General features: G+C 49.2%; 4 protein-coding genes, 1 long non-coding RNA gene and 1 pseudogene across 7 annotated transcripts; 3 read left to right on the top strand and 3 right to left on the bottom strand.

Moving 5' to 3' along the window:
* Nucleotides 1-6,146: 6,146 nt before the first annotated feature.
* On the bottom strand, nt 6,147-16,561 carry HAPLN2 (hyaluronan and proteoglycan link protein 2). 3 transcript variants are annotated; one of them, XM_049782307.1, is made up of 7 exons: nt 16,457-16,561; nt 15,730-15,861; nt 8,818-8,924; nt 8,297-8,650; nt 8,070-8,186; nt 7,785-7,967; nt 6,147-6,708 (listed from the first exon to the last, which is right to left on the bottom strand). In XM_049782307.1, the coding sequence occupies exons 3-7, from the start codon at nt 8,903-8,905 to the stop codon at nt 6,428-6,430; spliced, it is 1,023 nt and encodes a 340-aa protein (XP_049638264.1). In that variant the 5' UTR covers nt 8,906-8,924; nt 15,730-15,861; nt 16,457-16,561; the 3' UTR covers nt 6,147-6,427. The 3 variants fall into 3 exon arrangements, with proteins under 3 accessions (XP_049638264.1, XP_049638265.1, XP_049638263.1); XM_049782308.1 differs by lacking the exon at nt 16,457-16,561 and adding an exon at nt 15,958-16,109; XM_049782306.1 differs by lacking the exon at nt 16,457-16,561 and having other exon boundaries at nt 15,730-16,119.
* Nucleotides 16,562-26,012: 9,451 nt separating this feature from the next.
* Nucleotides 26,013-33,887, top strand: GPATCH4 (G-patch domain containing 4). Its single transcript, XM_049782385.1, has 8 exons — nt 26,013-26,203; nt 27,120-27,253; nt 29,314-29,387; nt 29,477-29,569; nt 29,653-29,739; nt 31,984-32,075; nt 32,565-32,615; nt 32,816-33,887. The coding sequence occupies exons 2-8, from the start codon at nt 27,175-27,177 to the stop codon at nt 33,612-33,614; spliced, it is 1,275 nt and encodes a 424-aa protein (XP_049638342.1). The 5' UTR covers nt 26,013-26,203; nt 27,120-27,174; the 3' UTR covers nt 33,615-33,887.
* A 171-nt stretch (nt 33,888-34,058) lies between these two features.
* Nucleotides 34,059-34,589, top strand: LOC126020800 (uncharacterized). Its single transcript, XR_007499611.1, has 2 exons — nt 34,059-34,111; nt 34,527-34,589. It is a non-coding gene; the product is annotated as an uncharacterized LOC126020800 (long non-coding RNA).
* Nucleotides 34,590-34,819: 230 nt separating this feature from the next.
* On the bottom strand, nt 34,820-38,915 carry NAXE (NAD(P)HX epimerase). The gene is made up of 6 exons (XM_049782313.1): nt 38,671-38,915; nt 38,456-38,564; nt 38,253-38,363; nt 38,037-38,150; nt 36,264-36,411; nt 34,820-35,125 (listed from the first exon to the last, which is right to left on the bottom strand). Exons 1-6 carry the CDS (start codon nt 38,859-38,861, stop codon nt 34,923-34,925), a joined length of 876 nt encoding a protein of 291 aa, XP_049638270.1. The 5' UTR covers nt 38,862-38,915; the 3' UTR covers nt 34,820-34,922.
* A 5,882-nt stretch (nt 38,916-44,797) lies between these two features.
* Nucleotides 44,798-48,315, top strand: LOC126020145 (40S ribosomal protein S23-like; annotated as a pseudogene).
* A 1,160-nt stretch (nt 48,316-49,475) lies between these two features.
* TTC24 (tetratricopeptide repeat domain 24) lies at nt 49,476-59,571 on the bottom strand. Its single transcript, XM_049781613.1, has 9 exons — nt 58,866-59,571; nt 58,505-58,708; nt 57,120-57,248; nt 56,025-56,137; nt 54,676-54,774; nt 51,502-51,596; nt 51,312-51,412; nt 50,516-50,606; nt 49,476-49,557 (listed from the first exon to the last, which is right to left on the bottom strand). The coding sequence occupies exons 1-9, from the start codon at nt 59,569-59,571 to the stop codon at nt 49,476-49,478; spliced, it is 1,620 nt and encodes a 539-aa protein (XP_049637570.1).
* Nucleotides 59,572-59,786: the final 215 nt, after the last annotated feature.

Below are 59,786 nucleotides of genomic sequence, written 5' to 3'. Positions count from 1 at the left end.
GGTAACTGTTCTGGGGACACAGCAGGGAATTGATTCCATAAGGTGTGTCTAGGGTCCCAGGCCAGTTCCTCCCAGAAACTCAGTTCTCTTTTAGGTTGGTTTTGGGGCTACACCCAGCAGCGCTCCGGGGTTACTCCTGGCTCTGCACTTAGAAATCACTCCTGGAAGGCTCCACAGACTATATGGGATGCCAGGGATTGAACTTGGCCACGTGCAAGGCAAATGCTATCACTCCAGCTCCAGAACCTCAGTTCTTTAGGAAGGAAAGGCAGTGGAGAGAAAAGAGGCAGAGGGCACTCCTCACCTGTAGTCCTAGGAACTCCCTCCCTTCCAGGCTCTGCCAGATCAATTTGCCTAATTCTCCTGTACCCCAGTCAAGCTAAAGGAGGCAGTGACTCAGGTTGGATAAACCCAATATCCCTATTGAGTTTTTGCACCCAAGTTCCCCAAATCTTCTAAAGCTGGGCATTTGCATGATGTCCCCAACAGACCAACTAATGAACAGCTGTCCGCCACTTTCCCAGATTTAGCAGGTAGGAACTGAGGAGGCAGGCACCTGGGTCCCCTGGGTAAGGGTAGGGATATTTAGGATAGGGTCAGGCCCTCCATGTGGCCTGACTGACAGCCTGGCTGTGTTCAGAGAATGGGGGCTCTGAAAGAGGCTGGGAAGCTCGTAACCCCAGCCCAAGCTGGAAGGGACCAGGATGACTGGGTGATGCTCTGAGCTCCTGCAGCTAAACAGAAAGTCAATGGGAAGAGAAGCAGTGGAAGATAGCGGTGGACTTCTGAAGCTAAACAGCTCCCTGGGCAGAACCAAATGGCCTCCAGAGTTGACAAAGCCTCACTTTGAGTGTAAACTCTTTTTTTTTTTTTTTTTTGGGCCACACCCGTCGGTGCTCAGGGGTTACTCCTGGCTGGCTGCTCAGAAATAGCTCCTAGCAGGCACGGGGGACCATATGGGACACCGGGATTCGAAACAACCACCTTTGGTCCTGGATCGGCTGCTTGCAAGGCAAACATCACTGTGCTATCTCTCCGAGCCCAAGTGTAAACTCTTGTGTTCAAAGGATACCCTTGTATCAGAAGACTAGGTTCTGGAGAGATAGTACAGTGGGAAAACAACTAACTTGCCTTATACACAGCTAACAAGGACCACACAAACTTTCCATCCCTGGCACTCCATAGTGTCCTCCTAGCCCCCTGAGAATGATCCATGAACAGAGTCAAGAGTAAGTCCTGAGCACTGCCAAGTGTGGTCTCCCCACCTTGCCCCTGTTGTGTATGTAAATATTTTGGGGGATTACTATGTTGCTCACCCTAATCTGATTAGGTGATTGTGCCCTACCCTAGGGTGTGACCTGGCATTCTGCCCCCACCCCAGGGTAGGACCTGATTCTGCTTCCACCATTGGTTGGTATCTGATCCCACCATTGGGTGGGACCTGACTCTGGACTATAAGAGCAAGGGTCTGTGGAAGGCGAGAGGCTTTGGCTGGATGGAACTGAATCGGAGTCTTTGGACTTCAGTTTTGTCCATCCGAATAAAGCAAATATTTCCACGAGCCTGATTGTCTGCGAGCTGTTTACCCGCCGTTTCTGAGGTGAAACGGCGGGTAAACATTTTGGACCCCCACCAAAAAAAAGAGAGAAAAAGAAACAAAGACATACTGAGAATTCAGGTGAAATGGTAGCCTCTCTGATTTCAAATACTCTGGCAAAAATAAACACAAGAGAGAATCTTGAGACCAAAAAAGGGCAGCATTTTAAAGTGAAACTGAATGAGGAAGTCAATTATTAAACTATTCTCTGGATTTCTGTATATTTGAAATTCTTTTTTGGGGGGGTGTTTGTTGGTCACACCCAGTGATGCTCAGGGCTTTGTATTCAGGAATTATTCCTGGCGGTGCTCAAGAAATGAAATGAGGGGCCGGAGAGATAGCATGGAGGTAAGGCGTTTGCCTTTCATGCAGAAGGTCCATGGTTCAAATCCCGGCGTCCCATATGGTCCCCTGTGCCTGCCAGGAGTGATTTCTGAGCATAGAGCCAAGAATAACCCCTGAGCACTGCCGGGTGTGACCCAAAAACCAAAAAAAAAAAAAAAAAAAAAGAAATGAAATGAGATGCCAGGGATGGAACATCAATTGGCCACATGCAAGGCAAATGCCCTACCCACTGAACTATCGCAGCCCTTGTATTTGAAATGCTTTACAAGGAAAAACAATATTAAGCTCCAGAAGTGTAGTTCAAGTAATAGGCAGATGTCTTGCATGTGTGAGGCTTTGGATTTGGTCTCTGGGACTGCCTGTCACAGAGCAGGAGTTGTGTGTGGTTTTGTGGTGAGAAAACAGCCTCATTGACAGCAAATAAGCTCTTTCCCCAAAGGCAAGTCGTGTATTTCAGTAAAGTCGTGTTCCTGCAGCAGAACCGCTGAACATTAGATTTTTATGGGACTCAAGCTCCCTAACAGTCCAGAATCCAGAAAAGCAGCAGGCAAGTGGTGAGCCCCCCCCCCCCCCCAGGGTCTCAATTTCTTTTTTCTTTTTTTCTTTTTTTGGTTTTTGGGCCACACCCGGTAACGCTCAGGGGTTACTCCTGGCTATGTGCTCAGAAGTTGCTCCTGGCTTGGGGGACCATATGGGACACCGGGGGATCGAACCGCGGTCCATCCAAGGCTAGCGCAGGCAAGGCAGGCACCTTACCTTTAGCGCCACCGCCCGGCCCCCAGGGTCTCAATTTCTGTTTTGCTGTTTTTGTTTTTTGGGTCACACCCGATAGTGCTCAGGGGCTACTCCTGGCTCTGTGCTCAGAAATCGCTCCTGACAGACTCGGGTGACCATATGGAATGCTGGGATTCGAACCACCGTCCTTCTGCATGCAAGGCAAATGCTTTACCTCTATGCTATCTCTCCGGCCCCATCACTGTTTTTCTGTTGACACAGTGAAACATGGGATTCCTCCTGAAGCAGGAAATGGCTTAGAGCTCTATGATACATGATCTGTTTATCTGTTTACCCAGGGCTGTGCAGAGAGTTGGGTCAAATAGCTTTGCTGTGGGAGTCCTGATTTCCTTCCCAGTACCAGTCTTCTCAACTTCTTGCCTTGTAGCTCCAAAACTAGGATGTGGCTCCAAAGTTCCAGAGCACTTGAGGGGCCAGAGTATTCATACAATGGGTAAGGCTCTTGCCTTGTGTGTGGTGACCTGGGTTTGATCCTTGTCACACCCTATGATCCCCTCAGCCCCATCATGAGTGATCCCTGAGTACAGAGCCAAGAGCACTGTACAGAGCCTGAGCACTGCTAGATGTGACCCAAAAGGAAGAAATGAAGAAAAGAAAAGAGAAAAGTATTTGAGATGGTGGATCCATCAGATAGAACCCTAAATAATAATAAGAGCCCCTGGGCCGAAGAGATAGCATGAAGGTAGGGCATTTGCCTTGCATGCAGAAGGACAGTAGTTCAAATTCTGGCATCCCATATGGTCCCTGAGCCTGCCAGGAGCAATTACTGAGTGTAGAGCTAGGAGTAACCCCTGAGCACTGCCGGGTATGAACCCCTCCCCTCAAAAAAGAAGAGCCCCTGCCTGCTGAACTCATGCAACCTAAATGGAGGAAATCTTTATTATTTGTTTGTTTGTTTGTTGGATAGCAACTGACAATGCTCAGAGCTTGCTCCTGGATCTGAGCTCAGGGATCACATCTGGAAGTGCTTGGGGTACCTTATGGATTGCTGGAAATTGAGCCTGGGTTAACCACATGCTAGAGAAGCACCTTATCTCTCCAGAACAATCATTATTTTAAGCCAGAGGCTTGAGTTGTTTGTTTTCACAACATAACCTAATATACCCAGACAAATGCAGTTTCATATAGCAACCAAGGCCTCTAGGTTTAAGTATTACACTATATATACATATATACTTGAATATATATACTACAGAGTTAGAACCAGAATAAATATTGTAAGTGCTGTTCTGTTACATGTGTTATATCAGTTACTCCCCACACAGACTCAGAAGACTGACTTTATCCCAAGACGAAAGCAAGAAAAACAAAACAAAGCAAAACAAGAAAAAAATGGCACTAACATTTCCCTTTCTAAGAATTATTGAATTGACTTTTCACTTCATTGTTCTGTGGCTTTTACATAAGTTCTCATGGGATGAGTTTCTTTTGGAATTATAGCAGGAATCTTCTTGGAAAACAATTTTACATGTATTAAGGAGACTAAGACAGGACCAGAGTAAAAGCATAGTGGATAGGGCATGCACATACAGAGAGACAGAGAGACAGACAGACAGAGACAGACAGGCAGGCAGACAGACAGAGACAGAGAGAATTAGACACCTCTGTCCTTTGCTGCAGTCCATTTATTGTACTACTATTCTCTTGCCCAGGCTTTCTAGAACATAGTTAGAGTACTTGAATGGAGTATATAAATAAAAGTGATTTAATGGCATGATTTTTCTCTTGAATCGATAGTACGTTCCTTAATCCAAATGTTAAGAATGTTACTGACCTTGGGTTTCAAAGGTCATTCTCCTTAGGACTGTAGGATGTAGCTGTCCCAGGTTTGAATCTCAGTACCACATCTGAATCCCCCCAATTCTACCAGAAGTAACCCCTAATCATAGACTAAGTCCTGTGGAGCACAATCAGGTGTGCCCCCCCCAATATTACTGGTCCAAGACCCAGAGCGATAGCACATTTGGTAGGGCATTTGCCTTTTATGTGCCTGACCCATGTTCAGCCAGCCAAGGTTCAATCCTTAGCATCCCTTATGGACCCAGCCATGAATGATCCCTGAATGCAGCCTGGTGTGGCCCAAAAACAAACAAAATACTGGTCCAGTTCTCTCTTTTGCCCAGAGGACTCTTTTTTTGGGGAGGGGGCACACCCGTTTGATGCTCAAGGGTTACTCCTGGCTAAGCGCTCGGAAATTGCCCCTGGCTTGGGGGGACCATATAGGATGCCGGGGATCAAACCGCGGTCCTTCCTTGGCTAATGCTTTCAAGGTAGACACCTTACCTCTAGTACCACCTCACCGGCCCCTCCAGAGGACTCTTGATGAAGAAGGTAGCAGAGTTCAATTCTCAGTGACCAGAGACCGTGAGGGTTGCTATTTTTCTGCATCTCTTGCTACAGGGTTAGATTTTCAAGTAGTAAGAGTGCTCTTACTTCCCTAGCAGTCCTGTAAATACTTCTGAGAAACCGTTAAGAAATAAATTTAGGGGCCGGGCGGTGGCGCTAAAGGTAAGGTGCCTGCCTTGCCTGCGCTAGCCTCGGACGGACCGCGGTTCGATCCCCCGGCGTCCCATATGGTCCCCCAAGCCAGGAGCGACTTCTGAGCGCATAGCCAGGAGTAACCCCTGAGCGTCACCGGGTGTGGCCCAAAAAACCAAAAAAAAAAAAAAAAAGAAAGAAATTTAGGGGCCAGAGAGATAGCACAGTGGTAAGGCGTTTTTGCCTTGCACACGGCCAAAACAGGATGGACTCTGGCTTGAATCCTGGCATTCCACATGGTCCCTTGAACCTGCCAGGAGTGACTTCTGAGCTCAGAGCCAGGAGTAACCCCTGAGAGCCTTTGGGTGTGACCCCAAAACCAAAATCAAATAAAATAAAGTAAATTTAGGTGCAACTTCTGTCTGTTCTTTAATGAGGCCCAGAGGATAGGCCTGGGCATTTCATCTCGTCTGGCCCTTTCCAAGTAGGCGAGTAATTGGTGCCCTCTAGTGGTGTCTTTTGGCTTAGATTCCCCGTTTTTGTTTTGGTTTTGGTTTTTGGGCCACACTCGGCGATGCTCAGGGGTTACTCCTGGCTGGCTGCTCAGATAATAGCTCCTGGCAGGCACGGGGGACCATATGGGACACCGGGATTCGAACTAACCACCTTTGGTCCTGGATCGGCTGCTTGCAAGGCAAACGCCGCTGTGCTATCTCTCCGGGCCTGGATTCCCCGTATTTTGTCCGGGGGGCCTGGCAGACACCAACCAATTCTTGGAGGATTCTGCAGACTCAGAGCTCAGAGGCAGCAGCCCCTCCTCTTACCTGTCTCCTGGACTCCATGTCCAGGGAAACTTTAAAATCACATTAAAAGTTCACCCCAACACTCACACACACAGCTTAATTTTGCTCAACATGTTTTCTCAAGTTTTTTTTTTTTATTGCTGTACACGGATGGAGGCCACTTAATGCCCCCTAAGAGCTTCATCCACCTGGAAGCAGTGGTTGGCTGATCCATTGTGGGCACACGACCTATCAGGTTCTGGAGGTGTCCTAGGATCACATTCACATCTGGTGACCTGCAGCATAACTGCTTCTCCTCCCCACTGCCCGGCCAGCCGGGATAGGCGGCTCTTTGGGGGCCCTGCAACACGTCCAGCTGCAGGAGAGCCTCGCCCAGATGCTCAAGGAGCTGGAGGCTATGGGGAGCCCCTTACTCAGAGTAACAGTAAGTCCCGAAGGCAGCCTGCTGGGGTTTGGGGAAACCAAAGCTGCGCACTCCGGGGTCCGGGAGACCCCCACAGCGAGGTCTGGGTGTGGTGATAGGGAACCGCACGCTGCCATCGGCCAGCCAGCCACCGTCGCACTGGTCCAGCCCTGAGAACTTCCAGGCCGCGTAGAGGTGCCCGACTTTGGCCACCGTGGCCCCGAGCCGGCCACATTCTGCATGGGCTTCAGACAGTGTCAACTTCCCGGGCACGAAGAACACCTGGCCTGGGGATCGAGCAGGTCACTGATTCAAATCCCGCGGATCAGAAGGCCCGAGGTGGCTCTTAGTTTAGCAGGAGAGGTTTGGGGGGACCAGGTAGGGGTCCAGGGGCCGGAGGGGGCCGGAAGCTAGATGGAGCCCGTCTGAGCAATGTCTGTCTGAGCAGAGCAGACATGGAAGTGATGACCTAGATTTCTTTTTTTGTTTTTTGGGCCACACTCGGTGATGCTCAGGGGTTCCTCCTGGCTTAGAAATTGCTACTGTCTTGGAGAACCATATGGGACGCTGGGGGATTGAACCACAGTCCGTTCTAGGTTACTGCTTGCAAGGCAGATGCCATACTGCTTGCACCACCGCTCCGGACCCAGATTTCTTTCTTTTTTATTTGGGGGGGGGGTCACATCTAGCTTTGCTCAGGGATCACTCCTGGAGGTGCTTGGGGATCGAATTATTTAGGATAGAAGGGATGTAGTGACCACACCCACTGATGCTGGGGGTGTGATACTCCTGGCTCAGTGTTCCCACTGTGCATGAATGGGACTTAGGGTTTTAGCATGCAAAAATATGCATGCACTCCAGGGGCTGGAGTGATAGCACAATAGGGGAGGGTGTTTGGCATGCATGTGGCCGACTCAGGTTCGATCCCCAGCATCCCATCCCGAAACCAGGAGCAGATCTAAGAACTGCCAACCCCAAAACAAAACATACAGGGGCCAGAGTGGTAGCACATTGGTAGGGCGTTTGTCCTGCACGTGACTGACCCAGGACGGATGCTGGTTCGATTCCCAGCATCCCATGTTCCCCCCGAGCCAGGGATGATTTCTGAGCACAGAGCCAGGAGTCACCCCTGAGCATCACTGGGTGTGGCCCAAAAATCCAAACCAAACAAAACAAAACATGCATTCCAGCACGTCAAAGCCCCAGAGACCATGAGTCCCCCTAGAACACCACGCCTGTCCCATCCCCTGCACTCTTGAGGCCAGTCTCCTTCCTGGCTGCCCCTGAGGTCCCAGGGACCCACGAGGGACCTCAGGGGAAGCTCACAAGAGCTCAGCATCCTCATCCTCATCCTCATCCTCACCTGCTAGGGCCGACGTGAAGCAGAAAGCGTCATAGCGGTCACGCTTGCGGTCTCGGGGCCCGTAACTGCGGATCCCGGGCCTCCCCTGGCCACCGCAGGGAGCACGGGCCGTGAGCACCGGGTAGCGAACAGAGCCTTCGAGGAGCCAGCCCGCGTTACACCAGTCCAGCCCCTCGGTCCAGGCTGTGGGGACAAGTCACACGGGTCAGAGGCCGAGCCGTGCAGGGCTGCAAGGGCCTGTCCAGTGGGTCAGCCTGCAGGGCCTGGGCGATGTCCATCACTCACCCTGGTACAGCTGAGCATGGGTGGCCAGGCGTCCATCCTGCTGCTCACAGGCCTGCTTGGCCTCGTAGTAGTTGAACTGGTACCGGCCCCGGCTGGGCTGGTATGGGAAGACCACACCTGGGGAGGCGTGGACAGCCTGGGGAGGACCGGCTGCAGGTGCATGGCATGGGCCAGGGGACTGGGGATTCGAGCAAGGGCAAGGGATTTGTGATGGGCACGGGGCTCACCCTCCAGGCGCAGGCTGAGTGCCACGCTCTCGTCCTCCAGGCCGTTGACCAGCTGGCAGCGGTAGCGGCCTTCATCCTCCAGGCTCACCTCCACGATCACGAGGGACGCGTCGAGTCGGTGGCCCCTCCGTAGCCGGGCACGGCCCCCCAAGGCTCCATAGTCGCGTGCGTGGAGCCCGTTGGTGATCAGGATGAGGGTCTCCCGCAGCTCCCCAGGTTCCACCTTGCTCCAGCGGACCTTGTAGCTGGGAGGCGACTCGCCCAGGATGCAGGGCAGCGTGACGGTGGCCCCACGACGGGCGTGCACCACCTCGTGGATGGGGGGCAGGAGGTAGTGGGGCCCCGCGTGGGGTGCTGAGCAGAGGGGGCCACAGTGGCAGAACCCCCCAGATCCCACCGCGTGCCAGGTGCCCATGCAGATGATAGCATGGTCTCCCCCCCATCCTCATGCTGGCTGTGGCCCTTTTAGCCCTCCTGCCCCCTCTTTCCCCAGGTCCTGGGTGGGGGGGCTCAAGTCTCACCTTGTTCTCCTAGAGTTTTGTGGAAGACGGTGGCGGCCCAAGGGACAAGGAGGAAGCAGAGCGTCGGAACACCCAACCCACCTGGCATGGTGGGGAGGCAGGTCTGGCTTTTTCTGCAAAGCACAGGGCCAGCTCTTTATTTTGTTTGTTTGTTTGTTTGTTTGTTTTGGAGAGGCCACCCCCTGTGATGCTCAGGGGTTATCCCTGGCTATGTGTTCAGAAATCTACTCCTGGCTTAGGGGACCATATGGGAGGCCAGGGGGATCAAACCCAGGTCCGTCCTAGGTCAGCACGTGCAAGGCAAAATGCCCTACCACTTGTGCTACCACTCCAGCCCCTGTTTGTTTTGTTTTAAATTTTTAAACCTTATTTATTGATTGATTGTTTTTTGGGGCCACACCCAGTGGCACACAGGGGTTACTCTTGGTTCTACACTCAGAAATTGCCCCAGCAGGCTGGGGCCCATATGGGATGCCAGGAATCAAGCCAGTTCCCTCCCGGGTTGGCCACATGCAAGGCAAACACCCTACCTCCATGCTATTTCTCAGGCCCAGGACCAATTTTTTTTTTTGTTTTTGTTTTTGTTTTTGTTTTGGGGGGTCACACCCGGCAGCGCCCAGGGGTCACTCTTGACTCTATGCTCAGAAATAACTCCTGGTAGGCTCGGGGGACCATATGGGATGCCGGGATTTGAACCACCGTCCTTCTGCATGCAAGGCAAACGCCCTACCTTCATGCTATCTCTCGGGTTCCAGGCCAATCTTTAGTAGGGCAGCAATTCTTTAGTAGGTTGTGTGTTTGGGATTGGGGGACAGAGTTACCCCGACTCCTCAACCATGACTTCCCGCTATTAGGGAAAGGAGCCAATGGTCAAAGCATGATCATGGTGGAGGGGCACAGACAAGGTGTCTTCCATGCTCTCACCCCCTCCGTGGGCAGGTCTTGTAGTGCTAGTTCTGCTGTCTCTTTACCTGGGAGTGCCTTCTCAAATCTTGTGCCTGCTATAATCCTGACACCTACTCTCCACCACAAAGTGCAAAGCCAGCTTCTTACTGCTTTTGTCTGTCTGACTGGCTCAGAGCTCATTCGTAGGAGGATGACCAGCCTTTCAGCCATGACTTCCAAGGCTGTTTTTGTTGTTGTTGTTGTTGTTGTTTGTTTTTTTGGTTTTTGAGCCACACCCGGTAATGCTCAGGATTTACTCCTGGCTATGTGCTCATAAATCCCTCCTAGCTTTGGGGACCATATGGGACGCCGGGGACATCTAAGGCAGATGCCTTACTGCTTGCACCACTGTTCTAGCCCCTTCAAGGCTGTCTTGGGCCAGCTGCTCTATCCCCTCCCCTCCTCTCCCTGGGCACACAGGACATCCTGGGCTCCACTTTCTCATCCACCTTCAGCTTCTGCCAGGGGCTGTACCTCCTCTGGGAAAACTTTCCTCTTCCCACCCCTGGCCACATGGACATGCAGGCAGTGGGCCACACAGCTGTAGCTCTAGCATTAGATCTAGTATTTTTTTCCTCTCAGGAGTAATTTTATAAGCATCTAACTTAAGTGTGAATTTGAAAGTAATGCATATGCCCATATAGACTTACTAGTGAGGTTTCCAGTAATTAAGAGGTATGGAGTATAGTAATAAAAAATTATTTCAGGGTCAGAGAGATAGAATGGCCGTTTTTCACCCTCCGTGGTATGGTACATATGGTTCTTTGAGCCTTGCCATGAGTGATTCAGTAGCAAGTTCTGGGCACAGCCAAGTGTGGTCCAAGAACAAAATTAAAAAAAAAAAAACAAAATTCAAACATAACTTTCCACTTCAGTTAAATTCCCTCATTCTTTTTTTTTTTTTTTTTTTTTTTTTTTTTGGTTTTTGGTTTTTGGGCCACACCCGGCGTTGCTTAGGGGTAACTCCTGGCTGTCTTCTCAGAAATAGCTCCTGGCAGGCATGGGGGACCATATGGGACACCGGGATTCGAACCAACCATCTTAGGTCCTGGATCGGCTGCTTGCAAGGCAAATGCCGCTGTGCTATCTCTCCGGGCCCAAATTCCCTCATTCTTATGGAGAAGGGTCTTAACAGTCAATGTATGAGTGTGAAGGATAATGCACTGCTGGGGACTGAACCCAGGCTTCACCTGCAAAGCCCTCTCTTCTATTTAAAGCCCTTTCCTCTATTATGTTTTAAAAAATTATCACTTTGACTTTTTGTGGGTTTTGTGGGTTGTTGTTTTTCTTTTTTTATCACCCCAGCAGTGGTCTGAACTTACACTGAGGTAAGGCCCCCAAACCAAAATGAAACCAAATTAACAAGTAAAAATACATGTTGGGGTCTGAGGTACATCACCCAAACCCAACAAAAATGCATGCTATAGGGGCCGGAGAGATAGCACAGCGGTAAGGCATTTGCCTTGCAAGCAGCCTATCCAGAATGGATGGTGGGTCAATTCCTGACATCCCATAGGGTCCCCATGCCTGCCAGGAGTGATTTCTGAGTGCAGAGCCAGGAGTAACCCCTTAGTGCTGCTGCTGGGTGTGACCCCAAAACCAAACAAACATACTGTAGCTGGAGAGATGAAGAGATAGTATAGAGTAAGCAGGACACTTGTCTTGCATATTGCCAATCTAGTCCCTGGGATTGGTCCCCAGCAACAACAGTTCCTGAGCACTGCCAGAGTGATCCTTGAGCACAGAGTTAGGTGTAATCCTTATAATCCTCAAACACTGCTGAGTACAATCCATAAGGAACAAAAAATACATGCCTTAGATGTATGAAGTCCCAGGCTTAATCTCAGTCACTACATAGGTGGGGAGAATGGAATTGAGAATTCCTTAACCTAATTTTATTTATTCAGATAATCTTTTGTTTGTTGTTTTTGAGTCATACCCAGTGACACTCAGGGGTTACTCCTGGCTATGTTCTCAGAAATAACTCCTGGCTTGGGGGACCACATGGGACTCAGGACTTCGGTCCGTCCTAGGCTAGCCCGTGCAAGGCTTACCACTTGCACCACTGCTCTGGCCCCTTATTCAGATAATCTGACTCTTATACTTCACTATTTGTGTGTGTGTGTGTGTGTGTGTGTGTGTGTGTGTGTGTGTTTGCCACACTCAGTGGTGCTCAGGTTGCTCTTGGCTCTGTGCTCAGGAATTACTCCTGGCTATACTTGAGGAACCATATGGAATACCAGAGATCAAATCTGGGTCATTGTGGGGCAATGCAAATGCCCTACCCAATGTACTACTTCTCTGGCCCCCTGAATCTTCCACTTTTTTTTTTTTTTTGGTTTTTGGGCCACACCCAGCGATGCTCAGGGGTTACTCCTGGCTGTCTGCTCAGAAATAGCTCCTGGCAGGCACGGGGGACCATATGGGACACCGGGATTCGAACTAACCACCTTTGGTCCTGAATCGGCTGCTTGCACGGCAAACACCGCTGTGCTATCTCTCCGGGCCCCCACTTTCTTTTTAAAGTTTTTTTTTTTGTTTTGTTTTTGGCCCATACCTGCTCGATGTTCAAGGGTTACTCCTGGCTCAGCACTAAGGAATCACTCCAGGCAGGCTTAGGAGGACCTTATGGGATACTGGAAATCAAACCTGGGTTGGCCACCCTACTCTTTGTACTATTGCTCCAGCCCCTACATTCTTTTTTGTTTGTTTGTTTGTTTTGGGGGTCACCCCTGGGATTGCTTGGGGGACCTTATACAGTGCTAAGGATTGAACCTAGGTTGACTACATACAAGACAAGAACCTTAATCCCTGTACTATGTCTCCAGCATCCTACTTCCTAATTGCATGACTTAAACAAGTTACTCAACCTATCTTTCTCCCTCAGTGTGCATAATAGCACAGCTACTTCACCTAGTAGTTTCAAATTGAGTAATATATGTGTAAAATGACTAAAATGCACCCCAATGTGTAGGAAGAGCAATGTCTATGGGGTGGAGAAATAGGTCAAAGGGCTGGAGAACATGAACCACGGGTTTGAGCTCCATGTTTAATGCTCTCATGATTCCCCAAGCACTGCCTGGTATGCTCTTCTATTATATACACATATTTTCTTTTTTCCTTTTTCTTTTTTCTTTTTTCTTTCTTTCTTTCTTTCTTTCTTTCTTTCTTTCTTTCTTTCTTTCTTTCTCTCTCTCTCTTTCTTTCTTTCTTCTTTCTTTCTTTCTCTCTCTCTCTTTCTTTCTTTCTTCTTTCTTTCTCTTTCTTTCTTCTTTCTTTCTTTCTTTCTTTCTTTCTTTCTTTCTTTCTTTCTTTCTTTCTTTCTTTCTTTCTTTCTTTCTTTCTTTCTTTCTTTCTTTCTTTCTCTTTCTTTTTTTTTTTTTGGTTTTTTTGGGCCACACCCGTTGACGCTCAGGGGTTACTCCTGGCTATGCGCTCAGAAGTCACTCCTGGCTTGGGGGACCATATGGGACACCGGCGGATCGAACCGCGGACTGTCCAAGGCTAGCGCAGGCAAGGCAGGCACCTTACCTTTAGCGCCACCGCCCGGCCCCCTTTCTTTCTCTTTCTTTCTTTCTTTCTTTCTTTCTTTCTTTCTTTCTTTCTTTCTTTCTTTCTTTCTTTCTTTCTTTCTTTCTTTCTTTCTTTTTCTTCTTTTCTTCCTTCCTTCCTTCCTTCCTTCCTTCCTTCCTTCCTTCCTTCCTTCCTTCCTTCCTTCCTTCCTTCCTTCCTTTCTTTTTTTCAAGGGTTACACCCAGCAGCACTCAGGGGTTACTTCTGGTTCCACGTTCAGAAATCACTCCTGGCAGGCTTGGGGAATCATATGGGATGAACCAATGACCTTCTGCATGAAAGGCAAATGCTTTACCTCCATGCTATCTCTGACCCTCCCTCCCTCCCTTCCTTCCTTCCTTCCTTCCTTCCTTCCTTCCTTTTCTTTCTTTCTTCCCTTCCTTCCTTTATCTATCTCTTTCTTCCTTCTTTCTGTTCTTTCTTTCTTTCTTTCTTTCTTTCTTTCTTTCTTTCTTTCTTTCTTTCATCTGTCTCTGTCTCTCTCGTTTTTTGGGCCACACCTGGTGTGTGTTCTGTTCTTTCTTTCTTTCTTTCTTTCTTTCTTTCTTTCTTTCTTTCTTTCTTTCTTTCTTTCTTTCTTTTTTTTTTTTTTGTTTTTGGGCCACACCCGGTGACTCTCAGGGGTTACTCCTTGCTATGCGCTCAGAAGTCGCTCCTGGCTTGGGGGACCATATGGGACGCCGGGGGATCGAACCGCGGTCCGTCTCCTAGGCTAGCGCAGGTAAGGCAGGCACCTTACCTCCAGCGCCACCGCCCGGCCCCCACTTTCTTTCTTTCTTTCTTTCCTTCATTCCTTCCTTCCTTCCTTCCTTCCTTCCTTCCTTCCTTCCTTCCTTCCTTCCTTCCTTCCTTCCTTCCTTCTTTCTTTCTTTCTTTCTTTCTTTCTTTCTTTCTTTCTTTCTTTCTTTCTTTCTTTCTTTCTTCTCTGTCTCTGTCTCTCTCGTTTTTTGGGCCACACCTGGTGTGTGTTCTGTTCTTTCTTTCTTTCTTTCTTTCTTTCTTTCTTTCTTTCTTTCTTTCTTTCTTTCTTTCTTTCTTTCTTTCTTTCTTTCTTTCTTTCTTTCTTTATCTCTGTCTCTCTCGTTTTTTGGGCCACACCTGGTGATGCTCAGGTTACTCCTGGTTATGCACTCAGAAATGGCTCCTGGCTTGGGGACCAAATGGGACACTGGGGGATTGAGCCACTGTCCTAGGATAGCGCACGCAAGGCAGATAGATGCCTTATGGCTTGCGCTACAACTCCAGCCCCCACACATATTTTTCAACAACTAAATGTTTAGACTGGGATGTGAATCAGTGGTAAAGTGCCTGACTTGCATGCAGAAGACCTGGGTTGAATCTCAGAACAAAAAGTGAAGTACAGGAGCCGGAGAGATAGCATGGAGGTAGGGCGTTTGCTTTGCAAAACCTAACCCTAAATGACCCCCAACCCTAAATGTGTATGTATTGACTATGATATGAAGCAGAGTGTTTGGGCATTCAGTAGGTGCTAGAGAATGTTTCTGCCACAAGCTCCTATAGAGGACTCCTCCACAGAGTTAGAACAGGGAGAAAGTGAAAACATCAGGAAGAGTCACAAAATGAAATGTTGAGCTTCATCTTCCTGTATATGAAGGAAATGCAGAAGGAGAAAGGGAGGGTGAGCATGGAGAGGGCCCAGGTAAAGAATCCAAGGTCCGTCCCTTGGGCCCCAGTAAGAGAATCAGGAGCAGGAGAAATACTCCTTCTATATAGGAGACCTGGTAAGCAGCATGCAGGGACATATACAGTGGCAGAGACCAGCTAAGATATTTCTAGAGAAAAAGGGTAGGTTTGCCTTGTATTTGGCTGACCTGGGTTCAATCCTCAGCACCCTAAAGAGTTCCTCCCTCAGGGGCTGGAGAGATAGCATGGAAGTAGGGCATTTGCCTTGCATGCAGAAGGATGGTGGTTCGAATCCCAGCATCCCATATGGTCTCCCGAGCCTGCCAGGAACAATTTCTGAGTCTAGAGCCAGGAGCGCTGCTGGATGTGACCCCAAAAACCAAAAAAAAAAGTTTCTCTCTCAACCCCAGAACCCTGAGTGCAGAGCCTGGAGTTAGCCCTGAGTACCACTAGTTGTACCCCAGCCTCCAAATGAAAAGCTTGGCAACAGGCTCTCAGCTCCCAGGAATAATCGCCCTGGAGATTTTCAGTTTTCCTGAAATGTAGGGGCCATGAGAAGGCATTGTCTACTTGCTGAAATAAACCTCAGTTCGAGCTGAAGTGAGGTTCCACTGCTGAGGTGTGAGCCTGCCTCTCCCTGTGAGACTCAAGTTCTGAATTCCAGACCCACATTTCAGTGCTTCAAAGCTGATGTATACATAGCTCCTTCCTGCCCCATATAGAGAGAGTGGGTGGCCAGCAACCCAGCACCTACCTCTTAGGAGAAGTTCTCACAGAGATGAGAGGAGCAGAGATTCAAAGCTCTTGATCCTGCTGATAATCCAGATGACGGCGTGGTCTAGGGTCCCAGGGGGATCCAAACTGGAGGAATTGGTGCTGGGACTGAGGCAAAGGATCAGCAAAATTGTCCTTTTCGTTCAGAGCTCACAATGGAAACCAGGATGCTAAGAGGCCTCCCTCTAAGCCAATTCAAGCAACCTGAGTGCAGTCTTGGACCAGGTGCCATGTTTTCTAACATGCAATGCCTTGGACCCAGGGGAAGAAGCAGGCTTGGAAGGTGGGGTTGGGACCCACAAAGAGGCACAGTGCAGAGACTGAAGTGCAGGGAGTAATATGCCTCATTTGTTCCTTCTAGATGCTCTTTCACCAGAGGAAGGATGGATTGATGGGTGGGGATAAAGGCATTGGGCCAATGGCCATGTGGTTGGATTACAAATGAGGCTCAAAGATCTACAGTCTGGGCCAGTGGAAAGGTGCTGTTTTGCACACAGTGGGCCAGACTTCATCCTCATCACTACATATAATCTCCTGAGTCCCACCAGGAGTAAATTCCAGAGAGCACAGTCAGAAGAAAGGCCTGAACACTGCCTGGTCTCTCCACAAACAAACAAACAAACAAACAGATCTATAGCCTTAAGCGCTTGCTGCTCCCATATTTCTATAAGGGTCTCTCCCTCTTCCCCAATAGAATCCTCACCTCTGCCGTCCAGGGTCCAAGCCCGGCTTTTCATTGCCTGTGGAAAGAGATTCTCAAGGTGGACACTTCTAAGACCTCCAAATACCTCTAGAAATCTGATATCGTCTGTCCAACCCCCCTGTCTGTCTGCCCTGTCATCCTTCCCCCCACCCATAGGAAGCACAATTTCCCATTGTCTTATCTGTCCCCCTATTGTTGAATAACAGGGGCCCTTTATTTATCCTGTGGGTAATGGTAACGGAATGTCAACAGCTGGGGATGTGGGATGCAGGGCAGGCTGGCACACAGCGCCGGAAAGGGGATTGGTGGGGGCGAGCTCAGAGCAAGAAGAGACACCACCAGGAAAGAGATGCCAGGAGTGGAAGGGCAGGAGGATGCTGAAATGGGATCCCTGACAGACTCTCCAACTGCAAGGTTCCCAGAGATATTGTGAGGTTGGGCGCCATTGGGCTTCAGACAGGAAAGAGGAATGGTGGGAGTCAGGAAGCAAGGCGGAACATTTATGAAGATACAAGGGCTTTGGGTCACTCACCAAGAAAAGGTCATCTTCTTTGCACTTTGCCCTTCACCTCCTTCAGCTCAAATGGATTACCTTTTTGTTTATTATGTTGTGAATGGTTTTTGTGATATGAGGAACAGAGAAAGGCAGCAGCCTGGAGAAAGGAATGTACTGCTTTTTCTTCCTGTCTCAGCCCCCAGGGCCATGTCTGGAAAATCTAAAACTGAGAAGTCTTCTCTCTGCATGGTGAAACCTTGTATCTCATCAACCCCCCAAAGCAATTCTTTTTTTTTTTTTTTTTTGGTTTTTGGGCCACACCCGTTTGACACTCAGGGGTTACTCCTGGCTATGAGCTCAGAAATCGCCCCTGGCTTGGGGAGACCATATGGGACGCCGGGGGATCGAACCAAGGTCCATCCTACGCTAGCGCTTGTAAGGCAGACACCTTACCTCTAGCGCCACCTTCCCGGCCCCCAAAGCAATTCTTAAATGCACCTGTATGACTCTGGCCCGGTTCCACTTGTTCTACCTGGTGTGGGAAATGATCCCTGTCCCCAATTTCTCAAGAATGTGTTATGGGGCCAGAGAGATAGCATGGAGGTAAGGTGTTTGCCTTGCATGCAGAAGGTCAGTGGTTCAAATCCTGGCATCCCATATGGTCCCCTGAGCCTGCCAGGAGCGATTTCTGAGCATAGAGCCAGGAGTAACCCCTGAGCGCTGTCGGGTGTGACCCAAAAAACCAAAAACCAAAAACCAAAGGAGATATATATGTGTTAGAGTGAGGAATTGCCCAAGGAAAGAAACATCAGTCCTAAATTTCACCCAGGCATTTCAGGTCTCCTGCTTTTCCTTCACAAAAAAGAATTTCAGTGGCCAGAGCAATAGCACAGTTGGTAAGGCATTTGCCTTGCATGCAGCCGACCCAGGTTTGATCCCCAGCATTCCATATTCCATAGTCCCTGAGTGTGCCAGAAACAACTTCTGAGTGTAGAGCCAGGAGTAAACCCTGAGTGCTGCTGGGTGTGGCCCCAAAACAAAACAAAAAACAAAAATGAATTTCAAAGGACTGGTATGGCATTTGCCTTGCATGCAGTCAAACTAGGTTCAATCCTCAGCACTCCAATTCTTGAGCACTACCAGGAGGAATTTTTGTTTGTTTGTTTGTTTGTTTTGTTGTGGGGTCACACCCGGCGACGCTCCTGGCTCTATGCTCAGAAATCGCCTCTGGGGATATGGGATGCCGGGATTCCAACCACTGTCTGTCCTGGATCGGCTGCTTGCAAGGCAAATGCCTACCACTATGCTATCTCTCCAGCCCCAACCAGGAGGAATTCTTGAGTGCAGGGCCAGGATTAACTTCTGAGCATGGCTAGGTATGACCCCAAAACAAAACTAACAAACAAACAAACAAAAAGAATTTCAGAGAACATTCATAGTGAAGTTTTAACATTTTTTTTAGGGCCGGAGCAACAGCACAGCGGTAGGGCATTTCCCTTCCATGTGGCCGACCTACAACCAACCAAGTTTGATCCTCAGCTTTCCATATGGTCCCTCCAGCCTGCCAGGAATGATTTCTGAGCACAAAGCCAGGAATAACCCCTGAGCACTGCAGGATGTGGCCCAAGCCCTCAAAAAAGTTTTATTTAGAAAAAATGGGCCCGGAGAGATAGCACAGCGGCGTTTGCCTTGCAAGCAGCCAATCCAGGACCAAAGGTGGTTGGTTCGAATCCCGGTGTCCCATATGGTCCCCCGTGCCTGCCAGGAGCTGTTTCTGAGCAGACAGCCAGGAGTAACCCCTGAGCATCGCCGGGTGTGGCCCAAAAACCAAAATAATAATAATAATAATAATAATAATAATGAGGAAGAAAAAAGAAAGAATGTGCCTTCTCCAGGGTGGGGGGAGAGTTCAAAATGTACATTTCATAGAGATGCAGGTGACTCCCAGAATTGGGAGGCACCTGAACTGCCTTTCTCTTAAGCTGACCCTCATGGGCTTTTTTTTTTTTTTTTTATGGAGATAAGAGACCATTAGTATGGTGGTGTCAAGGGGAAGAAGTTGGAGTTTGTGGTGTTCATTTTCATGTCCTGTTACAACTCTTTGTTCCTTCTGGAGCTTCTGACCAGAGGAGAGGTTCCAGCCTTCGCTGGGCCAGTGCTGGCACAAGTTATAGTCTTCTCCGACTTCAGATCCTGTGTTCACAAAGTGACTGTGACCATAACGGTTTTTTGGTTACCTTAGAGCTAGTCACAGAATAACTTCTTCAAATCTTATCGTGGTTTATTGTTTACTTAAACTCATTGCCAGGGGCCAGTTCTATCTACCTGCCTGTTTCACTTTCCTTTGAGGTATAATTTGTATATAATGAAGAGCAAAGACTCAATAAATTTCTATATGTGCATGGATTGTTAAAAACTCCCATCCATCATGCTTGCCAAGATCAATACCTTTCCAATACACTGAATGAGGGGTCAGAGAGATAGCACAGTGGTAGAGCGTTTGCTTGAATGCAACCAATCCAAGATGGATGGTGGTTCAAAATCCAACATGCCATTTGGTCTCCTGAGCCTGCCAGGGGCGATTTCTGAGTGCAGAGCCAGAAGTGATCCCTAAGTGACACTGAGTGTGACCCACAAACCAAAAAAAAAAAAAATGTATCCAGTTTTATTTCTTTATTTCTTTGTGGGGGGCATGCCTAGGGACGCTTGGGGGTTACTTCTAGAATTTCTTGTGGGTACAATGATGTATACAAAACCTTTGCTAGCTCTTAGTCCCATCTCCTACCTGTTTCTACCTCCTCACCTGCTTTTCTTTCTACTCTAGCAGACCCATAGACATGACTTCACATGGTCAGAATCTGACACTCTGAAAACAGCAGAGGTACTCAAAGTTTTCACAAATCAGCAAGGAGCAGCTTGGGAGGGCATGTTCAAGAATACAGAGCGGGGCCAGAGAGATAGCATGGAGATAAGGTGTTTGCCTTGCATGCAGAAGGACAGTGGTTCGAATCCCAGCATCCCATATGGTGCCCCAAGCCGGCCAGGAGTGATTTCTGAGCATAGAGCCAGGAGTAAGCCCTGAGCGCTGCAGGGTGTGACCCAAAAAACAAAAACAAAAAACAAACAAACAACAAAAAAGAATACAGAGCACACAGCTGCTGAGTCAAACCTGGAGATGTGGGGCCAGAGCAAGCAGTAGGGCATTTGCCTTGCATGTGCTAACTTGGGACAGGCTGTGGTTCGATCCCCCGGCGTCCCAAATGGTCCCCCAAGACAGGAGCGATTTCTGAGCTCATGGCCAGAAGTAACCCCTCAGCATCACCGGTGTGGCCCAAAAACAAACAAACAAACAAAAACCCTGAAGATGTGCACCCTGGGTCATTCTGCCCTACTTCTGTGTCACTGAGTCCGTTAGCTTCAGGGAGTCTGGGGCCAAACCTCATACCCAGGAGTCTACCCTACGTAGGTCCTTGAAGATTCTTAGACCTCTTTTCCCTATTGCTCCATCCCCATTCTGAGCCCTTGCCTGATTTCCAAAGACAAGGACAAAGGAGAGAGGACAAACAGCTGTCTGTCTCCCTGCCAGGACATCCTGATCCAGAGCATGTGACTGGCTTCGCTCAACTCAAACAAACAGCCTGGCTGGGGTGTAGGGGGAAGGGGGCTGCCTAGGCTAGGGCATTAAGGCCCCTGAGTGATGGATCCTAATGGTGGATCTTGCTCCTTCCCAGGCTCCTTCCTCCCCCAGATCACCTCTAAACTGTGTTCTGAAAAAATCTGGCTTGAAAATCTATGAAGGGCTGGTACTAAGGAATTTTAGAATGATCACATAGATTCCAGTAGTATCCCTGGGGGATGGGATGAGAAAAGATGGCACAGAACAAAGCTGCTCCTGTAAATAACCTAAAATGTTTGGTTTTCTCAAGGCCACTTTCCTGCAGACCCCCCCCAAATGGTGAAACAAGAATGAAATAAGATGCCAAGAGTTGGGGCCTGATATATAGCAGGTAAGGTATTTGCCATGCAGGAGGATAACCTATGTTTTATCTCTGGTACCACATAGGATCCCCTCAGCCCTGCCAGTAATAATCCCTGAGCTCAGAGCCAGTAATAAATCCTGAGCATCCCGAGTGTGGTCCAAAAACAAAAATACCAAGACTGGATGCAGTGTGTTTCCTTCCTTCCTCCTTCCTTCCTTCCTCCCTCCCTCCCTTCCTTCCTTCCTCCCTCCCTCCCTCCTTCCTTCTTCCCTCCCTCCCTCCTTCCTCTCTCCCTCCCTCCCTCCTTCCTTCCTTCCTTCCTCCCTCCCTCCTTCCTCCCTTCCTCCCTCCCTCCGTCCCTCCTTTCCTTCCTTCCTTCCTTCCTTCTTTCCTTCCTTCCTTCCTTCCTTCCTTCCTTCCTTCCTTCCTTCCTTCCTTCCTTCTTCCTTGTGTTTTGACTATGCCCAGCAGTGTTCAGGGCTTACTCCCTTCTGCCTGCTTTGTATTCAGGGTTTACTCATAGTGGGCTCAGGGAACCATATGGGGTGCCAGAATAGAACACAGGTCAGCTGTGTACAAGGCAAGAGCCCTACCCTCTGTATTCCAGCCTCAACTATACAAATATTTTAATAAAAAATTTCCCTGAATCTAGGTCTGGAGTAATAGTACAGCAGTAAGAGACTTGCTTTACATGTAGCCCACTTTGATTCATGATCCCCCTAGATCCACCAGTGATGTCTTATTATAAATTAAATAGTCCTATTGTTGGTGTGGGGATAGTAAGACCTTTCTGGGCTTGACCTTGCTTCTGCTGTCCCTATGGCCTGGCCAGTCTGAAGGTTGCAGGGTGAGGGTGGAGAGATTCACAAAACAGTCAGATGAAGTTCCAGGAGTCAGCCAGCTTTATTTTACAGTCCCTACTGCCATGTACATCTCCTCCCATGGTCTCTATTCTAAGCTTCTTCCCAGCTGTTACTTCTCTACTCCAACTGGGTTCTCTCGGCCTCTGTCTCCCTTTCAACTGCTTTTTCCAGGCTTCCTATCTGGCTTCCAGGCTGGCTAACTTTATTTGGTGATGCTACTGCTGCTGCTGCTTTGATGACACTCAATTGCTAATGCTGAATCTGATACTGAATCTGATGCTGAATCTCTGATGATGATGCCTCTCCTACACTTCTCTCTCTAACTCTCCTTCTTATCCCCTCTCTCCCCCCACCCATGCATACTCCTCTACCGACCCATTCCAGGTGTGGGCAGTTCTGATCATTCAGGTGGGATAAATAAGAAGTTGAAGTAGGGGTACCCTACCAGTACCAGTAGTGATCCTAAAGAGCAGAGCTGATAAGTCTTGATCATCACCAAGTTTGCCCGCTTCACCCCAAATAACTCTTCTCAAGGCTCCCCAAAAATTGTGAAACAAGAATAAAACAAGATGCCAAGATTTGGGATCTGAGATATGGCAGGTAGGGCATTTGCCTTGCCCTACTTACATACACACTTACACAAGAGTTTTTGAATCATGACTTAATGATGCCACGCAGTAAGTCAGGAAACCAGCAGGCGGCGCAGTATTCCCACCACCTTCCTTCCCTAAGCTACTGGCCAGGTTGGTGCTTCCTGAGGCTGCTATAGTCTCTCTATGTCTGAAGTGGATATTTTCAGATTACTGGAATAAAAATGGGAGGCCTACCAAGTATTGCTTAGGAAGCCCAGAGGCCACTTCCAGTAATACTTGGCTAGCTGGGCAGTTGATTCAATGCTAGAGTCCAAGGGTGCGGAGTCTATATAGTTGGGAACTGCGAGGGTGCTTATGGGGCCTCAAGATCACATCTGGAGATGCTTGAGGAGTCTCTAGAGTTACACCCAGTAATGCTGGGGATTGAACCTGAGTCAGTACATACAAGTCCTGAACCCTCTCCAACCCACTCCATCCCTGAAACAAACACTGCTATTCAGGTGGTGAACCACCTACATTTCAGGTGGTTTCCTTTTTCTTTCCTTTTTTCTTTTTTGGATTTTGGACCACATCTATCAGTGCTCAGGGATTACTCCTGGCTCTGCACTCAGGAATTACTCCTAGTAGTGCTTGGGTACCATATAGGATGCCAGGTCAGCCGTGTGCAAGACAAGTATCCTGTCCACTATACTATCTCTCCAGCCCTTAGGCAGCTTACTTCTTTTTTTTTTTTTTTTTTTTTTTTTGGTTTTTGGGCCACACCCAGTAACGCTCAGGAGTTACTCCTGGCTATGCGCTCAGAAGTTGCTCCTGGCTTGGGGCAGCTTACTTCTTCTGAGTGCTCATGTATTCTTGCTTCTCACATTGGCCCTTTTTTTTTTTTTTTTTGGTTTTTGGGCCACACCCGGCGGTGCTCAGGGGTTACTCCTGGCTGTCTGCTCAGAAATAGCTCCTGGCAGGCACGGGGGACCATATGGGACACCGGGATTCGAACCAACCACCTTAGGTCCTGGATCGGCTGCTTGCAAGGCAAACACAGCTGTGCTATCTCTCCAGGACCACATTGGCCTTTTTTTTTTTTTTTTTTTTTTGGTTTTTGGACCACACCCAGTAACGCTCAGGGGTTACTCCTGGCTATGCGCTCAGAAGTTGCTCCTGGCTTGGGGGACCATATGGGACACCGGGGGATCGAACCACAGTCCGTCCAAGGCTAGCGCAGGGAAGGCAGGCACCTTACCTTTAGCGCCACCGCCCGGCCCCTGCCTTTTTTTTTTTTTTTTTTTTAAGGCCACATCCAGCAATGCTCAGGGTTACTCCTGGGTCTGTGCTCAGGGATCACTCCTGGTGGTACTCAAGGGACCATATGCAATGCCAAGAATCAAACCTGGTTGGCTGCTTGCAAGGCAAACACCCTACCCACTATCTACTCTCTAGCCCCTCATACTGACTTTTCTTTCTACTCTTGTGAGGAGACCCCAAGAGATTTTAAGACTCATTTCTCCTATCCCCAGAACAGCTTGAAGCTTTGGGGGAAGGCTCTTTTAGGTAGTACCCCAAGGACTCCAGACTCAATCAGACTCATTCTACCTTGTGCTGCCTGGTTCCATCTCAGAGATCCCTGGACACAGATAGAACAGGAAAATAGACTTGTCCAGCATGCACCTGAACAGACTTTGAATCCTGCTGCCACATGGTACCCTTAGCATCATTGATGCACTCCTGGTGGCCCCAGCTCTGCCAGAGTGGTCTAGGTATCCCTGGCACCACAGGGCCTAAGGATGTGATGCAGCCTGCCTGGTGGCTGAAAATCTTAGGTGGGATCCCTTGGTTGTTTTGAAAGACTTGGGGAGAAGTTAAATGTGAAGAGTGGTCTGTGATTGTCACTGAGCTTTATATAATGCCTTCTTGTTGGGGAGGTAGTATCATAGGCATCTATTTCAGTTTTAGACATGGGACAGGATATTGAGTACATGTGATCTGCCACAAAATAGAGGGAAAGATGGGGGGAAAAACCTGGGCATGACTTTCTACATAAGATGTTCTTCATTTTGAGGAGCACCTCAGAAACGTCCATTACCACTTTCACTAATCTAGATTCATGCTTATTGTTCACATATGACATATTGTAAAAATAAATTAATTTTTTGGATTTTATTTTAGGGTTCTCTGGTGGTGTTCAGGGGTTACTCCTGGCTCTACACTCAGAAGTCGCTCCTGGCAGGCTTGGGGGACCACATGGAATTCCGGGATTCAAACCGGGTTGGTCCTGGGTCAGCCACTTGCAAGACAAATGTCCTATCGCTGTGCTACCTCTCTGGTCCTGCCTCTGGGTTTTCAACTTGGAGGGCTGTGGGCGGTCTACAGGGATACTTGGATCTACAAAGATACAGGAGGCCAAGCCAGCCACCCACCAGTGCTTATACTCCTCCCCCGGAAACTCCGGGCCTCCTATAAGAGAGAATTCAGCTGCAGAACTAAATGGGTCACTGGGGTCCCGGATATGTCCTTCCCGAATCCTGCATGGCAACGAAGGGACCCTTAGTAGCCCGCCAGCCTTGCAAGGCTGTACCAATGTTCATCAAGAGGGTCAGGAAGCTACAAAATGTTGGAACAAACAAAAAATGAAGCTGTGTGTGGGACACAGGTTTCTAAAGGTATTCGCAAAGTAAATGGCAAGCACAATAAAGTTGATGAGGAGAGAAAGCCACTTTGCAAAGAGGCGAACGAGCCATTACTCCAATGAATAAAAGACCTGGGGGCCAAGGAGATAGCACAAGGGGGTAGCGCCTTGCAAGTGGCAACTGGGTTCTATCCCAGATATCCCATATAACAACCCCCCCCCCCGAAAAGAATAAAAAAATCCAGTGCTTAGTATGGAAATAATGTCCATAGATAGTAGAACAGGGGCCAAGAGTACAAGTCCATGGTAGGAAACTTTCCACAAACAGTGGGTAAACACATGTGATCTATTCATATGTAGTTGTAAATTTGTGTTATTTCCATATATGTAAATGTTATTTTCTTTACATGCTAAGTGATGTAATGAATAAAATGAATTAAATGTCAAAACAAAACATAAAAGATCCAGTAGTGCTCTTTGTTGTTTGGTTTTAGCTTTGGGGCCGCAACCCACTGAGACTTAACTCCTGACTGTGCCACATCCGTGCCAGGACAAGGCCAAGATCTGTGAGCACTGTGAGCATTCCTTGAGGCTGGTTTTGCCTGAAGTCCTCAGGCCACTCAGGGCCAGATGGGAAGAATGGAAACAACTTCAGAAAAGGACCGAGTTGGTCTCCTCAGTAGTTTCTCCGGGACAGGCCTAATGGAGGTTTCAGTCGTCGCCTCTATGGTTCTGACCGCCTAGAAGGGACTTCCGGGAATGGCCCTTCCGGAAACGTCACTTCCGGAAACATGGCGGCGCCCAGGTCGGGGCTGGCACATGTCTCCATGGACGGGGCCCGGCAGTGACTGTTAGGGGGGTCTTCTGTCCCCACGTAGGGGCAACGGGACCTCAGGCTTGGGAAGAAAGTGAGCGAAGGGGAGTTTTACTGAGGGGCTCACCAGGAGGCTTGGAATTTCCTCCTCACCAGGAGGAAAGGAAGCCCAGGGAAAGAGTAGCAGTTCTTTGGGACCCTTAGAAGGCTGCTCGTCCAATGCTTGTTTTCCAGAAAATCCAGATTGAACGGAGAGGAAACGGTTAACAGAAAGTGTGTTCTCAGCTTTCAGCTCAACGTATGTCGACAGTTCCTGGCCCTGAGTAAAATCCTCCCTTGGCTGGTGGTCCATCCAGTTGACTTTCTATAGCAGTGATTGTGGTAAGACTGAATGCAAAGGGTTGTTGGGAGAAATCAATGAGATACTGGGTGTGAAACCACTGGCCACAGCTGGTTAAGAGTAAACGCAGAAAAAGTGTTCTGTCCTCATTAAAGGGACTGAGTGCTTCAGAGATCATGCCTGAGAAGAGGCAGTTTTGAGGTGGCACGAATGCCCTCGGTGTTCGTTTTTCTTCTCTTCCACAAAAGAGAAAGATGGTGCTGCTTACTCTCTGGTTTTTTGTTTTGTTTTGTTTTTTGTTGTTTTTTTTTTTGTTGTTTTTGGGCCACACCCGGCGGTGCTCAGGGGTTACTCCTGGCTGTCTGCTCAGAAATAGCTCCTGGCAGGCACGGGGGACCATATGGGACACCGGGATTCGAACCAACCACCTTTGGTCCTGGATTGGCTGCTTGCAAGGCAAACGCCGCTGTGCTATCTCTCCGGGCCCTACTCTCTGGTTTTTTGTTCTCTCAAGAACCAGTTATATTTTTAGGCAATAATCATTCACGATTCAGTTATGGAGAGAAATGTGAGTCATCCTGAATTTGCTGTTCTTGATATCTGGCCAAACAGATCGTTGTTTTATTTATTTATTTATTTATTTTGTTTCGGAGCCAAACTCAACTATGCTCACTTAGGATTTACTCTTGGCTCTGTAGTCAGGACTTAGGCCTGGCACAGCTCAGGACCCATGTGGTGATGGGGATTGAACCCAAACTGGCAATCTGTAAGACAAATGCTGTCTTGGACCCCACCAGTTCTGGACTTTTTGGCCTGTTGACACTGACCACTACGGGATCAGGGAACTGAAGGACTGAGACTTTTTCTGTCTGTCTCAATCCTAACCTTGGGAAATAATGACCAAGGAACATTCTGTATTGATGGATAGTTTGAGGGCTTCTTTCTTTCCTCCTACAGGGTTAAAGGGTAACCTCTGTTCTTGGGAGCACCCTAGGACAGGACATTTGTCACCATGAGTGCTGCCCCAGAAGTCAAGAGTCGTGGGATGAAGTTTGCTGAGGAGCAGCTGCTAAAGCATGGATGGACGCAAGGTGATGCCCACAGGGACCCTCCCCTATCTTCCCATCCTGATGCTAAACCCCCATAATTCATTACCCATCATTACCTTCTAGTAATCCTTTTACATGGCATCAGAAAAGCAGCTTTAAAAGGCAGCTTGTGAGAGCCCGGAGATGGCTTAAAGAGATGTGCACATCTCTGGCACAGTGAGGCCCTGAGATTATCCCTGTCACTGCATTGGTCCCAGGGCCTCAATAGTGCTAATTGAGTATAGTATAGAACTTTTAGGCCTGCCCCTTCCTTCTTTCCTTCCACCCCCCCCCCAACAGCATCTTAAATATGAGACCTCAAAAAAATAAAGCAAAACCTGGGGCCGGAATGGTGGCGCAATGGTAGGGTATTTGCCTTGCATGCAGCTGACCTAGGACAGACCTCAGTTCGATCCCCTGGCATCCCATATGGTCTCCCAAGCCAGGAGCAATTTCTGAGCACATAGCTAGGAATAACCTCTGAGCATCGCTGGGTGTGACCAAACCCCCCCAAAAAAGCAAATCCTCTACATGGCTTCTCTTAACATAAATCTTTTGCAAACTACTTCAGGTTTTGCTAAAGATTTAAGAGCTTTAAAAAAAAAATAGGGGGGGGGGGCCGAGAGATAGCACAGCGGCGTTTGCCTTGCAAGCAGCCGATCCAGGACCAAAGGTGGTTGGTTCGAATCCCGGTGTCCCATATGGTCCCCCGTGCCTGCCAGGAGCTATTTCTGAGCAGACAGCCAGGAGTAACCCCTGAGCAACACCGGGTGTGGCCCAAAAACTAAAAAATAAATAAATAAATAAAATAGGGGGCCAGGCGGTGGCGCTAGAGGTAAGGTGCCTGACTTGCCTGTGCTAGCCTTGGATGGATCGCGGTTCGATCCCCCAGTTTCCCATATGGTCTCCCAAGCCAGGAGTAACCCCTGAGCGTCACCAGGTGTGGCCCAAAAACAAAAACAAAAAATAGGGTCAGGGCCGGAGAGATAGCATGGAGGTAAGGCATTTGCCTTTCATGCAGAGGGGTGGTGGTTCGAATCCCAGCATCCCATATGGTCCCCTGTGCCTGCCAGCAGCAATTTCTTAGCATAGAGACAGGAGTAACCCCTGAGCACTGCCGGGTGTGGCCCAAAAACCAAAAATTAAAAATAGGGTCAAACATGTTGATTTTTCTAGAAAAAAAGCAAAGGGATTTTTCTTTTTTTTTTTTTTTGGTTTTTGGTTTTTGGTTTTTGGGTCACACCCGGCAGCACTCAAGGATTATTCCTGGCTCTGCACTCAGAAATTGCCCCTGGCAGGCACAGGAGGACCATATGAGACACCGGGATTCAAACTACCATCCTTCTGCCTGCAAGCAAATGCCTTACCTCCAGGCTATCTCTTCGGCTTCAAAGGGAAAATTTTGACAATGTTAAGCAAAAGCTGTACATGGCTGCTCCCAACACAAAGCTTTTGCCAACTATTTTGGGGTTTGCTAAAGATCTAAACACTTAAAAAAAAAAAAAACACAGGGTTGAACATTTGTGATTTTTCTAGAATAAAAGCAGAAAGGGAAAAAATTTGACAGTGAAGCATGAGAAAGAACTGGTAAAAAAAGAAAAAAGAAAGAACTGGTTGGGAGAACTGGAATAAGGGGGGAAGACTCCCAAAAGCTGATGAGGAAGCACCCCAGAGATAGCTCTTAGAGAGGGCATGCCATGTACAAAGCACCCCCTCATTCCCTGATACTGCCTGACCCGACCTTCAGCAGCAGTGAATAAGCCCCCGGTAACCCCCTATATTCATCAATACTTTCATATATTGCCAGGCGGGGCTCCTGTTGGGGATGATGAGGAAGAAACTGGGACATGTCTGAGGCTCCATCTCCATGACCACAAAGGGAGAGAATTAGGAGGGAGAAACTAGTTTGGACGCAAAACTGTGCCACTACTAGATGGGAAGGTGCTAAAAAATAATTGGGTCTGACAGGACAATATGTGCCCAATGTGTGGAGTGGCTTGTGCTGGCCGCACCTCACCAGGACTGGGGTGCCAGCAGAAGCCTCAACTCCCTGTCTCCTTCAGGCAAAGGCCTGGGCCGGAAGGAGAATGGGATCACCCAGGCACTCAAGGTCACACTGAAGCAAGATACTCATGGGGTAAGATCGGGAAGGCTGAAGAAGGTGGTATGGCGAGGACCCCTGAAGATGGAGAAGGGGTCCTCAGTTGAGACATCATCTTCTGGCAGGTAGGACATGACCCTGCTAAGGAGTTCACTGATCATTGGTGGAGTGACCTCTTCAACAGGACAGCAGCCAGCATGGTGGTAGAGACGAATCAGGTATGGGCTCCATTGATATGGGGGGCCTGGACTATAGAGTGGGGGCATAGTGAGTTGTTCCCTCACCAAATATTTTTCCACAGGATGGAGTCCAGATAAGACGCGTATCAAAGGAGACTTCCCGCCATAACCATCCCAAGCCCAATGCACTATATCAGAAGTTTGTGAAGGTACTGGAAGCTGGAGAGGGTCATCCTTCCTTCCTGGCTCTCAGAGCCCCGATAGTGGCCTCCAGGGCCCTCCATATTCACAGGACTTGTGGCTATAACCAAACTCTTCCGGTTGCTGGAGTCCCACACTCAGCAATGGAGAGTGAGACAAGTAGGGGAAGGGAGGATAGGGGTGTCTGAAAAGGACCTAGAAAGAAGCAAAGGAGCCCTGAGAGATCATGGATGTATGATCTGCCCATGAGATTTGGAAGATGTAGTCAGAAAGGCAGGACAGGCTGGCTGAAGTGCCGACAGCTGGCTAGTAATGGCAGACAGGGCTGTCACCTAAGTCTTTACTCCTTCTTTCCCATCTCTGTAGTGGAGGCTACTGCCAGCAGCAAATATGTGACATGCTGAGGGATTCCTGTACCATCTTCCAGATCGTTCCCTCATCTCCACTTGCATGCAGACATCATGTCTGGCCTCACCTTTCAGAAGCCCATTCCTCCTCTTGCTCTCACTTTATTCTCCACAAGAACATTAATAGAGGGTTCTAAGATACAGTTGTCATGTGACTAGGGATGGCATAGTACAGATCTGTCATGCTGGCTCCTATGGCCCATCATCCCTCATACCTGTTTTCTTCTATAGTCTTGTCTCTTGCTATTCTTTTCTGGACTTCACATGGGTCAGGGGAAAGATTTCTTCTCTTTGAAAGCACCATGCTCATTCTTTTACCTTCAGTTTATTTTTATTTTGCTTTTGTTTTTGAGCTACACCTGGTTCGCTGTGCTCAGGAATCAGTCCTGGTAGGGCTTAGGTGACCATTATATGATGTCAAAGACGAACCCGGGTCCACCACATGTAAGGCAACCCTACTACTGTAATACCTCTCCAGCCCTTTTGTTCAGGCCTTTCAGTTTTTGAGGCCTACCCAGCAGTATTCAGAGCTTACTTCTGGCTGTGTTCAGGGATCACTTTTGACAGCACCTGAGCTAGGGTCAGTTTTACCCCTGTAATATCTTCAGCCCACTTTCATGGTCATAGCCCTGGGAACTAATTACCTTAAGGTTTTCACACATGTTGTTCCTTCGGCTTAGTACGCACTGCTCCATTTTCACTTTTGCCTACTGATCCCTTGTTTCCCAGAGCTGCTCTAGAAGCAATTCATTCCCCCACTCTCCAGTTTGACTCAGGTACCCCTCCTGTAGCAACACTTTCTCAGTAACCTGTTGTGGGCTACACTTCTTTCCTCACAGGAAGACCAACCATGCAGGACTTGCTACATACTCTATCCCACCTCCCAACCCATGTTAAGGTGTCAGTTAACATACTTAATACTTTATATATACACACACACACACACACACACACACACACACACACACACACACACACACACACATATATATTGATTATGGCTGCCACTGTTTTCTAGGGTAAGAAGTTAACATACTTAAATTGAATTCTCTTGGGCCAGAGCCATAGTATGGCAGTAGAGAGCTTCCATGCAAGCTGAACCTGACTTGGGTTCTATTTCCTGTACCCATACAATCCCCTGAGCCCTGCCAGGAGTCATCCTTGAGTGCAGAGCCATGATTAAACCCTGAACATCAGTAGGTATGGCTCCAACAATAAATAAATTAAGAAATCCTATACAGGGCCAGAGAGATAGCACAGTGATAGGGCATATGCCTGCACGCTACCAACCCAGAATGGACGGTGGTTTGAATCCTGGCGTCCATATGGTCCCAAGCCTGCCAGGAGCAATTTCTGAATGTAGAGCCAGGAGTAACCCCTGAGCGCCGCCAGGTGTGACCCAACCCCCGCCCCCCAAAAAAGAAATCCTATACATAGTTATGGGGTGGGAGGTGAAGTGCCATCTTGACTATGATTAGTCCTCAACATCATGAAACACTATGACAACCTGATAAATCAGATCATTTCTTCCCTTTTTGAGAGTTAGGAACCAAATCTGATGGTCCTCAAGGGTCACTCCTATAGGTGCCTGAGTTCAAACAGTGGGATACAGGCAAGGTAATACCTTAACTCCTGTCTTGTTTCAGGTTCCACCACTTCTGCCTACTCCTAGCGGGGAGGCAGGGCTGCCTTTCCTGCCCAAGGCAGGGGTAGGTGGAGAGGGAGAGAGAGATGAGCATCTATCTGGCTATGAATTCAGGGGGTTGGGGGTGTTTCACAAGAAGGAAGTAGGACATTAAGGTGTTGTGTGGGTCCTGCCCATATCCTCATGATCCCTCCTTCTAGGTGGCCACACTAACTTCAAGTGGGGAGAAGCCAGTGCAGGACTTGGAGCACTACAGTGAGGACAACAGCTCTGGGACTGAGCCTCCAAAGATGTGAGACTTGTGGTTAGCATTGGGGCAGGTGGGGGAGATGAAGTCCCCTGAATGTGGCTAGGGGAGCATGGGGTGATTGTGCTGCCTGAATCGTCTATCGAGGTGGATGAAGTTTGGGCCATACCCAGCAGGTGTGGCTTACTCCTAGCTGTGCTCAGGGATCATTCTTGGTGGGCTTGGGGGACCACATGTGGTGCCAGGAACTGAACCTAGCCAGGTTAAGCGCAAGGCAAGCACCGTAGCTACTGTGCTATCTCTTTTGCCCCCTAAAGTACATTTCTTTTTTTTTGGGGGGGGGGGCACCTGGCCGCGCTCGGATAACTCTAACTCTGTGCTCAGAAATTGCTCCTGGCAGGCTCAGGGTACCATATGGGATGCTGGAGATTAAACCTGGGTCCATCCCAGTCGGTAGTGTGCAAGGCAAATGCTCTACCGCTGTGCTATCTCTCCGGCCCCCCTAAAACCCTTATCTCCCCTTCTCCCCAACAGTCTGACTGATGAGATGCTTCTACAGGCCTGCGAGGGACGAACAGCACACAAGTAAGTGGGGATTGGCTCCAGGGGTGAGAGGAGCTTCCTTCCCATTCATCTCATCTTCTTTAAGCCTCTACAATTTCTGGACTCTTCAGCCCAGATAATTCCTTCACTGCCCATTTCCAAAACTACCTAAGAAGCAGTACCACCTCAATTGGCTTCAGACCTCCTTACCCTGACAACCCCCAACTTTACTCCTTTTTTAGGGCTGCCCGGCTGGGGATCACCATGAAGGCTAAGCTTGCTCGGCTAGAGGCCCAGGAGCAGGCCTTCCTGGCTCATCTCCAAGGTCAGGACCCTGGGTCCCTGTCACTTAAGCCTGAAAGCAAGGCCCCAAAAAAGAAGAAAAAGAAAAGGAAGGAGAAAGAGGAGAAAGAGGTGGCAGTCCCTGAAGAGCAGGTACAAGCGGAGCACCCAAGCTGTCCTGAGCAGAGCACCAGGAAAAGTAAAAAGAAAAAACGCCAACAGAGGGACAGAGAGGAGTCAGAAGGAACCACTGCATACTTTGAGGAGGTGGTGGCAGCAGCAGCAGCAGGATCTGACCTTGGGGAACCACAGAGCAGAGAACAGCCCTGTAGGAAAAGGAAGAGGCAGCACCACAGTGAAGAGGCAGATGAGGGGAGCATCTTAGAAAAAGGGCGTGAGGCTGCCTGCGACCTGGAGAGCCAAGCTCACAAGGACTCACTGGGCAGGAGCAAGAAGAAGCAGCTTCCAGCGGAGCTAAAGGATCTAGACAGAGAGGCTGGCACAGCCATCGGTGTCAGAAAGCACAAAAGCAAAAAGAAAAGGCAGCGTTGTCCAGAGAAGTGTGATGTTGTTGTCCTAAGGGGGGAGGAGGAGGAGGAGATGGAGATGGAGGACAACAGAACTCAGGATGGAGAGCTCATAGTACACACTGGCAAGAATCGCAAAGACAAAAAACAGCGGCAGTCATCAGCTGAGGAAAGAACCATAGATGGCACAGATCAGAAAGCAAAAAAGAAGAAACACAAGAAAAGAGACTGAATAGCTGGAGGGATAGGATAGTGGGTAACGTATTTTGCCTTGCACACAGCTGGCCTTGGGTTCAACCTGGCAGCCCAAGATGGTCCTGTGAGTACTGTCAGAAATTATTCCTGAGTGCAGAGCCAGGAGTAGCCCCTGAGTATTATTGAATGTGCCAAAAACAACCCAAAAAAAATCAAAGAAACTGAAGTCAGGCAGGGATGGGACTTGATAAGAGTTCCACCCAGGAGTTGAGCCTCAGACACTTTAGTCCTCAGAGGGCCTTTGACCTTCTTGGCAAAGAAACTCAGCCAGTCACTGAGGGATCATACTGTGATTGCCTCAGGGTTGCTAATGGAGATCCCCAACTTGGGTGCTACAGATTTGCCATGAAAAACAGCTCAAAAATGGGAGACTTTGTTGACTGCTCTTAAAATATTCTGAAGGTTAAGAGAAAATGCTTAAAAGGTTAAGATATTGTGAATATGTAAGATAAGTATTCTAAAGGTTAAGAAAAGGTGCTGAGGGGCCGGGCGGTGGCGCTAGCGGTAAGGTGCCTGCCTTGCCTGCGCTATCCTAGGACGGACCTCGGTTCGATCCCCGGTGTCCCATATGGTCCCCCTAGGGGCCGGGCGGTGGCGCTAAAGGTAAAGTGCCTGCCTTGCCTGCGCTAACCTTGGACGGACCGCGGTTCGATCCCCCGGTGTCCCATATGGTCCCCCAAGCCAGGAGCAACTCCTGAGCACATAGCCAGGAGTAACCCCTGAGCGTTACCGGGTGTGGCCCAAAAACCCAAAAAAAAAAAAAAAAAAAAAAAAAAAAAAAAAAAAAATCCATATGGTCCCCCAAGCCAGGAGCAACTTCTGAGCGCATAGCCAGGAGTAACCCCTGAGCGTCACCGGGTGTGGCCCAAAAAATAAAAAAAAATAAAAGGTGCTGAATTCAGCACCTAGTTCCATTTGTGAGATGATGAAATAAACATCAGCTTGGTTCCAAGATGTTATATGATAACCTCACCTAGCTAACTACCTACCTGTGTGTGTGTGTGTGTGTGTGTGTGTGTGAGAGAGAGAGAGAGAGAGAGAGAGAGAGAGAGAGAGAGAGAGAGAGAGAGAGAGAGAGAGAGAGAGAGAGAGAGAGAGAGAGAGAGAATGAGGCCCCACACCTCACCTTGAAGCTTTTTCCACTCCTTCTGATGGTCCTCTTTCCCCGGTATTGTTCTCTGGTTTTAGCTATCCAACAGATTTTATTGCCAAAAGTGCTCATAGGAATGCCCAGTTCCAGGATAGAGACCAAGTCCTGACTGGGAAGAAGGCACATCACCATTCCTTACTTGAGCCGAAAGACACATTCTGTGTCCGGATAGGTTGGCAAGTTCAGCTGGTACTTCTTTTCCAGAGCAGGTGGGACAAAGCGGCCCCCTAGGTAGTGGTAGCGGCCAGTAAACTGTCTTGCAGACTGTTTCGGTGCTGTCAGAGAGATGAGCAAGTCTGGCTGGATCCCTGAAGAATTTCCCTTCTCCACATCCCATCCTGGAAAAAGGGCAGCATTCAGGGAAGGCCAGTGAGACCAGGGAGTCTCCTCCCTAGTTCTAAACTAAAATAAGACGCCTGTATCCTACCCATGGAACCTGCATCCCTAAAGCCCTGTTCCAATATGGGAACCAGTATGTGAAGGAACTCCTGAACTGTTTTCCAACCCCTACAGAGCCATAAAACACCTTCTGTCCTTCAGAGCTGGTCTAAGCCTTGAGTTAATTAAACTCAAGGGGGGTGGGGGGCAGAGCAGTGGCACAAGTGGTAAGGTGTCTGCCTAGGTGCTAGCCTAGGATGGTCTGTGGTTCGACCACCCAGTGGCCCATGTGGTCCCCCAACTCAGGAAAGCGTCACTGGGTGTGGCCCAAAAACCCAAAAAAAAAAAAAAAAAAAAGAATTACTCTTGGGGCAGGAGCAATAGCACAACGGTAAGGCGTTTGCCTTGCATGCAGCTGATCCAGGACAGACTGGTTCAAATCCCGGCATCCCATATGGTCCCCCGTGCCTGCCAGAGCAATTTATTTTTTGTTTTTGTTTTGTTTTGGGGCCACACCCGGCGGTGCTCAGAGGTTATTCCTGACTATCTGCTCAGAAATAGCTCCTGGCAAGCAGGGGGACCATATGGGACGCCGGGATTCGAACCAACCACCTTAGGTCCTGGGTCAGCTGCTTGCAAGACAAACACCGCTGTGCTATCTCTCTGGCCCCTGCCAGAGCAATTTCTAAGCAGAGAGCCAGGAGTAACCCCTGAACACCACTGGGTGTGACCCCAAAACAAAACAAAAAAATTAAAATCTTGGTTGGAGAGAGAGTACAGCAGGTAAGGCTCTCTCACCATGCATACAGTGGACCCAGGTTCAATTCCTAGCATCCCATATGGTCCCTCAAGCACCTCCAGGAGTAATTCCTGAGTGCAGAACCAGGAGTAAGCCCTGAGTATTGCCAGTTGTGGCTCAAAAAAATAAATAACTTGACCAGACTGACTATCCCTGTTTCTTTCCCTGTTACCACAATGCTTTCTCTAGCCATGCTGGGTGTGGTCCATAAACTGCCCCCTCCCACAAAAAAGGGATTGAAACCTTAAGTATGTGCATACAGACAAGGAAAGTCTTCCCAGATCCCTTTGGCTCAGCACCTGAGGGAATGTCAATGCTGGCAATGGGTACAGTGAGTCCATTCAGGACACTCAGGATGCTGCGAAATGGTTCCCGAACATCCCCCTTGAAGCTAAAGCCAAAGATGGCGTCCACCACCAGGTCATAGAACTCATCAATCAGCGTGGGCTGCAATGAAACAAGAAAAAGGAATGTCAGTGGCAGCTACCTTACCCAGAAGCTACAGGAGAAATGACAACCACATGGAAACGTGAATCTGTTCTGGTAAACTGCAGAGGCCAAAAGCAAACAGGCCCTGTGGGTGACTTGCACAAGATGAGCTGAAACAGCCCATGTTCCTGCTAGTCAGCTACTGGGAGATCTACCGCATGACACAGCTGAGATGGGTTCTGGTTCTGTCTACTAGACCATCCTTGGTTCCACTCTTAACACCTCAATGTTTTTTTTTTGTTTTGTTTTGGTTTTTGGGTCACACCTGTTTGACGCTCAGGGGTTACTCCTGGCTATGTGCTCAGAAATCGGCCCTAGCTTGGGGGGACCATATGGGACGCCCGGGATCGAACTGCTGTCCGTCCTACGCTAGCGCTTGCAAGGCAGACACCTTACCTCTAGCACCACCTTCCCGACCCCACACCTCAATGTTTTTAAGAAAGAATAGCAGGAAAAAGCAGAATGACAGTATAGCAGGTAGAATGCTTGCCTTGCATGCAAGTGGGCCTGGGTTTGATTCCATAGCATCACATGGTTCCCTGAGCCCTGCTAGGAGTGATCCCTGAGCACTGTGAGTTTAAAAAAAAAAAAAAGTTATCAAGCTTCCTACCCCAAAAATCCATTCCAGTGCAAAAAGCTTTTGGGGGTGAGGCATATTTTCAGCCAGAGAGGCGCCACTTCATGTATGACATGTCTACTGGGGGCAGAGAAACTCAGCAGAATAAAGGGTTGGGAGGTGATGGGAAAGATCACTCAGGAGGTAAAGCTGAGGACCCAGAACATACCTGATGGAGGTAGCTGTGCCCCACTTTTATTTGACTGACTTTATATGCCATATTGGTTTTGGGGTCATACCGGTGATGCTCAGGGGTTACTCCTGGTTATGTGTTCAGAAATCACTCCTGGCTTGGGGAACCATATGAGACACCGGGGATTGAACCTAGTTCCATCCTAGGTCAACCGTGTGCAAGGCAAGTGCCCTACCACTGTGCTATTGCTCAGGCCCTATATGCCTTATATTCTAATGGGTTTTTTTTTTTTTTGTTGTTGTTGTTTTGGTTTTGGGGCCACAACCAGCTGTGCTCAGGGTTTACTCCCAACTGCTCAGGGAACAGTTCAGGCAGGATTTGAAGTGGATTGTGTGAAGTGTAGGGATTGAACCCAAGTCATATTCATGCAAGACAAGTGTCTTAACCCCTGTCCCATCTCTTTGGCCTAAACCCTAGTTTTTTAAATGAGGGATCATGTTACTAAAAGCGGGGGTGGGGGTGGGGGGGGAAAGGGGATGGCAAAATATCTCTAACCAGTAGTGAAGACACACAACAACCAAAACCTGCCTCGAAAACACACACCTCAGGAGCATCTGTGGTGCTGCCTCTGCGATGCATTTTTCAGGGAGCAGGGATACAAGTAGTAAGGGTCTTCAGTAAGGATCCTTGCCGCAGCCCCTGCCCATGTGAGGGGCACTATTTCAGCCATCTAGGAGTGTGCATTTCTTGGGGGGTGGATGTGTGTGGGAAACCTTCACGTAGCTGAGGGGGTAGCGTGGGCGGGCCAGAATTGGGGTGCAGGTAGGATCTTACCTCTGAGGGCATCTCTCCCAGGAACGGAATGTCCATCTTCTGGCACTGGGTTACCAGGGCTGTGAAGAGGGGCTTGTTGGGCCTTTTAGGATAATAGACGGCTGGCTGGTAGCCCTGCGGGAGGAAGACGGGGTTATATGTGTCAGCTCCCCAGGGTACCCGGGCACCCCTTACCTGGCGCGGGGGGACCCCCAACCCGTCCCTGCTGAGACTCACGAAGAGTTTGAGGTGTCGCGCGCACACCAGCCCGTCGCCTCCGTTATTCCCGGGCCCGCAGATGACCAGGACAGTGGGGGGGCTCCTGGCCATGGCCGAAGGGGGATAGGCCTGCAGGAAGAGAGCCACAGGGGTGGGTTCGGGGGTCGGGCAGTTGCAGCGCCCCACGCCCGGGGGTGTCCCAGGGCGGTGCAGCCAGGTACCTTGGCCACGGCGGTGGCACAGCTCAGCCCCGCCAGCTCCATGAGTTGGTCCACGCTGAACTGGTAGTCGCTGAAGAGCTCCTCGTCCACAGCCTGGGCCTCCGCCTGGCTGGGGAAAGAGAGAGCCGGAGCGGGGTGCCCCGGGGGGGCGCCTGGGTCGAGCCCCGCCCATCCAGGCCGTCCCCACTCAATGCACCCCGAGCCCGGCCTGCTACCTCAAGTACTTCACCGCCGAGCTCGCCATCACCTCGTCCCTGCCGGGATCCCCCCGCGAGATCGGCCGCCTCGGCGGCAGCCAGCAGGCAGGGTCCGCGCGCTGACAGCTGCCCGCCTGGGCTCGAACCCGCGGCAGGCGCGAGCCCGCCACCAGCAGCCCGAAGCCCAGCAGCGCCCGCAGCCCGGACATGAACACTCAGCGCCGCCGCCCCCCGGGCCCGGTCTGTCCTGCGCATGCGCCGCGGCTTGACAGGCCTGTGCTGTGCATGCCGTGTCTTAACCGGGCTTCCCTGCGCGTGCGCCGCGTCTTGACTGCCGTGCGCATGCTCAGCGTCCTGGCAGCCCTGCTTTGCGCATGCGCTGCGTCTTGACTGCCCGGAGTGTGCATAGCGTCCTAGTCGGCCCGTCCTGCGCATGCGCTGGATCTCGACAGCCCTGTACCTACGCCGCTTCCTGGTCGGTCGGCCCGGTGCATGCTCCACGTCTTGGCCGCCCTGCCCTGCGCATGCGCCGCGTTACTATTCAAGGGCGAGTGGGGTCTAGAGACCAAACGGGCACGAAGGGGAACGGTACTTACTGAGCGTCCTAGGGGACAGCCTGTCTCTGGGGCCTGCTCTTGGCTGCACAGGTTGCTCAATGTTAGGCGGGCCTTTCCCAGTCGCCTTTAGAAGGCAATTTTGTTTTTGGTCCACACTCCAGGGATCACTCCTGGCATTGTTTAGGCCGCGTGTTTTTCAAGCTTTTTTTGTGAAAAGGCCCACTCTTTTCATGAAAAAAATATCACGAGAACACCAGCATTAGAAAATATTAAAAGGGGGCCGGGTAGGTGGCGCTGGAGGTAAGGTGTCTGCCTTGCAAGCGCTAGCCAAGGAAGGACCTCGGTTCGATCCCCCGGTGTCCCATATGGTCCCCCCAAGCCAGGGGCGATTTCTGAGCGCATAGCCAGGAGTAACCCCTGAGCGTCAAACGGGTGCGGCCCCCAAAAAAAAAAAAAAAAAAAAAAAAAAGAAAATATTAAAAGAGATTAAACTCGGGGCCGGCGAGGTGGCGCTAGAGGCAAGGTGCCTGCCTTGCAAGCGCTAGCCAAGGAAGGACCGCGGTTCGATGCCCCGTGTCCCATATGGTCCCCCCAAGCCAGGGGCAATTTCTGAGCGCTTAGCCAGGAGTAACCCCTGAGCATCAAACGGGTGTGCCTCCCCCCAAAAAATAAATTAAAATCTGTGCCTATATTGACTATATGTAAAGTAATTCTCTTGACTAGAAATCCAATAAACACAAAGAAATTATTTAATAATGACTTTATTATGAAATAACCTAATGCTTGGTCTATTTGTGAACCTAAGCCGCATGTAACAATGAAATTGGAATCTTTTCCCAGGGCACACCAGACAATATCTCACGGCACAGTGGTTGAAAAACGCTGGTTTAGGGATCAAATCCAAGTCGGCCATTGCAAGGCAAGGCCTCTTCTGTAATTTGTAATTTCTCTCTGGCTCCCAGAATCACAAAATCTTAAATGGATTGGTTGAATATGTTGTTAAAACATAGACTGCCCCCCCCCCCAGGTCAAGATTCAAGGAAAATCCTAAAAAGGGAGATTAAGTTTTGTTTTGTTTTTTTTTTTTTTTTTTTTGGTTTTTGGGCCACACCCGGTCACGCTCAGGGGTTACTCCTGGCTATGCGCTCAGAAGTCGCTCCTGGCTTGGGGGACCATATGGTACGCCGGGGGATCGAACCGCGGTCCGTCTCCTAGGCTAGCGCAGGTAAGGCAGGCACCTTACCTCCAGCGCCACCGCCCGGCCCAAGTTTTGTTTTTTTTTAACAGAAGCTTTTAAATATTTTTGCCAAAAAAATTTTTTTTTGCAAACAGGGCTGGAGTGATAGCACAGCGGTAGGGTGCTTGCCTTGCACGCTGCCGACTCAGGCTGCACCCGGGTTTGATCCTATATGGTTCCCCGAGCCTACCAGTGGCAATTTCTTTTTTCTTTTCTTTCTTTCCTTTTTTTCACACCTGGCAGTGCTCAGGGGTCACTCCTGGCTCCATGCTCAGAAATTGCTCCTGGCAGGCACAGGGGACCATATGGGATGCCAAAATTCAAACCGATGACCTTCTGCATGAAAGGCAAACGCCTTACCTCCATGCTATCTCTCCGGCCCCACCAGGGGCAATTTCTTTTTTCTTTCTTTCTTTCTTTTTTTTTTTTTTTTGGGCCACACCCGGTGACGCTCAGGGGTTACTCCTGGCTATGCGCTCAGAAGTCGCTCCTGGCTTGGGGGACCATATGGGGCGCCGGGGGATCGAACCGCGGTCCATCCAAGGCTAGCACAGGCAAGGCAGGCACCTTACCTCTAGCGCCACCAGGGGCAATTTCTAAGCGCAGAGCAAGGAGTAACCCCTGAGCACTGCTAGGCATGGCGCAAAAACTAAAAATAAATAAAAATGCAAATGCCCTTTTGCATGATGTAGAAGTTTGCAAAATATCAAACTAGTCACCAATTAGACATAACGATAAAAATGATTATGCAGGTGAAATGAAAGTGCTGATTTTTTAATCTTTGGGTTTTGGGGTCACACCCAGCAAGCAGTCAGGAAATCACTCCTAGTTATATGCCAGAAATCGCTCCTGGCAGGCTCTGGGGATCATATGGGACGCCGGAATTCTAACCACTGTCAGTCCTGGGTCGGCCGAGTTTAAGGCAAACGCCCTACCGCTGTGGTATCTCTCCAGCCCCAAAGTGCTGATTTTAATGCTAGATTTCTTTTTTCTCTGTGTCATGAATTGCATTCCTGGATAGTTAACTCTTTAGGCATTTAACCTCAGACTGTCTCCCTTTTATAAGTTTATCGTCTACAGCATGTTCTCTTAGTCTCACCTATTCTTGTCTGCTTGTCTTATATGTTTGTTGTAGAAATCGAATTTCTCAGAACTGTTATAGTGCTTGAAAATTGTCTTTGTCAGACTCTGGTTTTGTTAGGCTATGTAATAAAATATAGTCTATCTTACTGTTGAGCAATCTTTTTTGTTTTGTTTTGGTTTGGTTTGGTTTGGATCATACCTGATAGTGCTCAGAGACTATTCCCAGGGGTCAAGGGTCATTTGTGGTTGTTTTAGTGAGCCATCTAGGGCCTGGGATTAAACCTGAGTCCCATGCAAAGCTTGAGCTCCAACCCTTTGAGCTATCTCTTTATACCCTCATTTGGGCAAGTCTTATCCCAGATCTTATTAGCATGATATCTTTGCAGTATCTGAATATCTTCTATGTCTGTAATTATCTCCTTTGCTGCAGGAGGAGAAAATTTGAGAAAATTAATGTGATGATTTTTAAGATCATTTCTATTATTATGTTTCAAACCCTGTTCCTTTTGTAGTTGATGTTGCTTCACTGGGGTTGTCATCAGGCCTGGGTCACACCATGTCAGCGATGGTGCTTTGCCAGATGCTGGATGTCAAGTCACAATGGTCACATCTCTTTAATGTCTGTACACACTCTCCAGTGCCTGCCCCCAATTTAAAAAATATTTGATGGAGGGGCCGGTGAGGTGGCGCTAGAGGTAGGGTGTCTGCCTTGCAAGCGCTAGCCAAGGAAGGACCGCGGTTCGATCCCCCGGTGTCCCATATGGTCCCCCCAAGTCAGGGGCAATTTCTGAGCACTTAGCCAGGAGTAACCCCTGAGAATCAAACGGGTGTGGCCCCCACCCCCCAAAAAAATTTGATGGAGCCGGAGCTGTGGCACAGTAGTAGGGCGTTTGCCTTGCACACGGCTGACCTAGGACGGACTGCGGTTTGATCCTCAAAAATCCCATATAGTCCCGCAAGCCAGGAGTGACTTCTGAGCGCATAGCCAGGAGTAACCCCTGAACACCACTAGCTGTGGCCCCCCCCAAAAAAAATTAGCCACACCTGGCAGCACTCAGGGATTACTCCTGGCAAGCTTGGGAAACCATATGGGATGCCAGAGATCGAATCTGGATCAGCAGCAGGTAAGGCAAACACCCTACCTATCACTCTGCCTATGCTTGCCCTCTTATTTAAGATGCATAGTTAATAGTTGTGCCAACTGGGAGTTCACAGGGATGTTCACACAACTACTCACCAGGGGGCACAATTCCTGGCCATAGTACTGATGTTTTTGTCTTTGTAATGTTGGCTTGCACCCCCATCTTTTTCTTTTATTGTTCTTGTTTTGTTTGTTTTGGGGCCAGGAATCTCTAGGCTTGCACTCAGGAATCAAGGAATCACTCCTAGCACACACCTCAGGAGATCATATGGGATGCTGGGAATCCAACCTGGGTTGTTTGTGTCCAAATAAGTGCCTGACCTGCTGTACTATTACTCCATCCCCTTATACCCCCCCCCTTTTTTTTTTCTTATACCCCTTTTTAATTGTTGGTTTTGGGAGCCACAACTGTAATGCTCAGGGCTTACTCCTGGCTCTGCACTTAGAGATCATTCTAGGCAAGGCTTAGGGGGTCATATGGGATTCTGGGGATCGAATGATCACTCTGACACTGGGGTAATTCCCCTTTTTTGTGGTGTTTACACACATCTGGCTAAGGAGTGACCAGAAATAACTTGCGGCCACACCAGGGACTGCAGGCAGTGGGCTTCTAGAATTGTGCACATAGGGAACCCTGGGGATTTGAACTCGTGCCCACACTCAGCACTATGCCCAGATCCTCTGAAGGTCATTCCTAGTACTCAGCATGAATCATGTTTCTAGGATAGAGGTGACATTTAGAGTGTATCTAGGTGTCCAGTAATAGCAGGAATACGGTTTTACTATGCTATGAAATAAAGTACATTTCCCCCACAGCAACCATTTTATTATTCCCATGATATACTTGGCTCAGCGATGTTAATGGCATGTCCAGTGATAACTGTCAGAGAACCCAGGATAAATTGGAGTCTGAATTTTTGTTTTATTTATTTACTTTTGGTTTTGAGGCCACATTCATCAGTGCTCAGGGCTGACTCCTAGCCTTGTGCTCTGGGATTACTCCTGCAATTACAGAGAATCCTGTGGATACTGGGAACCAAACCAGGCTTGGCTGTTTGCAATGCAAGTGCTTTGCCCACTGTATTCTTCTCTAGCCCCAAAATTTATTATTTTTTGTAGGTAGGGCAGAAGGACCCTACCTGGTAAAGCCTGGGAGATACTCCCAGCTGTTATGTGTGATAGAAGTGTTTTTTCAGGGTGCTTTTCCTGGCCCATGTAGTACTGAGAATGGAATCTGCATACAAAGCATACACACCAGCCCTATGAACCATCCCACTAGTTTGTGTTATCACAATTCTTTATTTTGGTTTCGGGGCCCCACCCGGTGATGCTCAGGGGTTGCTCCTGGCTATGCGCTCAGAAATCGCTCCTGGCTTGGGGGACCATATGGGATGCCAGGGGATCAAACCGCAGTCCATCCTAGGCTGGCACGAGCAAGACAGATGCCTTACCACTTGTGCCACTGCTCCGGCCTCTATCACAATTCTTTTTTGTTTTGTTTTGTTTTTGCTTTGTTTTGGGTCACACCCGGCAGCGCTCAGGGGTTACTCCTGACTCTATGCTCAGAAATCGCTCCTGGCTGGCTCAGGAGACCTTATGGGATGCTGGAATTTGAACCACCATCCTTCTGCATGCAAGGCAAAGCCATACCTCCATGCTATTTCTCCAGCCCTCTATCACAATTCTTTTTTTTTTTTTTGGTTTTTGGGCCACACCCGGTAACGCTCAGGGGTTACTTCTGGCTATGTGCTCAGAAGTTGCTCCTGGTTTGGGGGACCATATGGGACGCCGGGGGATCGAACCGCGGTCCGTCCAAGGTTAGCACAGGCAAGGCAGGCACCTTACCTTTAGCGCCACCGTCCAGCCCCTCTATCACAATTCTTTATGCACAGAATATCTTCAATTCTCCTGTTCTGTTAAAATAACCAGTCTTCCCTTTATTCAGGATAATTCTTTTTGTTGGTGCTTATCATTCATTGGATGGAAGCAACTTTGGATGGATGGAAGCACTTTTTAGATTGATGCCAAAGACCACCTCCCCTGAGTGTTCTCCTTCCCTGAATGGGCTTTGGGTTCCCAGTAAAACCCCCAGGTCTCACTTTTGCTTGGGATCATGCTGCTGGCCAGATGGATAAGTGTCACAGTCTTCATATATCTTGGAAGCTCCGCAGCCACCGGCAAGATCAGAATGGCACAACAAGCAGTATAAGAAAGTGCATTTGGGGGCCAGAGTGGTGGTGCAAGTGGTAGAGTGATCTAAAAAGCAAAAAAACCAAAAAAACAAAAAAACAAAGGGGGGGGGCGAGATAGCACAGTGGTAAAGGCGTTTGCCTTGCATGTAGAAGGTACTGGTAGATGCACGCGCTAGCCTAGGACGGACCACGGTTTGATACCCCAGCATCACATATGGTCCCCCAAGCCAAGAACAATTTCTGAGCATATAGCTAGGAGTAACCCCTGAGCATCACCAGGTGTGTTGTTCCCCTCCCCCCAGTATAAAAAATAAAGTGCATTTGGGCACAGCTCTGAAGGCCAATCCTTTCGAAGGTGCTTCCCATGCAAAGGGAATTGTGCTGGAGAAAGTTAGAGTTGAGGCCAAACAGCCAAATTCTTCCATTAGGAAGTGTGTCTGAGTTCAACTGATCAAGAATGGCAAAAGAAAAATCACAGTTTCTGTACCCAATGATGGCTGCTTGAATTTCACTGAGGAAAATGATGAACTTCTAGTTGCTGGATTTGGTCACAAAGGGCAGACTATTTGTTGGTGACATTCCTGGAGTCCACTTTAAGATTGTCAAAGTAGGGGCCGGGAAGGTGGCGCTAGAGGTAAGGTGTCTACCTTGCAAGCGCTAGTGTAGGACGGACCGCGGTTCGATCCCCCGGCGTCCCATATGGTCCCCCCAAGCCAGGGGCGATTTCTGAGCTCATAGACTGGAGTAACCCCTGAGCGTCAAATGGGTGTGGCCAAAAAAAAAAAAAAAAAAGATTGTCAAAGTAGCCAATGTCTCTCTTCTGGTCTTGTACAATGGCAATAAGGAAAAACCAAGATCAGGGCCTGGAGAGATAGCACAGCGGGCGTTTGCCTTACAAGCAGCCGATCCAGGACCAAAGGTGGTTGGTTCAAATACCGGTGTCCCATATGGTCCCCTGTGCCTGCCAGGAGCTATTTCTGAGCAGACAACCAGGAGTAACCCCTAAGCACCGCCGGGTGTGACTCAAAAACCCAAAAAAAAAAAAAAAAAAGAAGAAAAACCAAGATCATAACTTGTGAGGTTGACAGTACAATAGTAAAAATTTTTCTGGGGCCATCGAGGTGGCGCTAGAGGTAAGGTGTCTGCCTTGCAAGCGTTAGCCAAGGAAAGGACCATAGTTTGATCCCCTGGCATCCCATATGGTCCCCACAAGCCAGGAGCAATTTCTGAGAGCTTAGCCAGGAGTAACCCCTGATCATCAAACGGGTGTGGCCTGAAAAACCAAAAAAACATAAAATAAAAAAAACAAACAAAAAACCAGGTCTCAGGGAAAAACTGCTGCGGTTTTGGTTTTTCCAAGACTGAGCTATCTGCTTGTTAGGAGTGAAAGGCTTGCTCATGGAAGTTCCTGAACCTGTTTTATCTCCTTAATGGTGTGGATTATTTCCTGTGTCAGCATTTGCTTCCAGACTCATGCCCCTCTAATTCCTTGGGAGTGGGGCATGAGGCTTCTGATTCACTGTTCTTTTGGGGGACGGGGGTCAACCTGGCAATGCTCAAAGTCTGAGGTCTTTTTTTTTTTTTTTTTTTTTTTTTTTTTTTGGTTTTTGGGTCACACCCGGCAGCGCTCAGGGGTTACTTCTGGCTCTATGCTCAGAAATCGCTCCTGGCAGGCTCAGGGACCATATGGGATGCTGGGACTTGAACCACCATCCTTCTGCATGCAAGGCAAATGCCTTTACCGCTGTGCTATCTCTCCACCCCCCCCCTTTTTTTTTTTTTTTTTTGCTTTTTAGACCACTCCCAGTGACACTCTTTGCTCAGATTGAACCACCATCAGTCCTGGGTCCGCTGTGTGCAAGGCAAATACCCTATCGCTATGCTATGCTATCTCTTTAGCCCCTAATTAATGACATTTTTATTTTTGGGGGGTGGTCACACCCGGCAGCGCTCAGGGGTTCCTCCTGGTTCCAAGCTCAGAAATTGCTCCTGGCAGGCACAGGGAACCATATGGGATGCCGGGATTCGAACCAACCACCTTAGGTCCTGGATCGGCTGCTTGCAAGGCAAACGCCGCTGTGCTATCTCTCCGGCCCCAATTAATGCCTTTTTTTTTTTTTTTCCGCTTTTGGGCCACACCCATTTGACGCTCAGGGGTTACTCCTGGCTATGCGCTCAGAAATCGCCCCTGGCTTGGGGAGACCATATGGAACACTGGGGGATCGAACTGCAGTAGAGATCTTTCCTTGGCTAGCGCTTGCAAGGCAGACAGACACCTTATCTCTAGCGCCACCTTCCCGGCCCCAAGGAAAAAAAAATTTTTTTAATTAATGCTATTTTTAAAGTAATTATCTGGATTACGATTTCTCTCATCTGTAATAATCATGATCACATTTAATTCAACCATTGAATTTTGTTGTTCTGTTTTGGAGCCACACCCAGTGGTGCTCAGAGCTTACTTTTACTTCTGGCTCTGTGCTCAGGGATCAGTCCTGGCAGTGCTCAGTGGATCAAACTCAGGTTGGCCCATGCAAGGCAAGCACCCTACCTGCTGTAGTAAAGCTCCAACCTCACATTAATTTTTTTAAGTTATTCACTTTATTTGGGTGGGGGGGGTTGGCCCACACCTGGTGGCGTTCAGGGGTTACTCCTGGCTCTGTGCTCAGAAATTGCTCTTGACAGGCTTGGAGTAATATCTGGGATGCCAGGAATCGAACACGGGTCCTTCCCGGGTCAGCCACAAATGCCCTACTGCTGTGCTGTTCCTCTGACCCAACAGTAATTCACTTTAATTAAGCTTTCTAAAGATGCCACTTTGTTTTCATAGAAACAATGCTAATATTTAATTAATCACAATAACATACAAACAATAGGCATAAGCAAAGCAAAGACACAAAGGAGGGCCTGGAGAGATAGCACAGTGGCGTTTGCTTTGCAAGCAGCCGATCCAGGACCAAAGGTGGTTGGTTCGAATCCTGGTGTCCCATATGGTCCCCTGTGCCTGCCAGGAGCTATTTCTGAGCAGACAGCCAGGAGTAACCCCTGAGCAATGCCGGGTGTGGCCCAAAAACAAAAAAAACAAAAACAAAAAAAAAAAAAAAAAGAAAGACGACACAAAGGAGACCTCCTAGAGAGGAATCAGGGCAGCATTTTTTTGGTTGTTGTTTTTTTTGGCCACACCCGGTGACGCTCAGTGGTTACTCCTGGCTATGTGCTCAGAAATTACTCCTGGCTTGGGGGACCATATGGAATGCCGGGGGATCAAACCATGGTTCGTCCTAGGCTAGCATGTGCAAGGCAGATGCCTTACGGCTTGTGCCATTGCTCCGGCCCCTGGGCAGCATTCTTGAGGGTGTTCGGTGCTGCTGTGAGTCCTGGCTCTCCAAACACAGGCTGTGTGACCTGGAGAACCAGCTTCTATCCTTTGTGCCTGTGACAGGAAGTGGATCATAACAACCCCACAAGAGCTGGCTGTGAGAATTCCAGGAGCAAACACCACCAGGCCTTCAGAACTGCATGTAGCCTGTGTGAGTGATGAGAGACTCATTACTATTATAGGAGCAGGGGGACTGTGGTCAGTCTTGACCTGGAGCTTCCGGCCTGAGGTGCAGCCTCCCACAGCATATCTTAGGAGAAAGTGAGCTGGTGTGGATGACACTGTATCTTCTGCAAGATTCTACCCCATTTCCCATAGGAACAAATGAAGTTCTGGGAAGACTTAGTAACTCCAAAATTTCTTGACCCAAGGGATCAGCCTGGGTAGGGTACCTGCTTGCACATAGTTGACACTGGTTCGATTCCTAACACCACATATGGTCTCTCAAGCACTTCCAGGAGTGATCTCAGAGCACAGTCATGTGTGGCTCAAAAAAATGGGGGGGGGGAGCTGGAGTAATAACACAGTGGTAGGGTGTTTACCTGGCACATGGCCAACCTGGGACAGACTGGTTCGATTCCCAGCATCCCGTATGGTCCTCTGAGCCTGCCAGGGGTGATTTCTGAATGCAGAGCTAGGAGTAACCTCTGAGCAATACCAGGTAAGACCCCAAAACAAACAAACAAACAAAACATCCACTGGGCCAGAGAGATACTATAGCAGGTAGGGTGCTTCCTTACATGCAGCTAACCCAAATTCAATCCCCAACATCCTTTCTTTTTTTTTTTTGTTTTTTGTTTTTGGGCCACACCCATTTGACACTCAGGGGTTACTCCTGGCTATGAGCTCAGAAATCGCCCCTGGCTTGGGAGGACCATATGGGATGCCGGGGGATCGAATCACGGTCCGTCCTATGCTAGCGCTTGCAAGGCAGACACCTTACCTCTAGCTCCAGGCAGACACCTTATCCTATATGGTCCCCTGAGCACAGCCAGGAATGATTCCTGAGTTTGCAGAACCAGGGGTGTGGACTCCCCACCCCAATTAGGAACATCCTTCTAAAGATTCTAGAGTAGCTTTGTGCTCAGTGCTCAGAGCTCATGTGGATAGGAGCCTGCTTCCAGGCTGTTTCATGTCCGCATAGCATGAACAGACAATAGGAGCCGGTGTCTGACATTCTCAAATGTGGAGTCGGGCGGAACTGCAGAAGCAGGTGCTGTGGCTGCAGTGAGGAGGCTCACATGATCCTGCAGAAGCAAGACTCAGGGGGTCTCCGCTCAGGGTTCCTGCGGGGGGCTTCCCTAGGTCGTCTGGATGACCTGAGGAGACAGGAATGTTTGCCAGTGAGAATGGCCAGGTAAGGTCTGTAGTCTACTCCAGCTCCAGCATTTTTTTTTTTTTTGGCTTTTTGGGCCACACCCAGTGATGCTTAGGGTTTACTCCTGGTTCTTCACTCAGAAATTGTACCTGGCTTGGGGTACCACGAGGGACACTGGGGTATCAAACCACAGCCCATCCTAGATTAGCATGGGCAAGGCAAATGACCTACCACTTGCGCCACCACTCTGATCCCTCCAGCTCCAGCTTTTATGCCCTCTCTACTCCTTACCTCTGCTGCAGGGCTCTGGGCTGAGAGGTTGAATGCTTGTGTTCCAAGGCCACCAAATTAGTAGGATTTCCCCCTACAGTCATGTGGTGACGGAGGCAGGAGACTCCCTGAGCTCCTAGAGTTGGATGATCATTGTTCCGATTGCTGAAGAGCAAAGACAAGGAAGTTCAGGACTGGCACCTCAAACACCAGATCCCATGTCCTCTGCCTTTATTTTTCATTATTAATTATCATTATTATTATCTGCTTTTGGAGAACACACTGGCTCTGTGCTTGGGCAGGGATCACTCCTGGTGAGCTCGGGAACCATGTGGGATATCAGGTTCAAACCCAGGTTGGCCGAATACAAGGCAAGCTTCTTCCCTACTCTACTATCTCTCCAGCCTCCTTCTCCTCCCCATTTTTTGGGACACACCTGGTGAAGCTCAGGAGTTATTCCTGGATGTTCGTTCAGAAATCACTCCTGGCTCAGGGACCATATGGGATGCTGGGGAATCGAACTGCGGGTCCATCCTAGGTTAGCCACGAGTAAAGTAAGTGTCTTACCACTTGCGCCATTGCTCCAGACCCTCCTTTTTCCCCTATAAATACTGAGCACATCCTGTCCCAATCATCCAAAGCCACTTGGATCCATCCTTCAGGCTTCTTCCCTTCCTCAAGGGACCCACCTATTGGCTTGGGAACCACTGTGTCCCAGAATGCCACAGTACTGCGTGCTAGGGATGGCTCGACTTCCTGATGGGAGTTGGGCCCTGGATCCTGCATAGAGTACAGAGGTAAGTTCATCATGGGCATCTCTGCATCAGAAAACATCAGGATGAGAAATAGAAAATGATGGAAGATCAAGGGTAGGCAGAAGGGGTTGAGGTCACTGCAAATGGAGGGATGAGAAGGGCCAACTCTGGTAGTTTAAACCTGGCTATTGAACGATAGAGGTCACTGATGCATCAGACCTGGAAGAGAACAAGGAACTCTAGACCAGAGAGATAACACAGCGGTGGTGCGTTTATCTTGCATGCGGCCTGCCCAGAAGGGACCCAGTTTTATTCCAGGCATCCCATATGATCCCCCCCAGCCTGTCAGAGGCAATTTCTGAGTGCAGAGCCAGGAGCACCACTGGATGTGGCCCAAAAACCAATCAATCAATAAAGTTAAAAAAATAAAAGAGAACAAGGAACTCACTCCAAGGTTGGGGAATGGGGAGCATATGCTCTTACTGACCTTTTCACAGGCCTTGATGCAGGAGGGTGGAAGCCCCGAGATAGGAAGAGGCATTCCTGAAGAAGTTCCCCTGGAAATCTAGGCCAGGGTCTCAAGGCACAAGCTGAATGCCTGGAGGGTGGCATTCTGAGGAATGAGTGGATAGAGAATAAAGAGGGAGTCATCACAGGAAATGAGGGGGCTGGAAAGAGCCCCCTTTTGCAGGAGGGGAAGCTGCATTCAGAACATTCCACAGTGGCTCACTCTCTGGTCTCCAGGCCCAGGACCTCAGGGGAAACCTCATTGGCCCCTCCTCATTCTCCTCTGGCCCCTTCTCTGTCTCTTCTTCCCAGGAACCCAATGATCTGCAGGGGCAGGAAAGAGGCAGCAGTGACACACAGGTTTGGCCTTCTCTTCTGGTGCTCCCACCCTGCCAGCAACCTTCACCTCTCACCTGTGCTGTACGTCTACTGCACAGTGGGCAACTCCATATGGGGTACTGGCTGGGAAGACCTCACTTGAAGCCCAGGGCCTTTCTGGAACCGAGATCTGGAAAAGAAGGGGAGGAAAGAGGGCTGGTGTGAGAATAGCAGTTGTCCCAGCAGTGATGTCAGTACGAATGAGGGTGTGTTCCCTTCAAACAGAGTCGCCATGAAAAGACAAGACCGTGAGGGAGATAAGGCCAGGCATGTAGTATATGGGAAAAAAAAAAAAACCGTTACATGAAGGTGTGTAGCATATAAGGTCCCCACTCACCACTCCTAACTCTCAGGTTAGAAGCCAGGCTCATTGGCTATCAGAAAGAGCCAGAGATAGACAATAGACAGCACAGTAGGTAGGGAATTTGTCTTGCACACAGCTGAACAGGGTTCAACCACTAACATCCCATATGGTCCACTGAGCATCCCTAGGAATATTTCCTGAGTGCAGAGTCAAGAATAATCCTCGAGCATCACCGGCTATGGCCCAAAAACAAAGGACAGGAGAGATAGCACAGTGATAGGGTGTTTGCCTTGCACGTAGCTGAGCCAAGACAGATCCCATTTCGATTCCCAGCATCCCATATAGTCCCCCGTGCCTGCCAGGAGCTATTTCTGAGCTCAGAGCCAGGAGTAATCCCTGAGCGCTGCCGACTGTGACCCAAAAATAAATTAATTAAATAAAACAAAAGATTTTAGGAGGTTGTCCAAAAAAACCAAATAGGGTCATCTGATTCCCAGTGAAGAAGGCTGACCACAATTAATTTGTGTTTGCAAATAATAAATAAGGGGGCTGGTAGATAGTACAGAGGGGAAGTCTTCACTTGCAAATGGCTCAATCATGTTTGATCCCAGATCACATAAGGTCCTCTAAGCACCACCAGGAGTGATCCCTGAGCACAGAGCCAGGAGCACAGCCAGGTGTGCCCTCTCCCCCAAGAACAGAAGTAGCTGATGCTCAGAAGGGAGCATCTTCTGCTCTGAGCTGCACCTCTGTGGAGTTTGCCATTGCTAGTGGTTCTTTTAATTCTGTGCCACTCCCTCCCTCCCTGACAGCTTCCTGCTGTCACCCCAACTCTCAGTAGAGTGCTTGGTATAGTGTCTAAATGGATGCTATTGGCCACCAGTCTCTCAAATCAGTTTAAGTCTGAAAGAACCATATTATGGGAGGTGGAAGGGGGACGCTGGAACAATAATACAGGATGTCAGGCTTTTGTCTTGCTCTGGCTGACCCAGGTTTGGTCCCAGGCATACTATATGGTCCCCTGAGCTCTGCCAGGAATAATTCCTGAGTGAGGAGCCAGGACGAAGGCCTAAGCAACACTGAGTGGGTCAAAAACCAAAAGTAGGGGTTGGAGAGATAGCATGGAAGTAGGGCGTTTTGCCTTGCATGCAGAAGGACGGTGGTTCAAATCCCGGCATTCCATAAGGTCCCCTGAGCCTGCCAGGAGTGATTTCTGAGCATAGAGCCAGGAGTAACCCCTGAGTGCTGCCGGGTCTGACCCAAAAACCAAAACCAAACCAAAACAAAACAAACCCAAAAGTAGTGTTGGCGGGGATGTGGAGAGAAAGGAACTCTTATCCTGCTGGTAAGAATGCAGTCTAGTACAACCTTTATGGAAAGCGATATGAAGATTCCTCCAAAAACTGGAAATTGAGCTCGCATATGATCCAGCTATACCACTCCTAGGGATTTACCCTAGGAACACAAAAATACAATATAAAAATCCCTTCCTTACACCTATATTCATTGCAGCACTATTTACCATAGCAAGACTCTGGAAACAACCAAGATGCCCTTCAACAGATGAATGGCTAAAGAAACTGTTGTATATATACACAATGGAATATTATGCAGCCATCAGGAGAGATAAAGTCATGAAATTTTCCTATACGTGGATGTACATAGAATCTATTTTGCTGAGTGAAATAAGTCAGAGGGAGAGAGATAGATGCAGAATAGTCTCACTCATCTATGGGTTTTAAGAAAAATGAAATACATTCTTGCAATAATTTTCAGAGACAAAAGAGAGGAGGGCTGGAAGTTCCAGCTCACTTCATGAAGTTTACCACAAAGAGTGATGAGTGTAGTTAGAGAAATAACTACATTGAGAACTATCCTAACAATGAGAATGAACGAGGGAAGTAGAAAGCCTGTCTAGAGTACAGGCGGGGGGTGGGGTGGGGAGGAGGGAGATTTAGGACATTGGTGGTGGGAATGTTGCACTGGTGAAGGGGGGTGTTCTTTACATGACTGAAACCCAACCATAATCATGTTTGTAATCAAGGTGTCTGTTTAAATAAAGATTTTTTTAAAAAAAGTAACAGAACCATATTAAGGCATGAAAAACAGGACAGTGGGGAAGGTGCTGGCCTTGCCTGCAGCTGACCCCTGTATGATCCCCAGTACCTCACCTGGTCCCCTAAGAACTGCCTAGTGTGACCCCAAAACAAAACTTTTCTGTTTGTTTGTTTTTTTGTTTTTGGGTCACACCCAGCATTGCTTAGGGGTTACTCCTGGCTCAGAAATTGCTCCTGGCAGGTTCGGGGGACCATATGGGACGCCAGGATTCGAACCAATGACCTTCTGCATGAAAGGCAAACACCTTGCCTCCACGCTATCTCTCCGGCCCCAACAAAACAATTCTATTTATTATTTTGGTTTTGGGATCACCCCAGCGGTGTACAAGGAGTATCTTGGCTCTGCACTTACATCCTGGCAGTGTTGGGAAGGCAGTTGGAGGGTTGGGTAAACAGGCTGAGAGGTGGAGCCCCATTCAAAAACGTCCCTTGGAAAACCCAGGTCTGGCTGAGAACTTCCTGAGTACTGTCGCCATCCTGTGGCCTTCTTGGTAATTGCAGCCAAAGATTTAAACAAAGTGTCCTCCCTCACTGCACCCCTGGCATTCACCCACTGAATTTAATTTTCCATTCAGCAAAGTCCTGGCAAGACCCTGGCATTGAAGACATGCATAACGCTCCTCTCAGCCTTTTCACCTCAGGTGGTGGCAGGAAAATGATATATAACACGTAGCCTAGATGCAGCTTGGGGAATACAGACAAGGGAAGTATGTTCCCTCTGCTCGCCACACATTCTCTTGCAGACCAGCTCTCTCAGGCCCCCAAGCTCTTTGTCAGGATTGTCTCACCTGTGGATGCGTTGGGACCAGCCCACTCCGGGCCACGTGGTTCCTCATGGCATCCGCCAGCTTGGCCACCAGTCGCTCACGTACAGAATCTGGCTCCTTCTGGGGGGAGAATAAATAAGGGGGTGCTGGGAAAGGCCTGGACCTTGCAGTCCTCAAGGGATTGCAAAAGAAGAAACTGGGAAGGAGGGCCAGGGAAAGGGCTTAATTGGATAAGCATGGGGCCTGAGAGCTAGTTCAGCGGGGAGGGTGCTTGCCTTGCAGGCAGCCCATCAATATTCAATCCCCAGCACTTCATATCATCCCCTGAGCACCATCAGGTATGATCCATGAGCATTATTGGAGGTTGCCCAAAAAACAAACAAAGAAAAAACAAAAAAAAAGGCCAAGCACATGCTTTGATCTCTGACACTATCTTGATTTTTTTTGTTGTTGTTGTTGTTGTTTTTGTTTTTGGACCACACCCGGTGACACTCAGGGGGATCGAACTATGGTCCATCCTAGGCTAGCGCTGGCAAGGCAGACATCTTTTTTTTTTTTTTTTTTGTAGTTTTTGGGTCACACCCGGCAGTGCTCAGGGGTTACTCCTGGCTTCATGCTCAGAAATTGCCCCTGGCAGGCATGGGGGACTATATGGGACGCTGGGATTCGAGGATGGATGACCTCCTGCATGAAAGGCAAACGCCTTACCTCCATGCTATCTCTCCAGCCCCAAGGCAGACATCTTACCTCTAGCACCACCGCGCCTGCCCCTTGATTTGTTTTTATTTCCTGGCCTACTGTTGGCTATGACTAGTGGGGCTTAGGGACATATATGGGGTACTCAGGATTGAGCTGGGTGAGCCAGGTACAAGGCAAGTACCCGACTGCTGAACTCTCTCTCTTGCCTACTCCAGTACTGTATAATCCCACAATCAGGGAGCATGGATCTGGGAGGTGCCTGGGAACACCACTAGAGGTGAGTCCAAAACCAAGGTAAGATAAAGAGATAGAGATGACCAGAGAGATAGTACAATGGGCAAGGTGTTTGCCTGGCATGCTACTGACCTGGGTTCAATTCTTGATCTGGCATTGTGTCCCCTGAGCCTGATAGAAGCAATCCCTGACAGCTAGAACTGCCAAGTGTGCTTCCAAGTAAGAAGAAATAAAAAAGAGGAGGGAAGGGGCCTTGTCTCTTAATATCCTCTGCCCCATCTTTTGCCAGACCCCCACCATTTCTCAGAATTGGGGGAAGTAACAGGTTCTTCCTCCCCTTGGAGTCCATGTGACAGCACATTAGACGCAGGAATGACACAGAGGGTAGGGAGGCAGGCAGGGAAGCTCCAGTGCCTGCTGGCCCAGAAGGGCCTTACCTGGCAGTAGGCCAGTGCCTCCTTGTAGTGTCCCACGGCCTGATCATGCTGGCCAAGCCGTGCTGCCGCGGCCCCCAGTCCCTCACAGGCCTGCCACTGCCCCTTCACATCCCCTGGAAAGACAAATTCAAGGTCTTCTCAGTGGGCTGTCTCACTGACACCTCTTTTTGTAGAGCCACCCATCCTAAATCCCTGACCCCACAAGCCACTTGTTTTGGAGGTTTTGAGGTAATACCCAATTGTTAGGTTACACCTTATTTTACCTAAAACAAAGATCATCCCTGGTTCCTTTTATGTCTGTTTACAACTTAGATTTACCCCAAAACAGAGATTGTCCTACTTGTAAAACCCAGGTGGAACTGGCACAGAATAGCCTGAGCTATCTGTCCTTACTGCCCCACCAATTGGTGGTCTCTGTACTAATAAAATCAGCAGTTCTTGGGGCCGGAGCAATAGCACAGCGGTAAGGCATTTGCCTTGCATGCAGCTAACATAGGACGAATCCTGGTTCGAATCCCAACATTCCATATGTTCCCCTGAGCCTGCCAGGAGCGACTTCTGAGTGCTGCCAGGAGTGACCCAAAAACAAAACAAAACTAACAAACAAACAAACAAAAAAAAAAAAACCCACAGCAGTTCTGGCAGGCAGCGGATGGAGATACGAGGTAGAAGACTGCCAGACTATATATGTTTTTTCACCCTTAGCCTGGTTTATATTATTTCATCCATGACCCTGATTCATACTCGTTCTCCTGGGCTAGGAGATATGGCACGCAGGGTGATTTCACACCCAACAGTGTTCAGGGATGACTCTTAGCTCTGTTCAGTGATCATTCTTATGCAGTGTTGGGGATTGAGTCAGGGTGAGCTGCGTGCAAGGAAAGTATCCTCCCTGCTTTACCATCTTTGTTTAAGGGGCCACATCTGAAGGTACTCAAGAGTTATTCCTAGTGGTCTTGGGGAACCACATGGAGTGCCAGAAATCAAACCCGGGTTGGCCAGATGCAAAGCAAGCACCTTCCTTGCTGTACTTTTGTTTCGACCATTATCATCATCTTTCTGACCCATATGCCATCTGCTGATCCTCAGCCTCACCAGTGTCCCGGGCAGCCTGTAGTGCATGCAGGAAGTTGTCTCGGGCAGCCATGTGGTCCCCCAGCTGACTCCAGGAAAATGCCAGGCTGCCAAAACTCCGACCCTGCTCCCACCGCTGGCCTGCAGAACCTGAGGACAGAACCATAAACCTAGTCAGTCAGAGGGTTCAAATGCCTTTTGCCTGCTCTGGGTCATGCAACAAAAAGATGCTTTAATATTAAAAGACTTGGGGCTAGAGTGGTAGAACAGTGGTAGGGTGTTTGCCTTGTACAGGGCTAACCCAGAATGGACGCAGGTTCAATCCCCAGCATCCCATATGATCCCCCAAGCTTGCCAGGATTGACTTTTGAGTGCAGAGCCAGAAGTAACCCGAGGGCCACTGGGTATGGCCCAAAACCCTAAAAAAAAAACAAAAAAAAAACACTGAGATAAAAACCCAGGTTGGTGGCATACAAGAGCCTTAATTCTACATTATCTCTTTGGTTTCTAAAAGGTTTTTGTTTTTGTTTTTGTTTTTGTTTTTTTTTGGTCTCTGTTTTGGAGCCACACCTGGCAGCACTCAGGGATTACTCCTGGCTCTGTGCTCAAAAATTGATCCTGGGCCCGGAGAGACAGCACAGCGGCGTTTGCCTTGCAAGCAGCCGATCCAGGACCAAAGGTGGTTGGTTCGAATGCCGGTGTCTCATATGGTCCCCCATGCCTGCCAGGAGCTATTTCTGAGCAGACAGCCAGGAGTAACCCCTGAGTATCGCTGGGTGTGACCCAAAAACCAAAAAAAAAAAAAAAAAAAAAAAAAAAGAAAAAAAAAAAAAAGAAAAGAAATTGATCCTGGCAAGCTCATGGGAATGTATATGGGTTACTGGGGGTTGAACCCGGGTCCTTCCCTGGTTGGCAACATGCAAGGCAAATGCCCAACCCTGTGCTATCACTCCAGCCAAAGATTCTTTTTTTGTTTGTTTGTTTTTTGAGTCACACCCAGCAGCACTCAGGGGTTACTCCTGGCTCTATGCTCAGAAATCGCCCCCGCAGGCACGCGGGACCATATGGGATGCCGGGATTCGAAACACCATCCTTCTGCATGCAAGGCAAATGCCTTACCTCCATAATATCTCTCCAGTCCCAACAATTCATTTTTTAACTGAGGCTCAGAGAACGAGAGTCAATAGTGAGGGTCAGTGTGTTCCTTCTGTGCCCTGAGTCTTCCCCACCCAACCATTGGTCCTAACTTGCTTGGTCCTGACTTGCTTGGTCGTAACTGGCTAGCTCATCTTCCCAGAACCCGAAACCATCTGACACAATTTTTTTTTTTCAGCCTAGGAGTGCTCACAGAGAAACCCCTCTTCTTCATCCCTCTGCCTGCATGCACTGTTCCTGCCTAGACCTACCGTGGAGGTCTGAGGCCTGCTGGTGACACTTCCGGGCCTCCTGGTAGTTGCCAAGGGCATTGTGGGCCATTCCCAGGTTCCCCAGCACCGTAGCCTCCTCCGCTGGTGCTTGACATAGGGGCAGTGCCTGCAGGAAGGCCTCTGCAGCCAGAGGGAACAGACGCAGCTTCAAGTAGGCCAGGCCTAGGTCATTGTACAGCTGTCCTGTGGGAAGACCCCTGCCAAGTCAGATAGCACCAAGGCTGCATGGGGGCAGACCTGTTCCCTGCTCCCACACCCCCAGCCCCTTCCCAGCAATGTTTCTGCTTTCCTTCCACCCCCAAAACACCAGACCCCAAGCTCCTGAGCCCCAAGACCTTACCCAGAAGCTCCTGCTCCGGACTACTCTCTGCAAGCCTCCGGCTCTCCTCCAGTACCTGGACCACCTCGCGCATCCCATGCTGTCCACTCTTGCTGGTCAGCATACACCCGGCTACAGCCCCCAGGGCCAGGGCTGCGGCATGGGGCTGGCCTGCCTGAGTGTAGACCCGGCTGGCTTCCTGGAGGCAGCGCATAGCCTCCTCAGGCTGCCCCAGTGCTTGGTAGCAGGCTCCCATCTTGGCCTGGGCCTGCCCCTGGTCCCCTAGAGGCTGATAGTGGCTCAGGGCTCTGTGGTACCAGGCCAGAGCTTGAGGCAGGTCACCCAAAGCATGGTAGGCGGAGGCTACATTAAAGCACTGGTCACCATGACCCACGCCCTGGGCCTCTTCTTCAGGTTGCGCTCGCAGGAGCAGCTCCAGGCCTCTGGCTGGGTCCCCCGTCTCCACGTAGGCAGCCCCCAGGTTGAAGGCACAGGCCCGGAGAACGGGGGTGTCTTTGGTGTCCGGAGCTTCCGAGGCCAGGAGAAAGGCCCTTTGGAAGCTGGTCAAGGCTTCGTGGTTCCGGCCAGCCAGAAGGGCTCCGTGGCCAGCACTGGTGAGGGCATGGATACTGGCCTCGCTCGGTGGCCACTTTCTTTTCTTCTTTTTTTTCTTGGAGCTTGAGGGTCCAGGCTCTTGGGTTGTATCCTCAGGATTGGGGGGAGACATACTGTGCTATAGGCAGGGCGAGGAGCAAAGGCATCAGTTCATCATCCTTGATGCCCTCCAAGCAAGACACCTGACAACTCATTGTGTTTGCCAGGTGAGAGAAGCAATTTGAGACTCCCTAAACTCTCTTTTTTTCTTTTTTCTTTTTTTTTCCCCCTCTCTTTCCTAGACTCCTCTCTGCTACCTCAGTTTATTTAATCTGTCCACTGGACACC

Source organism: Suncus etruscus, chromosome 10, assembly GCF_024139225.1.
Source record: "Suncus etruscus isolate mSunEtr1 chromosome 10, mSunEtr1.pri.cur, whole genome shotgun sequence".
NCBI classification, from domain to species: Eukaryota; Metazoa; Chordata; class Mammalia; order Eulipotyphla; family Soricidae; genus Suncus; species Suncus etruscus.
This window is presented reverse-complemented; position numbering and strand designations above follow the sequence as displayed.

What these genes read in the sequence shown, in the direction of transcription:
- HAPLN2 (XM_049782307.1), bottom strand. Translation starts at nt 8,905, where the DNA reads ATGCCAGGTGGGTTGGGTGTTCCGACGCTCTGCTTCCTCCTTGTCCCT. An exon ending in CCATGCTCAGCTGTACCAGG is followed by an intron (nt 7,968 to 8,069) that starts GTGAGTGATGGA and finishes TTGTCCCCACAG; the next exon opens with CCTGGACCGAGGGGCTGGAC. An exon ending in CTTCACGTCGGCCCTAGCAG is followed by an intron (nt 6,709 to 7,784) that starts GTGAGGATGAGG and finishes CTCGATCCCCAG; the next exon opens with GCCAGGTGTTCTTCGTGCCC.
- GPATCH4 (XM_049782385.1), top strand. Translation starts at nt 27,175, where the DNA reads ATGAGTGCTGCCCCAGAAGTCAAGAGTCGTGGGATGAAGTTTGCTGAG. An exon ending in TATATCAGAAGTTTGTGAAG is followed by an intron (nt 29,740 to 31,983) that starts GTACTGGAAGCT and finishes CCCTCCTTCTAG; the next exon opens with GTGGCCACACTAACTTCAAG. An exon ending in GAGGGACGAACAGCACACAA is followed by an intron (nt 32,616 to 32,815) that starts GTAAGTGGGGAT and finishes CTCCTTTTTTAG; the next exon opens with GGCTGCCCGGCTGGGGATCA.
- NAXE (XM_049782313.1), bottom strand. Translation starts at nt 38,861, where the DNA reads ATGTCCGGGCTGCGGGCGCTGCTGGGCTTCGGGCTGCTGGTGGCGGGC. An exon ending in TCGGCGGTGAAGTACTTGAG is followed by an intron (nt 38,565 to 38,670) that starts GTAGCAGGCCGG and finishes CTCTTTCCCCAG; the next exon opens with CCAGGCGGAGGCCCAGGCTG. An exon ending in GTGCCACCGCCGTGGCCAAG is followed by an intron (nt 38,364 to 38,455) that starts GTACCTGGCTGC and finishes CTCTTCCTGCAG; the next exon opens with GCCTATCCCCCTTCGGCCAT.
- TTC24 (XM_049781613.1), bottom strand. Translation starts at nt 59,571, where the DNA reads ATGTCTCCCCCCAATCCTGAGGATACAACCCAAGAGCCTGGACCCTCA. An exon ending in AGGCACTGGCCTACTGCCAG is followed by an intron (nt 54,775 to 56,024) that starts GTAAGGCCCTTC and finishes TTCTCCCCCCAG; the next exon opens with AAGGAGCCAGATTCTGTACG. An exon ending in CTGGGCCTGGAGACCAGAGA is followed by an intron (nt 50,607 to 51,311) that starts GTGAGCCACTGT and finishes TACTCTATGCAG; the next exon opens with GATCCAGGGCCCAACTCCCA.